Source organism: Anthonomus grandis, chromosome 11, assembly GCF_022605725.1.
Source record: "Anthonomus grandis grandis chromosome 11, icAntGran1.3, whole genome shotgun sequence".
Lineage (NCBI taxonomy): Eukaryota > Metazoa > Arthropoda > Insecta > Coleoptera > Curculionidae > Anthonomus > Anthonomus grandis.
In genome coordinates, this window is record NC_065556.1 from 19,389,578 (window position 1) to 19,450,188 (window position 60,611).

Below are 60,611 nucleotides of genomic sequence, written 5' to 3' on the forward strand. Positions count from 1 at the left end.
TATTTTTTGGCCCACATAAACAAAAAAATTGCCACTGCTTATATGCGCTTAAAATATTTAAAAAAACGCTTTAAATCTAAACCGTCACTTACCGAGTGAAATGAAGTATTTTTTGTGCAACTCTTTAATATTATCATTGTTTGATTATGATGATGTAATCTACAATAATGAAATTACATCCTCAGTTTCATCTTCTATTTAAAAAGTGAAAAATTCCTGTATGCGTTTTTCCTTTAATATTTGCTACAGAAGTCATATTGCCTCATATCTTAATAATCATTTTATTCTTTCCATGTCAAATAGACGCAAATATCACATGTACTCTTTCATATACAGAATTTTAAAGTCGGGAAACCCACAATATCTAAAAAAACTTTTCAATGCGCATGAACACAACCATAATACCAGACGGTTCAATATTTTTAGGGTTCCTCAAGATACAACAGCAGCTTTTCAAAAATTTTTAGTAACGTTGCAGTTTTTTTGTGGAACAATTTGTCTCATTTTGTTAAAGATTATTATTCTTTTTATCAGTATAAGAAATACTTAAAAAATATGCTTATGCAGTCACATTATGATGTCTAATAAATAAATATGTATTGAGATAAATGTGAATTGGATTTTTTTCACTCTCTTTTAATTCATATTCATATAGCTATGTCAAGCCTACACGTACATTTTGTGTACATAAATATAAATAAACTGTATTTTTAAAATTTCTTTTTTAAGCTCTCGTGATTAAAATTAATCGAAAAAAAAATTTACGTAAGGTTTTTTTGTTTTGTTTTTATTTTGCTTCCTTTTTTGTTGCTTTTTCTCAAGGATCTATCACCTCTTGCAGAGGTACTTTTGAGAAACGGTTTTTATAATCAAGATGCATTCCTATTTGCTATCATACGTACAATTGTTTTGTAATTTACGATATTGCCAAATAAACGTTTTGAATTTGAATGTTGTGTCAATTAGACAAAAAAAATCGTATTTTTTTGGAAAACCACCCCTAACTACCTTCCGCACACCACGATTTTTTGACGACCAAGCAATTTGGCTGTCTTAAGGTATAGGGAATGATGTAAGATAGGTGTTACATTTTTGCAATAAAGTGCAGACGGAATGACACGATAGAATTTCTAAACTCCACTACAAATTTAAATGACTATTGGAACTTCTTACTGAATTGTTAATCCTACATTAATATCAACACTCAAATGTTTTAAGATTTATTGGCGTTTTCCAAGACCATAGAACATAAATGCAAGCAAAACTTGGTAGAAAACTCCTTTAAAAATCCGGACGAACTTAATTGCACTACATCTTGCTCCTTTTCCAGGATCACTTCTTCATCACCGAAATTTTTACAAAATAATAATATAGATAAGGGATAAAAGTACTTATCCAAATTCTTTAAAAGGATATTTTCCAAAACCGCAACGGGCAAATTATGAGAGAGCCAAAACTCTATACATTTTAATAGAATGTTTTGCATCAAGATATGGTTCTCAGATATATAGATTTTCTTAATATAGAACTCGACAGTTTGAGAGGCAAGGTCCAGCACTTCCTTGGCCTGTTTGTTTTTTATTTGCAAACAATTCTTTGCCACAACTAAGTCCTTCTGGTTTTCGTTTAATTTAGGAAGAACCGCTTCCCCTTTTCTCACAGACTGAACAAAATTTGTAATATTTTGTCTCATATCGAATTCGCACGGACTTTCTTGACCGCCTTCTTCCCCAAACTGCCTTAAACTATCTAGGGACGAGCTGGAACTTAAAATCCTCGCGGGACTACTGCAACTGCTAGATTTTTCTTTTTCGATTGTTTTAATGATTAAATCCACTCCTTGATCTTTTTCTTTGACGTCATACGAATCTTTACAAGTAAATAGCGAGGGTAGGTCTATGCCGAGTTTACCAATGTGACGTTTGAAAGCCTGAATTGAAAACCCGAGGCTATCCACAAAGTGTCCGTGCAAAAAAGACACTTTGCTAGCCACTTGATAGTTGTTAAGGTCGCTGCTTTTTTTAAGAATATTTTCGACATCGTATAACTCCAAAAAGCTCTGTAAAGCAAAATGTATAGTTCTTTGACCAACTTTGATGTTCGGTACGTTGTAGATATGATGAAATTCCTTGCTTCTGCTCAACTTTTCCTCACGATAGAACTTTTGAGGGTCATTATCTTCAACTAAAAGCACTTCGTTTGGGACGTATTTGTTCTTTAGCAAGATCTTGTGGTTGGTCTGATTAAAAGTGAACGCCATCGATGGCAAAACTGATATTTCTATCGGCAAGTTATTTGATATGGGATGTACATTCTGACTTTTCAAGGACCTACGGGTACCTTTGAAAATTATCGTACGTTCGTCTTGTTTTTTACGGATTAGGTCCATCGAAACTCCTAAAATCGTCTGGAATAAAAAAAAATATATTTTAAGGGCTATCTAAAAAATGCCTAGGTTAAATGCATATTGCGTATAAGAATCATATTCAGGCTCTAGTAACTATAGTCAAAATCGCTCTTATCGTGCGGGTTCAAAGGTCACCACGTAATATGAATCAAATTGAAAAATCAGTGGCTGCCAAAATGTTATTTCCTTGAGAGTTTGACAATACATTGAACGCCGTCATGTGACATATTAAAGCCGCGTATATACCTTAGATCATAATTATTAACTGACGTGATGCCTTTAACGCCGTAAAAATGTCTGCGGAATACTACGTATCCGAGATTCGACATGTAAAACATACGTTGGTTATTTCCTTTCATGACGTGAAAAAGCCCATAAGTATAAAGCCCGTTGGGTATACGCCTCATCGGTACATGCCTTGAATCCCCGATATTCTGCTAAGTTGCCAGACATAATATTTACTTTTCTTTTTTGAAAAATTGTCCGAAATAGACGGAATTCTCAATAACAATTTTTCTTTACGCAATAATATCTAAATCTAAGCATTTTATATTTTTTTATGAGAGCAAAAATGCCTCCCTAGCCTTTCATTAAAATTGTACATATTTCATTTAAAAATGGTTGTTACCTAAATTTTTGAGAAATTAGTATACGATTTAGCATGACCGTATGTATGTGCATAACATACTAATTTGTCGATTTCAGGGCACAGCGTCTAATTTTTAACGATTATTTGATCTTGTCTTCTTCTTTGTTTATGTGTGATTGTGTTTTTTTGTAATAATTGGGAAACTATACATTTTGGTATAATGACAAACAATTAATTTGTATTGTGTGTGATGCAGTGCAGTCAGAGACCAGAAAACTACTTTCTTTGTTTAAAGGCAAGTTCATGCTACAATCGCACTTTTAAAATGACATTTTAATTTTATGATTTATTATTTGTCGTTCGACCTAATCTATACGTTGATGCACAAAAAATTAAAAAAGTTGTGTTATCTTTCTTTTATATCAGTTAAAAGTCAAAAAAAGATAAAAAATAACTAAAAAAAAAACTGGTGAATGCGGCGGGCATTTATATCTCCCAGGGCATTCACCAATTTATTTACTAAGCTTTGTTTAAAGAAAAAAATTTTTGTAGTTTTTAATCATACCTAAATAATAAACGAAATGCAAAAAGAAAACTAATTATTTTAATAACGAAAAAGAAAATAAGGGATTGCTTAAAATGTACAAGAAGAAGTAGCTAAAGTGCTTGGAATTAGTTTAAGAATGGTGCAAAAGGTTGTATATGAAAACAAGAACAATCTTATTTCCAAGCAGGAAACAAAGTGTAAAAGGAAGAAGCCGAAGACTGAAGATTTAAGCGAATGTGTAAAAATGAAGTAACAAATTTGACTAAAAAAATAAACTAATTATAACTATCATTATCACTAACAGAGGCGGAAAACTATTCGTCATTTTCCGAATCTTCTTCAAATGGAGCAATGATCAATGGTTCAACTTGGATATCGAGTACTTTTTCTCTCTTCCACCAGGTTCTAATAATGTTTTCTGTGTGATCCACTGATTTCCGCCAATACTCCTTTGTGATGTGATTCAATGCCTCATTCCAAACAGCTTCAACCTGGTCAGATCTAATCCCAGCATAATAAGATTTTGACACTGCCCATATCAGCTCAATGGCATTAAACTGACAATGGTATGGTGGCAATCTTAAAACTCCATGGCCATATTCACGTACTATTTCGTCAACAGCATATATTTTTGGTCTTTTCAGCGATTTTGCAATTGAAAGAAGTTCGGATTTTAGCATATATGGCAAGGGATTCTGATTTTCTTTTACTAACCATTCATAAATTTCGCTTTTTCTCCAACTTTCATTTGGTTGTTTATTCAAAATTCTTGAATGATACGACGCATTGTCTAATACTATTAAGGAAGGTTCTTGCAAGTTCGGTATTAACTGTTCCTTTAACCATTTTTCAAACATTTCGCAATTCATATTGTCACGATAATCCATACTTTTAGACTTAAGAGAAAAAATTAAACTTGCAACTGGAACGGATCCCGTTGAAGACCCGACATGTAAAATAATAAATCGTTTTCCCTGACCACATCCTTTTTTTCTTTTCACGCTTTTCACAGATTCATCTTGCCAAGATTTTATTCCACTCCCGTTTAAAAATATCCAAGTTTCATCTAGGAATACCACTTTCCTTAACTTTGATTTTTCATTTTGTGTATATTGTCTTAAAAATCCTATTCGTTGGCTCACAATATTTGGTAGTTCACACAAATATCTTCTATTGCAGTCTTTTTTATAGCGAAAACCTATGCTTTTAATTAATTTTGATAAAGCAGAAGTTCCAATTGAAGGGGTTAGAATAAAAAGGGTGCAAGTAACATAGAAACAGTTTTGAGATAATTAGACTTAAATTTGTGTTAATATAAAAAAATCCAATAAATATTTTTACTTCCAGTTTTTTTAAAATATAATACTTAAAATATGGTATTATTAAATTTTTAATATGATATTTAAATAAAAGTGTTTTTAACAAAAAAAAGCACTTATACCCTTTTTATTTTAACAACTCAGAGAGGTAGTTTAGTAAAAATTAAAAAAAAAATCAAAAATAAAATTTAATTTTAATAAACAGTGATTAATATAAACTTAAAACTAATCAGTATCATCATCAGATATTAGAAGTCCCATGTCGTCCCCTTCAGATTCTGATGTATCGTGCGGAAGAACATTATCAGTAACAGCCGATGTAGATGCTCCTGTTTTATTATTATTTTTCTTTTTTGCACTAACTTTTTGATTTTTCTTTTTATTTCCATGTGTCAACTCTTGGTAAAACTTATGGTGTCGAGGTGGTATGTACTCCATAAGAGATTGTAAATTCTTCCATTTGTACTTACTTCCTTGAGTAAAACTGCTCTTTGGTCATTTCCTGTACCAAAAATCGCTTCGAAGATTATTTAATTACGTTGATCCAATCGAAAGGAATAAATACTTGTGGCATTTTTCTTTTGGATTTTTCAATAAGGCCAAAAGACCTTTCACATTCCATATATGTGTGTGACCAGGCTCCAAAAATTTATGGTCAATTTCACACAAAAAAACACCTGAGATTGCCGCATGTGCGTATACCAAACGTATTAAATATTCTAGAATATTTAAAATAAAAAGGGTACAAGTGCACTTATACCCTTTCTATTCTAAACAAATATTAACATTTAATAACCTACTTAATTCAGTGACCAAGAGATGACGCTAGGAGTATTAAAAATCACTTGGATCCTTTTTATTCCAATAAATATGCATCTTAACTTTTGAATTATGGCCGAAAACCAAATTATCGAAAAAAAGCACTTGCACCCTTTTTATTCTAACCCCTTCAATTCCAAAGTGCCGCGTTGCTTTAAAACATCTCTCAGAAATGACAGCGTTATATTTGTTTTTAGCCTATATAGTTCATAAATCCTATCCCTTATTTCCATTTTTACACATTCACTTAAATCTTCAGTCTTCGGCTTCTTCCTTTTACACCATTCTTAAACTAATTCCAAGCGCTTTAGCTACTTCTTCTTGTACATTCTTAGGCAACCCTTTATTTTCTTTTTCGTTCTCGAAGTAATTAATAACATTAAGTACCATTTTTTTGGCTTGAGGATTTAGAAATCCCCAAAAAGGCTTTTTCTTTTCCATAATTTGAAATTTAAATTATCTTGTGACAAATAATGTCATCCGTCAATCGAAACGAGACAGGCATGTTTGTTATGAAAGTAATTGTTTTAGAGCCACTGACATTTATCATTTTATCTTTTTTTGATACATTAACGCTGCATATATCTGTTTCGTTTATCTGACGCGTTGTAGTTAAAAAACGTTGGTGCGCAAATTGAAATGAAACGTAACTACATAATGTTTGTCGTTGATAATCCGATACACCCGCACGATAAGAGCGATTTTGACTATATTATGAATTGCGAAAATAAAATATAGACTTTTTTATTTGTGTTTACATCGACATTACATTTTGGACGTATTCAGCTCAGTAGATTCTACCTTTTATTCTCACGATAAAAAAATAATAGTTTAAAAAACTAAAAGAACACACTTTTATTGCTAAACGAACTAAAAAGTAGAAAATAATTTTTGATTACAAAGAGTCTTTATTACAGTAGTAGAAGGTCGGACAATCAATCATAGTTAATTACTTCAAATAAAAATCATAATTATAGTTATTAATAGAATAATTCAAATGAAAGTAAAAAGCGTGGGGTATATTTTACTTCATTTTCATAACTCTTCTCGTTGCCAATAGAATAATTGTCATATTTAATATATTGAGCACCTCACGCTTTTTACTTTGATTTCAATTATTCTGTTAATAGCTTAAATTTTACTATGATTTGAGGTAGTTTGACTATGATTGATTGATTGTCCGACCTTCCATACTAGTCCTCATCAGATCCACTGTAAAAAGAAACAGAAACACTAAGCTTTATAAAAACTTACCAACTAAATACACTAAAATTACAAGCTGGTAACTTCCTACCTTGTGTATTCACTAATAAAAAGAAAGAAAAGAGTCTCCATCCGCTTTTGCCAATTTTAACTTAATTTCTAACCTTGACTTGTATCATGTAGTGTTGTTCTCTGGTTCTTTTTTCTTTCTTTTTAATAGTGAATACACAAGGTAGGAAGTTACTAGCTTGTAATTTTAGTAGGTTTAGTTGGTAAGTTTTTATAAAGCTTATTGTTTCTGTTTCTTTTTACAGTGGATCTGATGATACTTAATATGGGCGAAACACGTGTAATCCTTTGACTTTTATTTTAATAAATTTGAGACCTGTGACTTAGAGTTTGTTTCATTACTATTTAATGTAGCCAATCTCTTTGAGAAAAGATGAAAAGGATCATTTCTTGGAATAATAAAAGCGTGTTCAACAAAAAACAAAATCATTGTGGAATATTTAAAGTGGTATATTACCTCTATCATAGCGGGTGTCCCCCAAGCCAAAACCTGCCCATTCTGATCGATGGCCATGGTATAATCTAAACCGCAGGCCACATGAGAAAATCTATGTCCCATAATGCCCTCATAAGGATCTCGTAAGTTCGGATGACATAATTCTTCTTCTTTATTCTTGCCCCAGAGAATGCGACCCTGGTCTAGTATGGCACAATGGCGGTATCCTTGAATAAATTTCAAAATAATTAAGTAAGGAAACTCATTAACTATTATGGGATAATTATGAAAACAATCTTACCAACAGAAATTTGCCTTATAGGTCTCCTGGATTGTGACTGATACATTTGTATACTTGCTTTCCATGACTCGCTAGAAACTTGACCGTTATTTTGTTTCTGGTTCAACCGCTGCTGGAAACATCGCACTTCCTCGGGACTGGCACCCCACATATAAACCTTTTGATCGGCTGTCACCGCCATCTACAACCGAAATTAAATTTACTTCCGACACAAGTTTCAAGAGTGTAGATTTTTTACATTATGAAAATAGGAACTGGTGATTTTTTCCACGGGCACATAGATATCCGGTAAAATAATGATCCACGTAGGCCTGGTGCACTTTTTAATATCGACGTTCGTATTGTTCTCTAATTGGGCAAATACGTTCGATCCGAAACCGTATACTTTGCCGTCACATGTTAAAATTAGGCTGTGGGCATGTCCTAAAAATAGCAATTTTAATATTTAAAGTGTAGCACCACCAATTACTTGAACTTAGATGCGACCAATTAGGTACCAGATCATCTCATTTTAGCACAGGCCCTCATTTTAAGTACGAGATTTATCATTAATGTATGTTATTCCCTATTCTATTCATTACTTCGTTTATATTGATGACGTTTAATCGTATAGTTAATTAAATAGTTTTGTACCATGACGTGAATCATATTAATATAGTTTATTCCTACTCAATTTAACATCCATGCGCTTTTTATGCAGCCGCTTTTCCCAGGCCAGAATACACGTCATTCGTGTAATTTACCTGAGATCACTTTCTGGATTAGAGTAGTTTGGGGTAGCCAGAGATACAGTGGGCAAAATTGTGCAGCCCTCGTTTTTTTCTATCCCCCTTTCCGTTTTTACCGTAAGTGGAACAAAGATCATTAAATTCTCTACAATTTGAAATTATTTTAACATTTCATTTATATTTATTGCCTGCTATATGCGCCTGTTATATGTAGTTATGCGAGCTACACTTTCAGCCCCATGAAATTGAAAGTTATTAACTGTTCTATTAAACATCCCAAGACTTGCTAAATGTAGATATAAGACAATCTATAAATATGAATGCACTATAGATGATTTGGTACTAAGTGTAATTTAAAAGAACGAATATAAATGATAATACTTGTTTCATTTATCTGATTCTTAGCACTTAATTTCAATAATCTAATACAGACAATTTTCATTTATATTGTTGAGTTTCCATTTTTAAGTGTAGTAGATTCAGCCCCAATTAATTCTTGAACTTTAACTTGACTTTAAATTATCAAAATTTCAATATAAATTCAATTGGTATCGGTAAAAATAAAATAGTATTTCCAACAAATATTAATACTGTATACTACAAAATAAAAGAGACCTTAAACAAAATTTCGGAATATTTTATTATGAAAAATTCTGAAATACAGATACAGGAGAATATTAGCTTGGCAATCAATATCTTAAGTACTACTAAGGGAGGGTTATTTAGTATTTATTAAATAAATAAAATTATACTATAATCTCTGTAATGAATGAAAATACTCTACTGTATATATGCGAAACGTTATTCTCCTGTAGTTTATTGCAGTCAATTGTATCTAAGGCCTATAATTTTCTTCGAAATTTATAGGCAACCAAGTACAAAAACCTTAAAACACCTCTGTAGCAATTTTAACACTGAATATTTTTACAGTATACTTCTGCCAAATTTAAGCCTCATAAGCCCATAGTTACACAGTTATTATAATAGTAGAATACGAGTTATGTAGTTATATTCCCCCAAGCATCTGTGTGGGAAGAAATAAATAAAAGAAACAATTTCTATTTTTTTGGTCCACTTACTTTAAAGAATTTAATGGGAGATCAGTTTAAGATAAACAATCTTCATTAGATCTAGTACGTTGGCTGGGATTTATTGGATATCTAATTTTTTCATGATTGTGCATGAAGCAACAACCAGTTATACAGACTAAAGTTCTTATATTTATATAGGTTTCATTATAAATTTCTTGAGTAGGGTATAAATATGTTTTTTTTAAGAATTATTTTTAGTATTTTATTCTGCATTATCTGAAGAGGACTTAAAGAGTTGTAATACATACTGCCCCAGAGTAATATTCCATACGTTAGTAATGAATCCACTAAACTTTGGTATATGGTTATAAGCATACTTCTAATGGCGTAAAATTTGTAAATTGGAAAATTTAGTTTTTTTTGTTAAATGTGCAGTATGTTAATCCCATTTTAAGTTACTGTCGATGATGATTTCCAAATACTTTATATTTGATACTTCATGAATTTTATCTGGTAGATTTTGAATATTAGTTGTTAGTTTTTTGGACATTTAAAGTTAATTTGAGTTAAATCAAGCCATTCTTTTACAAGCATAATTCCTCCTTGAGCACACTGTTTTGCCAGTCCAATGTATCTCCATCAAAAGCAATAACAGTATCATCAGCGTAAAAAATGATTATACCGTTACATTACACAGTGAAAAAAATGAAGGACAATTTTTGTACAATGTTTTAAAGAAAGTCATTTTAGGATTAGAATACATTGACTTCATGTGTTTGAAAACACATCACAACTAAAATGCACATACAAAAGATCCGATGCGGCCATTATTCTGTATAGTGGATACTATGCGTGTCTTAAAAAACATGAACAATAATTGAATCAATCCTAAAAGCAGTTTTGGTATAATATACCCTGACTTGAACTCACCTAATATAGGTGTTACGGGTAAAGTTAGAATAACGGTTAAACTTAGGTTTACCCGGATAAACTGCACAATACCCAGAAAACATGGGTAAAGTCCGAAATAATATTGAAATTACACATATTTCGGATTTTACCCGGGTAAACCGCGTTCTATCCGCTTTTGCGTGGGTAAAGTTGGATGTAGGAATTAATATTGCATCATCTTTCACCACGTTCAGTTCAGTTCTAAAATGGCAACCGAAGAGAGTGGACGTGCGCGTTTAGCACAGCGTTTTTATGAAGTTTTTAACGAGTTGGTGTCTACGAAAAGTGCAAATAGTTTTTATTTTAATAATGAACAATACCAAGAAATGTTAGAATCAGTCAAGTTGGCAAAAAACTAAGACTACGCTACAATATCGGCGGTTAAAGAGGTTTGACATATGTTCTGTTAGAGGCGTTGAAAAGCTTATTGCTCGTGTATCGTCAGGTGAATCTAGCATTAAATATTACGTTACAAACGACGAAATGTTTGACATTTTGCATGATGCACATTTAGGACATGGCGGTAAGCACCGTATGGAAAGCGAATGTAAAAAAAAGTACAAGAATATAACTCAAGATGTTATTAAGTTATATCTGCGCTTGTGTGAAGGGTGCCAAAAGAAACTGAAATCTGCCAAAAAAGGACTTGTGATTAAACCAATGATTTTTTCGAAGATGAACCGCCGTTGTCAAGTGGATCTAATTGACATGCAATCCCATCCGCATAGAGAATGCAAATTTATTATGGTGTATCAGGACCACTTAACTAAGTTTGTTCAAATACGTCCATTAACGTCGAAAAGGGCTGAGGAAGCAGCTAAGAGCCTGGTAGACATATTTTGTATTTTCGGCGCCCCATCTATACTACAATCGGACAACGGCCGGGAGTTCGCCAACCATGTCATTGAAGATTTATGTACGATGTGGAGTGGCCTTAAAATAGTCCATGGAAAATCACGTCACAGTCAGTCACAAGGCAGCGTGGAGAGAGCAAATCAAGATATACAGAACATGCTTATGACGTGGATGGACGATGAAAAATGCACGCGATGGTCAGAAGGTCTAAGATTTGTTCAGTTAATGAAAAATAAGGCAAACCATGATGGGATAAAACAAGCTCCTTATGCCGCAATGTTTGGGCATGATATTAAAGTCGGCCTATCCACATCAGCTTTTCCAAAAGAAGCTATTGAAAATCTACGAACCGAAGAAGAGCTCGAGAAAGTTGTAAGGGAATTTGGTTTAGGTGAACAGCCTCAACAAGAAATAAATATAAACCAGTCTATGGATAGTGACCCAGAACCAGACAATTTGCAAGAAGATATTACTGAAGGTGGCAATATGGAAAATGGCAACAATAATTAACAAAAAAAATGCTAGTAATACAGAAACTTCAGAAAATCAGAGCAAGTGTGTAGAGTGTGACAATTTAAATACATCAGGGAATATAAGGTGTGAACTTTGCTTGTACCAAAGGAATATACAGTCAAACAGACTAGACGCAAAAAGAAATTTATAAAATTAAGCAAAGAAGATGAAAGCTTTATCTAATTCAAAGTTTCCCCCATGTTCTGTTGGAGATACAGTGAGAGTAAAAATTCCAGACGTTGATCGAGGAAGGGGTGATTTTAGAAACATTCTCATGACAGTTGTCGAGAAAACTGACGACGATTTGTATAAGCTAACGAACAAGAGAGAAATGTTTCACAGGAGTCACAGCAGCTTGTCTTGTTTGAACAAATAGATTATATTATCTTTTTCTTTGTTAGGATATTTCTCCAAATATTTATGGCGTTATTTTTTAATATTAACCACGCCAAGGCGGATAGAACGCGGTTTACCCGGGTAAAGCCCGAAACAAGTACAATTTTATTAATATTTTGGACTTTACCCATGTTTTCTGGGTATTGTGCAGTTTATCCGGGTAAACCTAAGTTTAACCGTTATTCTAACTTTACTCGTAACATAGGCATTAAAACAAATAGGCATTAAAGCATGGGCATCTTGTACCCTACTGCATAATAGTCATTGCTTTGCGAGAAATAGGACCTAAAGTAAATTTTGAAGCCACTAATACATATAATGTAACTGGTGTTTACATTACAGTTAATGTAAACACCAGGCTTAAGGAATTGTCAGTTAGTTAAGTACAAGTTGGATAGGACAAAATATTAGTACCAATAAAGGCAAATTAACTACAGCTACAAATTTAGCCGTTACGCACACTACAGAAGCTATGATTAAAATGGTAATTTATCTTCTTAAAGAAAAGAGTTTTAATTATGTACCTTTTTGAAAATTACAGACTCATCGATTAGGGGAAAGGTTTGGAAAATAACTGTAATTGGGGTAATAGTATATAATAATTGGGGTAGTATTAACCCTGTGCATGGCTTTGCTTTCTGGTGCTTGGTGATTTATTTTTATGCTGATTTTTTTTATAAAAAGTACAGATCTCAGTACATTTGACCAGTCAAAATATATTTATACATTTCCTCAAAATAATGTAAAAAAAATTCAATGTGCAAAAGATGCTTATTAATAGCAAACTCTTGAGCAAGTTTTTATTTTAAATTTCTGTATAAACAAGATCGAGGACCTAGGTTAGACATGTTTTGCATGATTTATTAAATTTTGCTTACCCAAAAGCAAATGAAAAGCTTTGTGTATCAAATTTGTGTATTAAATTCTTGTACGTATTTATCAGGCACACAAAACCATGTTTGTTCTAGAATTTGAAAAAAAGCTTAGAATACAATGAGTTAGAGATGATTATAAAATACAGATTTTGCAAAGGATATTTCTTTGGACAAGAAACGTAACGATTCAATTAGAACAAAAAATATGCGATAAGTTAAAAGGTTTAAACCTAATAAGCAAGAATAGCATAAGCGTAAATATACCATGTATATAATTATTAATAAGTATATAATGTGAATAACGTGAAGACATATTTAAACTTTACCATATACTGAAAATTAGTGATTCACAAACATGTTTTATTTTTAAAGCACAGGAGGTGCAAACATTCCATTCTTAGAATAATATAATTAAGTAGATTATACGAAGAATGAAATGTTTTTTATATACTAGGCTATGGACTCAATCTGATTTGTCTGTCGACCCACAAAGCCTGCTTGGATTATCCAAACTTACAACATACTTTCTTGGATGCCATATTATTAAAATTAAACTTACCGGCGGCCACCTGCCTTACGGGTTGATCAAAATTTACTAATTTAGGATAGTATTCATTGTCGCTACAACCGTGGCCTAACTGACCGTGAATTCCCCAACCCCAAGTGTAAACCTTACCGGTATGGGTAAGGGCTATACTATGATACTGACCTTAAAACCACAAACCAAATTTAAATTACATATTTTATCAAAAAATAACTCTTACCCGCGGAAATATCAACAATTTTCAAATGTGAAATAGTGGTTATCAGCTGAGGATACGGGGTTTCTTGTAGATGGGGTCCTAAACCTAACTGGCCGTGGCTATTAGACCCCCAAGCAAACACCTATAGTAAGTAAAATTATGACAGAATTAAGCTAAAGCATTATTAAGTCACTTACACCACAATCCGTGGCACATAAGGTGTGCTTTTTGCCACAACTCACTGACAATGGTGTAACTTTTAGGTTTTGTAAAGTATTTACTAGTCTAGGACCGCTTGTGTTGGTTAGCACCGGCCCAGTACCTACAATATATCATTTTAATTTAAAAATAGTTTTAAGAAGGTTAAGTAATCATAAATAGGAGTTTAATGGGGATATTACCTAGACATCCCGATGTGGCCACCCCCATAGTAAAAACACAATTATTCCTAATCACCGCCGCATGTTCATAGCCACAGCTTAACAGTTTTAAGTCTGGCAGTCGATTTATTACGTGATTTTCGTCTGGAATTATTTGGGGCAGCACTATATCTAATAAACTTAAGTCAAAACTGAAAGAAAATTAATGTTAGCGACTCATTTATCCCAACGGTTATTCAGATTTAAAACTATTCTAACAAACTCATAGATAACTAATTATATGAGTTCGTGAGAGGAACATACTTAATACCAACATATTTAACGGACTTACCTTATACTAGAAAACCTTGCAGTTAAACTTAATATCACAAAAAGGAATGTTTCGATGAGATCCTTCATGACAATAGAACAACTATCGGCACCCTCATAATCAAATGATTCCATATTAGTATCCGTGGTAGAATTATCTTTGTTATTTTGGTATATAGCTTTTAAAAATGGAATGGCACATGGCTGGCTAGGGTCCAACTGAAGACTGAGCCGTCTTAATATATCGCTCGAAAATGAGTCGACATTCTCGCGAATATATTGGAAAATTATCTAAAAATATCTATTGTATATCTATTGCATGTGAAGCAAACCAGTTTACCTGTGAACTATGGGGCAAAATCAGCAAACTCTGAGTTAAAGTGGGTTCAGAGAGAGCATATAAAAAATCCAAACTGGTCGGCTTGAAGTACAAGTCGTTCTGCAAAACCTTCCCAAAAGCAACAACAGTTTCAGGCTGCAAACCCCTGGACTTTGATAGGAGATTGACCACGTTCCAGTGGCCGGCCTGGCAAGCCATATTTACCGCCAGTATTGGGTCGAAATGAGATTCATGTACCAAGAAGTTCCTGCAATAAATAAATATTTCAAAGAGGTGATATGTATAGTATAAGTAAAAATAAAGTTGTTGTTAAAAAGGGCCAGTTGTTTTTATTGCTTTCACTAGCCTAGCCCAGCAAATCAATAGGTTATGGGCTCAGACTTGTTCAATCTTTAGTAAAAGTAATATGTGTGTGTGGTAAGCTGTTAGGAAGACATTTTTGAAATTTATTCAAAACAATTGTTCAAGTCTGGCAGACAATATTTTAGATTTTGTAAAAGGAAAAATAAGTGCTTAGGAAATTATGGCTACTTTGAAAAGTACCTACACTAAGAAGAAAATATCCACCGATATAATACATGATAAAAAAAGCTTACAGAAGTTTCAAGTATACTGAAGGTACACCTATGCATAGTTTTTTTACTGAACTTGAAAACACCCTGAGTGATTTAAAAGCTGCTGGTGGAAATATTGATGACAATGAGTTAACTTCAGTTGTTGTCTGCAATGCCAGAAAGTTTTCAGAGTGTAACAACAGCAATAGACATAATGTTTGTCGAAGATTTTATTCTTTAAAACTCAAAAGAATCATCCTCTGCCAAAGCCTACAACAAGAGATTAATGAATTTATAAGGGCGACCAAAGATTCAGCATCGATATTAGATTTATTGGTGAAAACCCATTAAAAATGAACTTTTGACTGTCCCAAAAATAGTAGACAACATTAGAGGGTAGGGTCAAATTTAATCTAGTAAAAAAGATATATAGAATTTGTAGCCACATAAATTGCTTGCAAATTCAAACTGCTATCTGCCAGGGTGCATAAAAATTCAGTAAACATGAATATTTTCTAGCTAATAAATTAACAGAAACCATTATAAGTACTTTAAACAAACATGCGCCACAAAATAGGCCAATAAGTTATGGTGGACACCATAAAATGGGGCTTAAATAAATACTCGTGATATCTTGTACAAAAGAGCAATAATAACGCAACTACAGACTGGGAAAGCTTTAAAACACAAAGAAACATCATAGTAATACTAACATGTCAATAAAAAAAATACTAAAATAGATAAGGCAAAAGGTGACCCCAAGAATGTGTGGAAAACAATCAAGCTCTTAGTATCAAATAAAACACCACAAAAAAACAGTATACACATATTAATTTTGAGGGCCAGCTAGTCACCAAAGTCACCAGTCGATTCTATGAAAATAGCTGACAAATTTAATTCCTTTTTCTGGACAGTGTACAAGCTATTTCAATGAGTATACAAAGAAGCGAAAGCTATGGAGGCACAACAAAGAACATACACACTAATTCAAAACTGGGAACCTTTCATCTGGCAATGGGAGAACCTCGATCAATAACTAAGAACTTAAAAAAAAAACACAGACGCAGTATTAATACAACACACAAATACAAACATTTTAAAATTATCTTTTGAAGTTATTGGAGCTTAATTTTTGAATCAAATCAATGAGTGTTTATGGTCTGGGTTATTTCCAGATTCCTGGAAGTTGTCAATGGTTACCCCTATAGAGAAAAAAAAATTGTTAAATGTTACCGAAGAATTCCGCCCCATCAATGTGGTTTTGGTCTATGAAAAGTTGCTTGAAACAACTATTAACAAACAAGTGGTCACATTCCTGGAAGTAAATAAACTTTTAAGCAGTTACCAGGCCGGTTTCAGAAGACATAACTCTTGTGAAAGTGCATTACAATCAGTTTTATTTGAGTGGAAAAATGCGTTAAGAAATAAACAAGTAATAAGTGCACTGTGTCTCGACTTTCGTCGAGTATTCGAGACGTAAATTGCTAATATTGTCAAACGAAGATTGATAGTTGTGTAGACTACAGAAAATTAAATGAATGCACACAAAAAGTTAATTGGCCAATACCAAATATAGACGACATCATGACTTACTTAGGAAAAGCCAAACATTTTACTACCCTTGACATGTTCTCAGGATTCTGGCAGGTCAAAATCACAGAAAAAGCAAAACAATATACAGCATTTCAGGCACAAGGCCACGGTCTTTGGGAATTTAATTACATGAGTTTTGGATTATGTAACGCACCGGCCACGTTCCAAAAACTAGCAGACAAAGTATTCGAGGACCTAAAATGGAAAGAAATACTAGTATATATAGATGACATCATAATATTTTCTGAAACCCTAGAAGAACACCTTAAAAAACTAAGAAAAGTATTTATGCGACTTAGGCAGGCCGGACTTACGCTAAAACCGAGCAAATGTGAGTACCTAAAAGAAAAGATTAATATTCTAGGATACACAGTTTCTAGCGAGGGCATTCAACCAGACGAAAATAAAGTAGTAACAATAAAAAAGTTCCCAACCCCAAAGACAGTTAAAGATGTACAGAGCTTTTTGGGACTCTGCAACTACTACCGAAAATTTATTAATAATTTTTCAAGTATAGCCCACCCACTACACAAAGTGACACGAAAAGACATTGGGTTTATTTGGAACAAAGAGCAACAAGAAGCATTTGAAACCCTAAAAGGAAAGCTTATAACAACACCCGTTTTAGCCCATTACAATCCAGAAAAATCTAGCGAGCTCAGGGTAGACGCCTGTGGAAATGGCATTGGAGCCATCTTACTCCAAGAGGACGACGAACAAAAATTACACCCCATAGCATACGCCAGCAGAAGTCTCTCAAAGGCTGAAAAGAATTACACCATCACAGAACTAGAAGGACTAGCAGCTATATGGGCATTGACATATTTGAGGCATTTAATATATGGAAAGCCCGTTAAAATAATCACCGATCATCACGCACTCTGTTGGTTGAAGTCATTAAAGGACCCAACAGGTAGGCTGGCGAGATGGTCGATAAAACTGTCGGAATTCGAATATACTATCATCCACAAGAGCGGGGTATTCCATAAGGACGCTGATTGCTTAAGCAGATACCCAGTACTACAACCAACAACCGATATAATAGGCGACATAGACGAGACCCCCACATTTTTATTACAATCCGACGACATTGGCAAACTACAAAGAGAGGATAAGCAACTTAATACACTAATAAAGGCATTATTACACCCAGACAGCGTGTCAATTGGAGAAAGGAGACGAGCCAAGAATTATAGGTTAGAAGAGCAGGTTCTTTATAAGGTAAATTTAAGCTCAGACGGCAGGACAAAACTCCTAGTAGTACCAAAATCCCTAATTGGAGAAATAATGTACTCTAATCACTCAGAGCCCTTAAGCGGACACCTAGGTACGGCCAAGACACTGCATAAAATTAAACAAAGATTTTATTGGGAAGGACTACAGAAAGATGTAGAAAAATTTATTAAGGGGTGTCCTGACTGTCAAGCAAGGAAAGGACAACAAAATAAAAAACCAATTGGCCTGTTGCATCCTATACCCGTAGGAACACCTTTTGAGAAAGTGGGTATAGACCTACTAGGACCTTTTAGAAAAAGCAGCAACGGAAAAACAATGATCATAGTAGCAACAGACTATGCTACACGCTGGGCAGAAACCGAGGCCCTCCCTAGCGGAAAAGCAGGGCCCGTAGCCAGATTTATACTAGAAAAAATAATAACACGACACGGTGCACCAAAGCATTTATTAAGCGACAGGGGTAAAGTTTTCCAGTCAGAAATAGTACGAGAACTTTTAAAAAGAATGGGCACAGCTAGTCAGTTCACGACCGCTTACCACCCTTCGACTAATGGTCTAACAGAACGGCTCAATAAAACTCTAGCGGATATGATTGCTATGTATACCAATACCAACCAAACAAATTGGGACCAGTATTTACCCCATGTGACATTTGCTTACAATACATCGAAACAAAACACTACAAGGTTTTCGCCTTTTATGCTGGTATACGGCAGAGAACCCATCCTACCGATCGAAGCAACCCTAATGCCGCCTCCCAACCCCCAGGACAGTAGTGAAATAAGAGATAAAGCACTACTATTAAGGAATTTGGCAGTGCAGAATATCCAGAGGAGACAGGGTATCGATAAACTACGCTACGACACCAAACATAGACATATAGAATACGCCGTAGGAGACCAGGTGAAAGTATTCACCCCTATAAGAAAAGTGGGGAGAAGCGAAAAACTACTTTTAAAATGGTTCGGTCCATACTATATAACTAAGAAGACTTCAGACGTAGATTACGAAATTCAAAAGGGTTCAAATAAAAACGCGAAAAGAGATATAGTTCATGTCAGTAGAATACTCCCTTATAACGACCCCTGGACCCCAGACGCGACCCCAAATGTACAATAATCGCCATAAAAAATCGAAAAACTCTGTAATGTAAATACGTGACATATATAAATTTATATATATAGTACCTCTTATAGATTCTTTTTTTTTACGGTACATGTTCTATATTACAAAATATATACGAACATTTTTTTTTCTTTTCTTAATGGATTCTGTAAACAGGAGATACAACTCAACTTATTTATTATATTATTTTTAGCATCTAAGATAAATATCATGCTAATTATAAATATCATGACCGCATTACAATATGCAAAATAATCAAAAATAATATATCACTACAAATTAAAGAACCTAAGACTATAGTCGGTTAATTAGTAACTTAAGGTGTACAAAGCGAAACCCTACACACTTAAATTCCTGACGACATACCTTATTTTTAATTCGTAGCAATATATAGTTATAAAAGCAAAAAACGCTAAATGTTTATTATAATAAGTATAAGGGGTATATATAACGGATATATAGATATAAATAGATGAAAGGTTCATTTTCATGTAATACGATAAGCTCATAGCTTGGGAAATATTATTTCATTATATGCATGAATATTATAGTATTGTTACATACGGTTAGATTAGGTTTGATGTGAGTGGGACACCTGGTCCATATTGACTCACTCCTAAGTTTATTACATATAACTAATATATAGGTTAATTCATAGACAAAGGGAATAACATTCATATTTTAAATTAAATAAAGAAATTAAATACGTATATATATAAACGTAAATATATACTAAGTATAATAAACTCAAAGTAATCAATAGGTATATTAAATTAACTTTAAATAAGTAGATAAATATTGATTAGTTTAGATACGTAAAGAAACAAATATACATAGAGTACAAAATGTAATGTAACGCAAAATACCTTACAAGTTAATTTGAGATAATACGGACGACATAGGCTATAATAAATTACTTTATAAATCCCTTAGAATGGTAGGATATATAAAGAACACTATTTAAAAAAAAAAAATATATATATATTTTAATGCTATTATTAGGTTAATCACTATGGTGCTAAATCAGGCGCAGAACATGAAGGAAGAACAAGATTACAGAGTTGAGGTAAGCGCGGGAGCTTATTGGAAACCACTCCCAGCGACAAGAATCTATGAAGCTACAGTACCATTGACATATGAAACGGAATGGACCGAGGATACCGATGACCACACGATGGATGTAGGAAATCTCAAATGCAGCCAATTGCAAACGAACGAATGCTTCGTAATAAATAGTATAAATGGACTAAATAAAGCATTCTTCAAAGAATTAACTTTACTTAACGAACACTGGGGCATAGCACCACTAAGAAACAACGAACCATCTAAGAGAGAGAAGAGGTCTCTAGACTTTATAGGCTCAGGATTATCATGGTGTTGCGGAGTGGCAACATTGCAAAAACTAAATATGGTCGAAAACTCAGATGACGAGATCAGGAAAAGGCTAGACACAATGTCACAAGGACTGTCCGATACCGTAAAACAAATGAGCGAAAACTCCAAATACTTTCAAGACTATGAGAAATTAGTCGCAGCAACGTTCTCGGACACGGAGCTAAGGATAAAGAGCATAGAGAGGTTCACTAAACAACTGGAAAATAAGGTGGCAAATATGACAAACGAACAGGAATTACTAATAATGACAAACCTCTATAACGGATATCTAAACCTAAAAAGGATGGTATTACTAGTAAGGACTCTCAGGAGACAAGCTATCGTAAATTCATGTAGACACCATAAAATACCGGCGGAAATTGTCAACCCGCAAGTCCTAAAAAAGGATCTGGAGGATTTCGAGTCAAAAATCGCAAATTCAGAACAAGGACTGGCCATCCCTACATCTGAACTAGCAGCATACTTCGAAATGCCCATATGTGACTGTTCCTTTACAAAATCAAGTATATATGTTCACATAAAAATTCCAATAATTAAGAAAAACAGAAATTGGCAACTACTAGAGTTAATAACCACACCCTTTGCTTGGTATAACCAGACCTGTATTATACGCCACCAACCGCTATACATTGCAGTGTCCAAAAACGGAAATAACGAGGGCGACTTAAGACAAATATCGGGGACAGGCCTACATGAATGTAAGCCATACCAAAATAAATTATGCTATTTACCTAGATTCTCAGCAGACATCCTACAAGGGCCTGAATGTGCGAAAATCCTATATCAAGGGGCAACAGTAAAAGAACTAAGCCAATACTGCCCAATGGACTGCCACTCAGCAACATCGATGACAATATCCGAAATTAAAGACGAAACTTATGTCATTACCCACCCGAAACAGGACATGACCATCTCTTGTGATAAAAATAAGCCTCAGAAATTAGACACGACATTAGCACGCCAAGGCTCTATCAAAATTTTCCTCCCATGCAAATGCCACCTCAGCGTAGGCAATGCAGTTATTATACCTGAAAATTTCCCTTGTCCAGAAAACATCACTACCAATGCAATAGTAACCCACATAATACCTGCAACCTGGTCAAATCTAAATTCCTATATCCTCAATCCCAACATTATTAGTACCCCACCACTCTACAAAAACATTTCCGAATGCCTAAATACAAATTGGACACTAGAGATACCCCATCTTAACCTCACATCCAGCGATAACACCTTAAAAAACATTCTAAAATCAGTAGAGAAAAACTATCCAAATGTAATCACTTATGGTGATACACATAGCTTTCACGGGGACTCATTTTTTCTAATTTGGAACATAACCATTTCAATCTTGGTAGCATACATCCTAATTAAACAAAATAGAATAGCAATAGTAGCGGCAGTTCCACAAATACGTGGAGAAATAGACTGTCATGAAAAAAGCTCATCAACAAGTGTTAATCACGAGGCTCTCTATATAATAATTTCCACTTCATGTTTACTTTTCCTTCTATTCTTATTTACTTATATTTTATATATAACGCTCAGATACTTCAAAAACAAACCAAAAAATTTAACTACAACCCAAAATCCCATGTCCATTAGAAATGCAAAAACATTTGACGAAACAATATTATACCCAATCCCCGACCCAGACAATGACCCCGAACCGAGCGTCGAACCAAACGCCATGTCAAGGTTCCGGCTAGATATAAAAAATAGTGCTAGCCTTTTATCACTGTCCCCTGGTAAAAAAGTAGATGCTAGTATAGAACGCATCGAAATAGAATAATTACTTATTAATTTACGCAAGCTTGCATATAGTTAGTATATACTGGGGCCCCTCTGAAGATGATACATTTCACCATGTTATTTAAGCCTTAATTGTAGTCATGACAATCTAAACAATTTAAGGATAAATATCATAGTAATTTGCAAATCACATCAGAAAACGTATAAATAATTTTGATTTACGCGCGTATATACATATTCGAAATGAAATTTATTGAAATAATAATATATTGAAATGAGATGATAATGGGGAAATATTATAAATATATCGCTGGTAGGCGAGGGACAGCGAGCCTAAGGCACATAAATATTTAAGTAGAAGCTAAAAAGAAAACATATTATTAAAAATAATGTAAAAGAAAGGGTCTAATTAATAATCTATAAAAGTTAAAAAGACATACATAAATAAAAGTTATTTAGAAGAGAGGGGAGAAACAATTAATGAATAAAAAATATATTTTTTTTGGGTTTTCTATAAATAAAACACTTTGTTATCTAAACTCGAAATACAAGAAACTTCAAAAGATCTGAGACAAAGGAAAATTAATAAAATTTGATTATGAGTCAAATTATCCTAAAATATATAATACAAAAATTGCGAGGAAGGCAACAATTTCTCAAGATATAATATAAAGATTTAACATGAAATCAAAATGATTAAATATAAAACCATTAAGCACCATATAATAGCACATACTTACACTTTGTTCTTTCTTTACATATAAACATACCATGAGATGCCACACGTACAAATTCGACCTGAACAGAAAATAAGGGTACGCTCCTACCAGAACCACAGAAAGTAGCCGATGGAACCAGAACCAGAGCCAAACAGGAACACCCCACATCCGCGCACTGCCTTGTTGTCAGTCCTGACCATCCCAATCGCAGACAGGGTGATGCCAGAGCCATGGCCATCCCAGGACAAGCTAAGTTACCACTGCGCCAATGGTCAAAGTCCAAACTTGCCCGAACTCACGACGCTACCAGCAGCGGGTTGAAGTGTTCAACCTATGATCTCCAGTAGGGGATGCCAACATTACGAATCATGGATTCAGCTGAAGATACGGCAGGGGCCATCCGTAAAACACAGTAAGCTTATGGGATAGCTCACTGGAAATGGTCAAGAAGGGACAAAACAAAAACCAAAAGTTTTGTCACGCCACAGCAGCTGCAATGAAGGAGTCTCTGCCTACAGGTTCCAGGAAACCGACGGCGTTGAAGGACTGGTACAAAACAAGGGAGAAGTCAGGCATACAAGGGGGTGTCATGTGATGTCGCAAGGGTTGCCAACGGACGAATGGAGGCGTCAAACCCGTAGGCGTTCCAGACGAGGAGTCAGACATACATGGGTGAAGGTGTCCTAGGACGACACATGGAGGCGTCAAACCTGTAGGCGTTCCAGACGAGGGGCAGGCGACAACGCTATGAACGTCGCCGCGTCGCCACCTTATGGACCGGACCCGGATGCTGAAGACATTTTGTGTTCAGAGACTACGTAGTATTAAAAAATGTGGACATCAAAAGCGATAGTTACATTAATTGTAGTTAAAATTTAATGAATAATAAGGGTTCAGCTCTAATTAATTATACGTTATTTAGGTACATCGTTGTTCTGATCTTACTAATTGTAAATTTTTTTTTCTTCTGGGTCTTCTTCGATCATGATTTCGATTGTTAACAATAAAGCTGGAGGCCAGCTTTTCTATGCCCGGGGGATATGTCAAACGAAGATAATTCATTAAAAAACATTTTAAATTTTATTTTATTAATATAAAAATCACTTAAAAATATTCGTTCGGTATACCAGGTCATTTACCCACAAATTGTGTAAGTAACAATTTCCTGATTGCATGATCAAATAACCAAGTCATTTCCATCGTAAAAAGATTGCAAAAGTACTTTGTCGACAGAACGATGGTTTGGAAAAAACCGGAAATTCTGCTGACAAAGAAAATTAACACTAGGGTACGACGAACGAAATTTGGCGGAGTTACGACCGGGTCTCGGGCAAGAAGAGGTAACCGAAAGCAGTGCGGAAAAGCTTTGTGAAATGTTTGCTCCAAGAATAATAATAATGTAAGTACAACATTTTATCATATCGAAGAAGATCACAATTATTGTCACTTTATTAAGTTACGTAACATTACTTTCACTTTAATTATAGAATTCGCTACATACTCCCATGTACTTAAATTATTAATCCTGTTATGTCGATCTTAGTTTATCTCTTGTCAAATTAGCTCTTTTATTTGGGTAACTCTACTTAAATCGTTATAATTATATTTTGCTGTCAATACAAGGTATTTAGTAAACTATATTTTGTTTCAATGCTAAAGCGTACCTTAAGGTCCCAGTTACATACAATGTATGTAACCGTCACACGGCCTTGTCCTAGACCGGGCCAACCCCCGGTGTGACAATATTAAAGCTAAAAAAATACGGTTTTGGAAGAATTTCCTGTAAGTTAATGTAAACAACTTTAACGGGCATAGTGCAGTCAGCGAAATTTAATGGGAAAGTTTCTGGACAAAAAGCTACAGTGCCCCAAAGTCTACTAGAGCCAAACCTATTTGTAATTTACCTTAATGTCGTAAAAATATGCAAAAAATGTAAAATTTACTTATTCGCCGATGACCCCTTGATCTATATGAGTGAAACAGATATTAATCTAATAATTCAAACTGTAAATAATGAATTAAAAGAGAATTTTTTGAAAGTTGAAAAATTCTTACCCGAAAAGATAACTCGAAAAAACTGGTTTCTAATATGCGCCCCTTAATTTTACAGCCCTTAGCAATTTATCACCTCTTTACTGTGGAAGAAATGCTAGACTTTTTCAAGCAACAGTCGATAGTTTCTCCAAAAAAGGTTTTTCAAAATTTTCACCCCCCATAAGGGTGGTTTCCGTACGGAGTTGAGGGTTGCTTTTACTATCAAATTGAAGGTAAAATTTTTCTCCACCTTCTGTACATCCAACACTTCTTTCTTTGATGTATAGTTTTCGAGTTATTTCAAAATGAAAATTTTTTGGATTTTTTGATAATTTTTTTGGGGGTGTCAAAAGTTTTTTGCACAGTCGATATATATATATCAATGTACGCGTTTTTTCGAGAGCTCTAACTTTGCTATTTGAACAAAATTCGTGGGATTTTTTCCAAGAAAGTTATTAATTTAAAACCAAATTTTCAAAACTTCACCCCTTCTTAAACCCTCTAAATTAACTCGGATGAATTTGGCTCTGTGGAAGAAAAGGTAGCTCTGATTGTTCTGAACAATTTATCTCATGGAGTCAAAGTTGTAAGTGCAAAGGGGTAGCGCCAATCGAAGACCATCCTCTAAAAAAAACCCCCTAGGAGTTTTTGTTCGCATTTTTGGTTTTTGCACTCTCTCAACCCATACAACTTAGTGTCAAAATTTCATCATCTATCTAATTTTTGCATCCATTCGACCATTTCTAATGACAGCACGACTGTACTAAAACCAACAAATTAAATTCCTCAACATTTATTAGAAAATTGTACATTTGTTAACCCTTCATTAGTCGCGCGGATGACACTGGTCATCCACGCCTCATTAGTCTAATACTGCATTTCATTGGTTAGGATTTATCACGCGAGCTTCTATGTACCTTCCTACAAGTGATTTAGGTACGTGTATCAGTTATTAGTTGTTGTTGCCTCGTTACAGTTGTTTGGGTTTTCACACATATTTGACAGTGGATGACATTGGTCATCCGCGCGACTAATAGTGCTATCAAATTGGATTTTGGTAAGTATTATTTGTTTTTACTATTATCGCAGTTTGCATTGTTTAATTTCTTTTGAAATTGATACTTTTTTATGTAAAATATGTATATTATTTTCAGTGACAAAATGTACGGTTATATACACGTTTTGCCAGTTGGATTCTATCAATTGAGTTTCAGTGTGTAAAGCAGAAACAGATCGAGATTAGGCAGAGAACGCATGCATGTAAACAAATACGATAGATGGCGGAGCAAAGTTCTATCTTGCTTTCTACAGTCTCCCGTCTCTGTTCCACGCATTGGCGCAAAAATTGGCCATTGTAATTTCTAACTGGCACAATGTGTATAATATTTTACTGTAAAAATTGTAAAAAATCTGTTTTTTTTTAGATTTTCGAAAATGTCACAACCAAAAAGATCAAGAGACGAACGTAGCAAAGATCCCATGAAATGGTTGCAATGGTATAATGAAATGGAGGAAGATGAAAGTGAACCGGAAGAAAACGAAAGCGAATCGAATAATGATTTTGTATATGAGAGCAAACATGATACAGATAGTGAACAGGGAGCTGACGAGGAAAGTCTGGACAATGAAGATGAAGGGATGCTGGATAATGATACATATCTTGCGGAGGATGCAATGACGAGGTGGAGAAAAGGTAATATTCCTCTCAATGTTAGAACACGGGCTTGCAATATTATAACGCACTATAACGCATAAGAAAAGAAGCTTGCGAGTTAAAATCAGAAATTGATATTTACAATTTATTTTTGGACGAGGACATTATTGGGACCATTGTAGAATCAACAAATATTTATATCCAGAAAGTTCGTGCTAAATTTGGAAGGGAAAGAGATGCTAGGGAGACTGATGCTTTAGAGGCTCGAGCTTTTATCGGCTTGTTATACCTTATTGGATCTTTACGCTGTTCTAAAAAAAAATTCAGTAAATTCTGAGACAATTCAAAAGGCAACGGTCTTGAATCATGTTATTTATGTATGTCGGAAAGGCGATTTAGATTTCTTTTGAGATGTCTAAGGTTTAATGACATTCGGGATAGGGAACAAAGAAAGGCTCTTGATAAACTAGCACCAGTTCGAAAAATAATGGAACTGTTTAATAAAAATTTTCAGAAGTATTTTTGTCCAAGTGAATATCTTACTGTCGACGAGCAGCTATTGTCATTTCGAGGAAGATGTTCATTTCGACAATATATTCCAAGTAAACCTGCCAAATATGGTTTGAAGGTTTTTGCGCTTGTCGACTCGAAAACAGCTTACACGCTAAACTTAGAACCATATGTTGGCAAGCAGCCAGATATGCCATATAGCATTAGCAATGCGGCTGAAGATATCGTCCTTCGTTTAGTGGAACCAGTAAGAGGAACAAATAGGAACATTACTGGTGATAACTGGTTTTCTAGCCTTTCCTTAGCCAAAAAGCTACAAAGTGTAAACCTCACGTATGTTGGTACTATGCGTTAAAATAAGAAGGAAATACCCAAAGACATTTTACCAAACAAGAGCCGACAAATAAATTCGTAAATCTTTGGATTTCAGAAAGATTGTACTCTGGTATCCTACTGCCCCAAAAAAGGTAAAGCAGTTCGAATATTATCTACAATGCATTTTGATGGAGCCATAGATACTTCAACAGGCGAAGCACAAAAGCCAGAAATGGTCACTTTTTATAATATGACAAAAGTTGGGGATGACCTTTTGGATCAATTGTGTCAAAAAAAATAACGTGCAACGCAGTATAAGACGATGGCCCATGGTACTGTTTTATGATTTTCTGAACATAGCGGCAATAAATTCGTTCTGTATCTATAGGCACCATTGTGCAGCTTCAACAACAAATACCAAAAAAGCTGAATTTCAAGAAAATCTAAGTTGGGCTCTAATAAAACCACAAATAGAACGGAGGGCGAGCATCGAAACCCTCCCAAGGGAGCTTCGCAGAAGAGCAAAGTTACTTGTTGGGATCCAGGAGGAGGCAGTGCAACAACTTGATAAAACCGGTTCACGAGGACGGTGCTATCAGTGTGGGAGGCAACGTAACAAAATGAGCAGAAAATGGTGTTACAAATGTAATAATTGGGCCTGTCTAGACCACCTTAAAAATATTTGTACCAGTTGTGTTGAGAATCAGTAAATACTTATATTTAGTACAGTACTTTTGGTTACTTATTTAGAATTAATTTTAGTTTTATTAAAATCAAAATCAGTGTATCAGGCTTATTCATTAGTTTATATTATCCAACATTATTATAAAATAAAACATTTTTCCACTAAACTTTTCGTTTGTAAATCATTTTTTGATAAATAATAACAGGATGACAACAGTCATCCGCGCGACTCTTAGCGTTACAAATATCCACGCGACTAATGGAGGGTTAAGGAAATTCATAGTTATGAAACAAGGTTAAGAAATAATTTTCAAATGCAAAAATTAAATACTAACTATAGCCATAATAATATAATGGTCATAGATATTACGCATTACCTAATAAAAGAGTATAACTTATCCTTTTTAATTTTAAGTTTGTTGTTATGAATTTAAATATTTATTTATCTAATTTCTTTTTCGAAATATATACTTTGTACTTTGGTAAGTTGGTGTCTGTATAGCACATTTTTAGCCAATAAAGTTTATTCTATTCTAAATGACGCGTGTGCGCGTGAGTAATTTTGGAGGTGATATAAGTAAAAATAGAGTAGTTGTTAAACACGGCCAGTTGTTTCATTGCTTTCACTATCCTCTTCCAGCAAACCAATATTAAAGAAAATTTCAAGAGAAATCTTACTTACATAAAATCCTTAGTATTGTTCGATTTAACTTGTTCACTGCTATGACTTCTTAAAAGCAGCTCTATATAAGCCATAACTGCCACATTACCAATATGGATTCTCGTTGTAATATTCATGTCTATTCTGCTTGCGCTAAGACACAAATGCACAAACTTTAAAAGAGTTTTACAATCGGCAGAAACCGCTAATTTTAGCACTCGTTTAAGTAGATGGACCCTCGCTCGTTTATAGAGAATTATACCTGGAAATATTACATATAATTTAAATGATATAGCAGGGTGTCAGATTTTATTTACCAGAGTGGTATGATCCTCGAGATATCATCAAATCGCCGCAATATTCTAACAGCTGTTGCAGATTTAAGTTGAAAATGTACGACAGTTTTTCCGCTTTTTCTAAATTGTTTTCTTCGGTGACGTATTCTATGAATTTTTGAACTGGTTGGTGTCTAAAATGTTTGTTTGTCTATTTAGAATAGCAGCAAGGAACTTATTGTTAACAATAACATGGGGGAAAGTTTATTTTTTAGTCAAGTTTTAGCTCAGATGAATAAAAGGATAAAAAAATGTTTAGTCTAATACTAGAAATGGTTTCACAAGGTTCTCCAATATCAGTTCAAATAATATTGTAAAGTATTTTTTTTGCGTACTAAGCTGTTACTGTCGTATTTTAGTTCCCCCAGGGAGTGTTTTCCAGGACAGGTTAATATAAAAATTAATATAACACAGTTTTACCTTACAAAAATTTTATAAACAGTCTTTGTGGTCACTACAATACACGTGTCGATCGCAGGCCTCAAAAACGACATTTCATTCTTATTTTTTGTATTCGACAGTTTATTTTTAATGTTATTTTTCGTGGTGGTTATATCCGGGGACATATCTATCACTTTGAAAAAATCGACAATTTCCTCATTGTCGATCATAAATTGAGCTACTAAAGAATCATCATTAAACTCCTAAAAAATTATTAGTAAGCTGATGACATAAATTTAAAAAAATATATACTTACAGTCTCCCCTTCTAAAATACACTCTGCCAGTTGACAGCTGATAATCGAAATAACATTTATGTCACGATTTAACGTAATTATAAGATTATCTGTTAAGACTAATGAGTGTGTTCTAGGCAGTATCCTATATACAAATATAGGAGCTGTTTCAAAGTCAGCAGCATGAACCTAAAACAAAATTTCGCGATGATTCTATTTAAATGGTTAACTTTAAACTTACTGTTAAGAGTCCAGTAGGCCTATACAGAGCAGAAAAAAAGTGTCTATTCCTACACGACTGTGGGGTAAAAAACGTATTGACAAACTGTGACATTAACTCAGGCTCTGCACTATTTATATTATTATGATTATTATAAGAGATATTAAAATCCAAATCCACATTTGACGGGCATGGTAAATATGTTTCTGAATTATCAGACAAGCTGGATGCGGATAATATTAGTTCGGCGTGAGTTGTTTCACTTGCAGAGTCGCTCTGGCTGTCTTTGCGAGAGCCTAGACGTTGTCTACAAGTAAATTTAAAAAAATATATATAATTCTGTTTTGGTGGAAACTATTACTAGATACTTACTTAAGGGATGCTAATTTATCAACACCAATTTGCTTTAAAGAAAAAAATCTGGATTTTACAGTATCTTCTGTATGTGAGTTAGAGCTCTCTGAAGGCCAAGTGTATCCGCTGCTATGTTGTTCTAAAATTAGGCGCCATTGCCGCTCTGAATCACTATTAATCTGAAAATCACATTAAAGAGACAAAAATTCAATTTTCTTATCACTATCACATACCAATAAAGACACACTTTCTTTCACATTATCGATACAAACATTTAATCCCCTTATAGCTTCTGGTATATTACACTCCCCCAAAACCCTGCCGTCTGTTAAGCTAACAAGCAAAATTTTACCAGTTTGAAACCCAATCAGGGCGTTCTGATTGCATTCCAACGTTTGCCACCAGACACAACATGTAGGCAATAGATTTGGTATTTGAGAACATTTGGGAAATGCTGTTATATCTGTTAGTGACCATTTACAATCGATTTTCTGTTTCTTGTCCACTATGTAAAGGGCAGGGACAATATATAGTGAACTGTCAAGACCTATAAGGATGATATTAGTAAAAAGATTTAAATTATTTTCGAGAATTTTAACATACAAACTACTAAAAGCCATGTTGCAGTTGGATCGAAGCAAGCAGCTTGGATACTTTTGCCACTGTCTGTTATCCATGGTATTCTTTTAATTATTGCTGGTAGTTCCCCATAGCAATAATATATCACAATGTCGTTTTCCCTAAAAGAGAAATAAGAAACATATGCTGTACAACTTAATTCATAGGGCATGAAAAAGAACTAGCTTTATTATTAAAAACAAAGTTATTGACAAAGCCTTGTCATGAGCTAAAATAATCTGAATAAAATACCAATATTACACACTACAGAAAGTTATTCTTGGTATAAAAATGGGTAGTGGGCATAATATAGGTACATTGAAAATTCAACAACATTAAAATACATACATAAAAAATAAAACTTATCAATAATAAAACACACTAGTTAAATTAAATATTCATTCAGGGTGTAACAAGCTTTTGAGACCAACATTTTCTTTAAAGCTTTCTAACAGGACGGTCCATTTCATATAATTTAATGAGGAAGGTAATTAAAGATTTTCTTACCCATATAAATCAATGACTTTTTTATTTGCTCACTGTGTGGTATGAGCAATCTGAAACTGTAAGTAAACCTAGTGCCAAAAGAATTGTTTCTTATAATTTCGTTTTTATGATTTCTTATTACAAACTTGCAGTCGGTAAGATGTATAAGGAACAAAGTGTTAAAATTTTAAATTTTACAAAAATGTGAAATTTAATGAATGTGATAATTTAATAGTGAATTGATGGTGAGCTGAATTTTAAAGACCATGTTTTAACCTTAAGTAAGAAACTATCATCTGGCTGTGTTTACTTTGCGCTATTTGGGTCCCACCTTAAATATGGAGTCCCATTTTGAGGTATTTCCAATTGGAGACTTCTATTAAATATGTTTTTGTTCTCCAGAAGAAAGCACTTTAATTTATCGTCAACATAAATCAGAGAATCTCTTGACAGCCACAATTATAGCTCAAAAAATTCTAACCCAAACATCTATTTTTATTTTGGAGATATCTACTCTTTTTTTTTTAATCTCTGCAGGCTTCAGTCTCAAAACCTCAATAACCTATTCCTAAAACTACCTTGGTTACCACAAATTTGATAGTCTAAATAAGTGTTTGTTCTTCAAAAATGAGCTATTAGATCTATGTGTAAGGCTTCTCCTTGACACACATGCAAGCCATTATTTGTAAAACTGAGATTATTAGCTTTGGTATGTTTGTTTATTTTAGAAACTATTTTTATTATTTTTAGCTTCTCTAATTCACAAGAAGTTTTGTGAAGATATACAAGCCCCAAATACAAACAATACCAGTTCATCATATAGAAAGCCATTGCCGATACCATCAACCACACTAACCAAAAAATCTCTTTTTTACTATTTCCCTGTAAGCATTTGATCAATTTTATAGGGAAAAGATTTACTCTTTCGACAGCTTAGATGAATACTTTGAAAAAATTTGTATTTAACTGACTCATATGTTTTGTATTTTGTAGAACTGATATTGTTTTGTTTTATTTCCTTTACTAGTTTTATTTTAGACTTTCCGTAAATGTATATAAATATTTTTCTATGGCTTTGTTTATAATTTCTTTTGTTAATTATTTCGGTTTAAACAATAATGTACTTTCTGACTTTGACATCTTTCATATCGATGGTTTAAAGCACAAATATTGTAGTATAATCATTTCGGGGTAAAGGTATAGTTTGAACCCAGTAGGGCGGATCTATAATCTGTACAAATATTGTATGTCCAGAATGACGAGTAAGGTGGGGATCAACACTCCACTCATATTGTAAAACCACAGACTAATAAATTCTGTCTAAGCACAAATATAGTAAGTCCGCACATACAATATTTGTGTTTTTTTAGAACAATTAACAAGAGCTCAAATATTGTATGTCCGGACATAACATAAATGTGCGCTGTAGTATTATTGACAACATTATTGCAACTTTTAGCATAAGTTTCCAAATTATTGACCTTGCTTTGAAAAAACGTGGTCCAGGTAGAGCTTATATTGGTACTGATGGACGAAAAGGAAAAATTCCTGCCAATATTACATCCGAAAAAGCAGCAAATCATGTTAAAAAACATATAGACAGCTTTCCTCGTATGGAAAGTCACTACAGTCGGCGCCATACGAAAAAATTGTATTTGGCAGCTGATTTGAATTATCTGTTATGCATCGTTTGTATGTTGAAATTTATTGTACAATTGAATCAATCCCTCCTGTTTCTGAATTTCTGATGTTTACCGAAAAATATTTAATAGTTATGATCCACAACTGTCGTTCCATGTCCCTAAAAAGGACCAATGTTCCACATGGAATGTGTATTATAGCACTACAGACAAAACCAATTTGGAAGAAAGCTGACAACTTCACAAAAAGAAGGAGAAAGGAGATGAAAGATGCAGATAAAAAAAGATCATTAGAAGACTCAATCTACCAAGCAATTTCTCTTGATTTGGAAGCTATTTTGTTAGTCCCTTTTTCCGCTGAATCTCAAATCTATTACAAGCATAAACTCTCTGTTTTTAATTTCACCATATTTGACTCTTTTGATCACAGTGGTCACTGTTTCCTTTGGGATGAAACTCATGGCTCTAAAGGAGCTTCAGAAATTGGTACGTGCCTATTAAAGTATTTGTACAACTTACCTCAGACTGTGTCACATGTTTCTAGTTTTTCTGATACTTGCGGAGGGCAAAATCGGAATCAATTTGTTACTGCAGCGATGTTGTTTGCTGTCAATAAAATTGAACACTTACAAATTGTAGATCTAAAGTTCATGGAATCCGGCCATTCCTATCTAGAGGCAGATTCAATACACGTCACTATTGAACGAGCCCGTAAACGTCGCAAAATTTTCACAGCCGAAGAATGGGGGTTGTTAATAGAAATGGCAAGAAAAAAACCATGTCCGTATCAGGTCTATAAAGTTGCTTTTCCAGATTTTTATGACTTACAGGAAGTGGCGTCATTTGTAATGCAAAATACCAAAGTAAATACTTCTAAGGAACAAATAAAATGGCTTCACATTAAATGGCTAAGATTTGATAAATCTAAACCATTCATCATTCAATATAAATATTTATTGGCTGATAATGAATTCTTAGAATTTGATGTTTTGCAAGGAAGAAAAAAGAAAACTGTATCATGGGAAACTCTGGACTTAGCACAAAAATATAAACAAAGATTGCCAATTTCAGAAGCCAAAAAAAAAAGACTTACTTTATTTGCTTGGTAAGCAAATTATTCCCATGGCATACAAAAGTTATTTTGAAAGTTTACCGAGTTCAAAGAAAGCCAAAGTTCTTGTTCCATATAAAACAAATCCTAACGTCGACGATGAAGAGGATTAAAATGCCGATAATATGATAAGCTTTGTCTAACCTTTAATTTGTCACCGAATGTGTTTTTCGCAATAAAATCTTGAAATTGTAATAATAAATAAATTATTTTTTTATTAAGCCTATTTGTAGTATGTCCACTCGAGGAAATTTAATATATTGCATGTCCAGCATATTTCGAATTATAACTATTTTTATTAAAAATGATGATAGCAATTTGTAATATCATAATATATTGGTATTACAAATACCTGAACTCACTTAAAAAATACCAAATATTTTGTTATTTTATCACAAAATTTAATTGAATGCGAAAGAAAATCTATTTTTCGTATTTCTGCAAAATTTATAAATTTGGACATACAATATTTGCTCTTTAAACCATCGATATACAAGGGTTGTAAACTGTACAATCACCTGCCGAGCAGCCTGAAATCAGTAAATACCTTAAAAACATTTCTCTTTATACTCAGAAAATTACTTATCAATAAGCATACCATGACTTGGAAGAGTTCTACCTGGACATGCTAGGAGAAACTCTTAAGCCTTCCAGCTGTTGTCATTTGTTACATTGGATTTAACTTTACAATATCTTTTTTGTTTTCTTTGTTTATTTTTTAAATTTAGGATTCAATTGCTTTAATATAGTTAAACATTTTAACAAAGTACTTGTATTTAATTTTTCATTGTGTAAGTTGCTTTTAGATCAATAAGGTTTTTTTGATTTTTAATAAATAAATTCTTATTTGTGCCAAATTAGTGTTTCTATGTAAGTTTCACTGTTCTGCCTTCATTATTCTAAGTTAAGCCGTTTTAAAAAGAGAATGAGTCAGGCAGCAATTATTGGTCTACATGAACATTGTTCTTATACTTGGCTCTCTTTACTTTACTTTTGCTCTAAGTTTAATATTATATTCAATTAACAGCACAAACACCTATTAAAGGGTGGTGTGCTCGGGTATTGATTGTATAGGTTAAAATTTGATTAAAACACAAAGTAAATATTAAAAAAACACAAGGACAAACTAAAATCTACTGGAACTTACTCAGTAATTAAGGCTAAAATCTGTTTAACTCCATTTCTATTCTGTGCACACAGTTTTATATCTATTGATTTTATTAGGGGTTTCAGTTCGAAGATTTCCTGAGTGAAAAGTTGTGCCATTTTAAGTTGATTCAGTTGTCGGTATCTTGTTACTTAATGGGTTTAATTGAAAATTTTTTAATTAATTTAGAAAACCACATTTCTTGTGGGTATCTTAGAATTATTTATGAAAATATAAGGATAAACTTTTAGTGGTTTGTTTTGGTTTGAGATAGTGACAGTCAGCTGATTCACCCAATAATGGCCACTGACAGATGTCATATAAATTGCTGACTCGGCCAATCAGAGGTCAGAATTTAACGCGCCAAATTTAAAATTTGAATGGGGCTATTATAGAGAGGCGCGGTTTGTGAATATATTTTGTATTTTTAATTACTTTTGCAAAAATCTATCTAAACATGTGCATTCCTCAAATAAACCTTGTCACCCCAATGGGATCATAGGAGACTATTGCACCAGTAATTTCAAACATGTTTATTGAACTTGTCTTGGTGACATTCGCTTATATTTTTACACCATTTTACGTCGATTATTTAATTAATTTTCCATTTTTGCATTTATAATTAAACAAATGGTTTACCCGCACACGTATCGAACTGAGCACAGCGAAACCAAAACCACTAATTCGGTTTACGGGGAATATTATGCGGCGAAAACCAGCAAAAAAATTAAAATCCAACCCGATCTCTTAAAGATCCTTCAGTACATTGATTCCAATAGAGCGCTATTTCTTGAAGACTTGACAGAAATTGTGAAAATTAAATCTGTTAGCAGTAAGCAAAAATATCGGGATGATGTCTACCAAATGATACATTTTACCGAGGAGTGGCTTAAGAAACTTGAAATGAAGTATGAATGCTTTAATATCGGTCATTATGTCTTGGAAGGAAAAAAAGTTCGAATTCCTTCGGTCATTTTGGCTTCCTTGGGAAATGACCCGCAGAAAAAAACGGTAATAACACCTTGAACATTTATGGAATATCCCTTGAAAGTTACGTAACTACCTCTTGTTTGGTACACTAGACTTGATTTTTTTTCTCAGGTTTGCGCGTATTTGCACCTAGACGTGCCCGAACCCAGGAAAGACGAATGGAAGACTGATCCATGGACTTTAACTCAGATTAATAACTGCTTTTACGGAAACGGCGCCTCTTGTGGTAAAGGTAAGTTAAACTTAAGCTTAAGGAATTTCAGTTTAACTTATATAGGCACCTTGCAGGTCCTTTAATGATGTGGTTCCATGTCATCCAAGCATTTCAAGGGTCCAACATGCCTTTGCCGGTAAATATCAAATTTATAATCGAATTTATGAACCACGAAGACAGTTGTGGATTGGCGGGGTTCCTTCCTACAAGGGTTCAGGACTTTTTTGCTGGGGTTTACAATTTGGTCGTTTGTGAGTCTGAGTGGATCGGCGAGAAGCATCCCTGTTTAATTTATGGATGTGTTGGTAAGCAAATTAAAATTTCTTTCACAGCATTGTGGTAAAGCAGCTCTTTTAACTTTATATTATGCCAATTTCCATTCCTTCATGCGATATGGGATTCTGAAAAAAGAGTAAACAATCCTTACATTAATTGGAGTTTACTCTGTTGAAATAAGTACTTATGTATATAAAAAAAAAAACGGTTTTTAAAGCAAATAGATCTGTCCAGGTATATAATACTCGTAGGCGAGATCTTTTATTGCCAGATGTTCACCAAACAGCATTTTATCAGAAAAACATTATTTACAATACTTGTAAGATTTATAATCACTTGCATCATAGCCATCATAACATAACAAATATATTTAAGTTTAAGAAAAGGCTCAAAAAATTCCTGGTCGAGAAAAGCTTCTACCGTTGATTGAATAATAGGTATATCCTCAATCAACGCTTTTACGCTCTCGATGAGTTTTTTGACTAAAATTTTCAGCAGCAAATATTTGTATTGTAAATTGGGACTCTACAATATAATTTAATATAGGTATTGTAGTACAATTAACTACATAATTTATATGTATATAAGATATTTCCAGCTATTAAGTTATATAATGAACTTCCTACCGACTATGTGGATTTAGATTTGGAACGTTTTAAGAATAAAATAAATCAAATTCTAGTCTCTAATGCCTTCTATTCAACTGAAGAGTTTTTAAACTTCACATTCTATCTGTGATATTGAGTACCTACCTATATATTGCATTTTATTTAAGACATATTGTGATTGTTTTATATTATTTAATTGATATTATTCATAGTATGTATATCAATCATTGTGTTGTGGTTTTAATGAGTTTTATGTAGTGTTTTAGGAAAAATTTTATTATATATTTTTATAAATAGTCACCCTATTTTTAAACTTTGTAATTCTTGACTTGTGTGAATACTATTTTGTATATTGGCATTAATAAATTGATTGATTGATGTATGTGTATATGTATAGTATATTGATATAAGATGTTTTAATAACATTTATATTTTTTATTTTTTGTACTGTGATTATGACTTTTCTTCAGTTAGAGAACTTTATGTATGTAAATGGATTTGTACTAAGGAAATAAATGATATTATTATTATTATTATTTTATGTTAATTGTGTATAAAATTGGAAGAATTTTGGACGATGAATTTAAGGAAAAAAAATGTTTTTTTGGCATAAAGATTTAGGTAGTTAGGGCAGTTTTGGTTAGGGTATTTTTTCCCAATTTCATTGTTTTAGAAGCATATATTTTGGCACTAATATTTTTTATTGGGCCTGAGTACATTTTCATGAAATATTTATATCAAAATGAATAGTTTTTTTTTTGGTGAATTTTAGGTATGATTCATTTTGAATTAGCGATAACTAAGACGGAAAATTCAAAAACTGACATAAAAGACGACATGGACACTGTGGTTTCCAACCTCGTGGACGACAAAGAAAATATTTTAATAACCAACTTTGGGGAATATGTGGAACAAATAACACCCGACGAGGAAAAAGTTTATGAGAACATTAAAGATTTCGAACCCGATGATATAAGGTTTATATGAAAAACAGCATTTTTAGAAATACATATATAAGTTCCTCTTTTAGGGATTCTTTGCCGGACTTCAAAAAATCGTGGGATCAAGTGAAACTTTTAATGAGTTTCTGGCGATTACCGTCACTGTACGTGCACGAAACTTTGGAGTGTGTCTGCGATAAGAAAGACTACAGCAAGATCAAGAAGATTTTTACCATCAAAATTGTTCCTAGACAGGTCGTCGATAAAGTGGAAAAATTCGTTAGAAACCACATTAAAACCGTCGTCAAGGAAAAAGGCATTGAAAACACCGTTGCGGTAAAAATGATTCACTCTAAGAGGCCATGGTTTGAGAACTTTCGGCTTCCTTGTTATCATGCTGCCAGAAGGGCCATTACCCAGGTAAACTCCTTTATTATACAAAGCGATGCAAGACAGGAATTTTCAAACTAATTTCAGATTTACAAAGAAGACCCCAATATGATCCGGGAGGCCAAAGCCCGGGAGGCAGTAACGATCCTGGATCGAATTTTGGAAAAGAGTATCTTGATGCTACCGCTCACTTGTCGAGGTTCCAACCCTGGGGAATCGAATGAAAACATCACTTCCAGAAATTACTATGAAGGAACAAAAGTTATCGCTGCCTATTTATTTCAGACTTCTTATATAAAAGACAATTAGTTTTTATGTATATAAGTTAGAATATAATATGTTTTTTTGAAGGTGCTCTCTATTGCTGGTGCAATTATTATTTCCTTTTTTATTATAATGTCCTTACAATGGATTTGATAGTTTTAGTTATGGCAATGTCCACTACTCTTTTTAAAAAATATTCAGAATATAAAAGAAACATAATTCCTTACGAATTCTTTCGAAACGATCCCGAGTGCGTAAATAAACTTGTTAAGCTGGCACCTTGTCATTAGGTAACATAAAGGCAATATTCTCATAAGTTTTTTTTTAAAACACTCTGGGCAATTATTCAGCGATTATATCGGCAATAAAATTTTCGAGGAAGCGGCGTGCACGATCCAGCATAACGAAGAGAGGTCCCGCAACGAGAGAAGAGAAGAAGAAGAAGAGAGATTGGAACGAAAAAAGATCCAGATCTTAAGCAGGCGGCGGGTATGCCCCCTCATTACACGGTGGGCAGCGATAGTCACGACTTGTAATGTGTGTACATTATAATACCCGATAATACCCTTTATTATAAAATATATCTATCAAGCGTATTGTGCTATACAGGGTGCCCCATCGAAAAGGGTCCAGCAAGGTTTGGAGCCCTATTTAAAAAAAAAATTAAAAATGATCAGACCCGTTGATTTTTGATTTTAGGGGTCAATTTTTTTTCATACTTTCAACCCCTTAACATGAACCTCTTGGCGGGGGTTGCAACCACCCTCATAATCTTAAATAGGAGTGAGGGTCAAGTGGTGGCTTATTTTAAAGGTCTTTTTATTCGATTTTTGATTAAAAAAAAAAGATTTTTTGTTTAAATTGTTAACCCCACAACTTCAACTTTTTAGCGAAGGTGACATTCACCCTTATTTTTTTAGGTTTTTTTTATTATGGGAAAGGGTATGTTGTGATACATCTTTTGAAAAGGCCTTCAATTTTCTTTACAATAGCGCTTTGTTTTTTTAATTTGAGCTACGCATCGCCAAATGAAAGCGCAATGAAATTCTAAACATTTTACTGGATATTTTAGGTGTGTGAGTGAAAAATTGTAAACTATCAAAAATCAGTCAACAATCCGACTTTATCTTCAATAAATAAGTTAATGTGAATTAGTTATTTCTGTGCTCTTACTTCGATTCGATAAAAATGGTTTATTCTATTGCGGAGAGAGTGGAAATTATTGAATTATACTTTATAAACAATCAATGTGCAAGACTGACGGCAACTTTGTTTAATGAGAGACATGCAGACGTACCTCATGGTTACATCCTAGAGTTAGTGGCAAAATTTGGGAAAACTGGTTCGGTGGCAAATAAAAAACGGAATATTAAAAATCCAATGAGATAGTAGAAGTCGGTGTTCTCGGTGAAGTTAGTATGAACCCTACATTAAATACCAGAAAACTTTCTCATGTAACGGGAGTCTCGCGTACCACTGTACAGACAATTCTAAAACATAATAAATGGCACCCATATAATATTCAACTTCATCAAGAATTAAATGAAGATAATAACGACCGCCGTTTACAGTCTTGTGAAACAATGACTGAACTAATTTCAAATAATCCCAATAATCTTTTATTTTTTTAGTATTTCAGCAAGACGGGGGTCCTCCCCGTAATGCATTACCAGTACGCGAGATCACCCGATTTATCTTCTTTTGATTTATTTTTGTGTGGACATCTGAAATCAAAAATTTATGCCACCCAACCTGAATCGTTAGAAGATTTACGTAACCGCATCATTCATGAATACCAACAAATAACACCCGATATTCTTTATAATATCCGGGAACACTTTGAACAGTTACTGTATGGGGGGGGGGGGGGTAAACGGCGGATATTTTCAACATTTAATAAGATAATGCGTAAGTCCTAATCAGTAAAATTAAATTAAATTTCTCTGGAATCCGCAGCTCAAATTTAAAAAACAAAGTGCTATTGTTGAAAGAGAATTTTAATGAAGAGGGAAGAAAATTGAATGCTCTTTCAAAAGATGTATCACAACACACCCCTTCCCATTTAAAAAATAAGGGTGAATGTCGCCCCCGCTAAGAGGTTGAAGTTGTGGGGTTAAAAATTTAAACGATAAATCGTTTTTTTAAAATCAAAAATCGACGGATGCAAGCGTTTTTGTTTTGTAAATTAAGAACCTCTAAAAACTAGCGCTAAAAGTATTAAACAACAGTATTGTTTCAAAATTTTTGATAAGCTGTCATACTGCGAAAACTCATGTTAGAAATTTCAAACTTGGCAGTTGTAACAAGAATAAAAAATTGTTTCCCTAAAATAAAAAATCGACGGATCCAAGTATTTTTTAAAAATTTTTTAAAAACCTTGCTAGACTGTTTTCGATAAGCTACGCTGTATAGGTACACATCTCCTTGGGATTGTTTTTTGGAATTCACACCTTGTGCAATAAGGGTTTTATCACAAAAAAATCATTAGTTTCTTTGTTTGGTCATTAGGATGTTCGTTCTCCCAAGAAGGAAATTTTCAAACAGCCCATTATTCCTTTATAAACTAATCATCGATAAAGCAAGGTGATTTCTTGCCGCGGCAAATGAAATTTAGTGTTGAAAGTTTAATTTTCACCTCAAAAGACTAAGCTTCCATTAATCCTTTCCATGGAAAAGTCATATTTTCTTACTTAAAAACATCTAAATAATGTATTGCCTATCTATTTCTCCTATCCGCATTTCTATCACGGCACAACACCTGACATCCATAACTTAAACATTTGACAAGTATTTCTTTATAATTTGTACTAATCTTTACATATTCAGAGGTGCAGATGCGTTTCATTCATATTAAACGGTTATTTATGAAAATACTCGGATGGCCATTGAATAATAGTGTTAAAAGTGACATTTTTACACTTTCGACCACCTATTGAGGACAATTAAAGTTTTATTTATGTTTTCACAAAACAATGACGCCCCGTTGAATTTTAATCACCCGTTTTACGGCTCGAGGAAGTTTCTGAGAGCCAATCAAAATTTTTTTAATGACATATATTAAAAGAGAAAAAAACGCCCCATATATGTTGACCCATATAACATATTTATAAATTCGATCGGATGTACGAAAAAAGTATGTCCCCTGCATACCTCGTTCTTGTCCCGTCCATGAATATTTCAGCGAATTTCAACAATTTTAATTTAGTTCGCCGATCTATTCAGCAGATCTTAAAGCAGATTCTTATGCGATCGGATCGAGATTTCCAAAGTGGCGCATCGGTCACCAAAAAAAAGCCCACCTACGATAACAATGGAAGATATAATGCAATATGCAATCCGGCATTGGCGTGCATTTTCACATTTAAAAGGTGCTATGATCTGAAAATATTCCTAAGAACATCTGCAGGATTTAGGTAACTTAAATCTCCATCTTCAAGGCTTTAAAGTACTGGATAATAAAGTACTGAAGACGTCTTTGTCCAGGGAGATAATATCCACTATCATAGTCACTACAATATTGCTGATACATTTTGGGAGTTCTATTATATAGTCCGGATTGAATGTAATTTTTTCATCGTTCATCCTTTTGGCATGGCCATACCATTTCCATAAACCAACTCGACGTCTATGCCTATATGCTCTCTGATTTCAGTATTACTTATTCTGCCTCTTCTGGTTAATTGGCAACATCTACGCCAGCAGTTCATTTCCATTATTTTTATTTTCGAACCGTCTTTTTTACTTATTATCCAAAGCTCTGAACCATATGCAGCAATACTTTCTACGATACTTTTGTAAATTCGAATTTTTGCGTTCCGAGTGACGTAGTTATGCCAGAGTATACTATTTAATTAACATCTCCAACTCTAGTTGCTATTTCCTTTTTGTTTTAACCATCATTTGCAATGCTTACACCGAGATATCAGTATTTTCGATTTTTTGCCTTTTAGTTTCTTCCCTGTCACCACTACTTACTTTGTTATTGATTGATAAATCCCACTTGGTCTATTCTTTATCTATTTTCGGTAACATACAGTGGATATCATCCTGATCTTCTACAAGTACTACTTGACCATCTGCAAAATGCAAGTTATATACAGTTTTTTTATACAGTTTATAATCTCGAACTGGAATACCCATATATACAAATTTTCTTTCAGGTTTCTAAAACAATACTTTGAAAAAAGCTTTAAATATCGATGGAGGAACGAGAATTTTTTAAAATGATTTGGGCTGTAATAATTACATGAAATGCTGTAGAGATGAAAAAAAAGAATAAATTTTAAAAATTTTCCTTCCCAGACTTACGTATTATTGGCGATGGTAGTAAAATGATGTTTCATATCTGTAGAAAACCAAATTCCATAGTAAAAATGCAATTTCAAAAAGATTCAGGCTGCAATAGTGAAATGAAATGCGATAGAAACGACGCAAAGTTTTTAAAAAATTAGCATTTTTCCCATGTTAAGACACTATAACCCATTTCAGGACTAATGAACCAAATTACCGGGAAAAAATTAAATTCCAGGAAGATCAAAATATTAGTGGAATAATGAAATGCTGTAACAAAGAAAATCTTTTATCTCTAAATCATTAATTAATTTTTTACAGACCAAACTGTTAAATAATTGTATTGTGATACATTTAAATAAAAATATATATTTTTTAAATGACACATTTAAATGTCATTTGAAATAAAACCTTTCTTTCCAGATAGCAACAAACAGTTGCCATAATTATAAAATTGCTTAATAAGGACTAAGAGAGTAAATAGTTTTTATTTCAGTTTTTAGGATACAAACAGATTGACAAAATCCAAAAATAGTATCCTGATATTACGATTTTAGTCTAATATATAACCTAATTTAAATATTGAATGTTAAAGAACAGCACACAACCAATTCTAAACCAATTTTAGAAACTTACTAAAAGTCTGTATTATGGTGAGTACAATGCTGTTACAAGTTGTATGTTGTAATCCTTACTAAGGGAGCATTCTGATTATAATTAGTTCTGCAATAAGAAATATAGAACAAGTCATGGTTTCTAAGTTGACAAACAGATATACTAAAACAAAACTCACTAAGTAGACCTGGAAGGTTAGAGAGATTATTGATAATCTTGTACAAGGTTTAAATATCCTAAATAGTAAATCTTTTTTCCCATTCTAAAGTTTTAAAGTGTCAACGAGCATCAGAGTAATTATGATTCTAAACGAGAAAGTGAGTCCTGTACTGTAAAATATGAATCTCAAAGACCAGTTCTGTATCTTTTCTTCTATCTAGAAATCCAATAAATATATGAAAAATAGAGAGTTATCAAGGTCTTATGTATATGAAAGTCAGCACACTTTCTCTTAATCAATCCCAGCATTCCATTCCAATTGTTAACTAGTTTATCAATACGCAAATTAAAGGGCTTTTTGGAGTCAAATAGAACATCCAAGTTCCTTGACCAAGGCCCTATGTGAGATCTTCACCATTAAGTTTATAATTAAATTTAATAATTTGAGATTTACGAGAGAGTGCTAGTATAGAACATTTGTCAAAGTCTAAATATAGTTTATTCTTATCCCAAAACTGGATTAGATAGTCAACATTTGCTTGAAGAGTCACAGTGAGAAATATTTTTGGTTTATTAGCATAGCAAAGAAAGAAACAAGATTCCAATAAAATTTATTTATTATTGTGATATATTTTAATATTATTGATGTACAATATAAAGAGTAAAGGAACAGACGGGACTCCAGAAGATGGTAAAAAATCTTTTGGAACTAAATCAAATCAATTCTCTCCAGCCTGTCATTTGTGATAGTATGAGAAATCTCGTCATATGTTTTGAATAAATTATATCTACCTGCTGGAATGAATCAAAAGACTCATATATAAATTAAGAATTGTCAACTACATTTAGTTTGAAGTATGCAAAAAAACTACACTGCTCCAGCATAATGTTATTTATCACAAAGTTGGAAATATGTGGATGTTTTTTAAAAAGATTAGAAAAGGTGTAAAATTTTTAATATTATATTTCGATCCAGTTTTATTTATTAGAGTTATAGCAGATTCTTTCCAGAAGTCAGCAAAAAGAAACAATAGGGTTAAGCTTTTTTTATCCAAACTCTTCAAGGCCTTGAGAACCTCTGTACTAACCCTGTACTATCCCTTGCCACTTCATTTACCCATACCAGAAGTACTAACACTGAACCCTCTTTTTAAGATAAATTGCCAACATTTTTCATTATTGTGTGGAATTTCGCTCTCTATGTTAGATATCGAGATGTCTACTTATGTCGGCAACTTTCAGCAATAATCAAATATCAAATTTTCTCAGCCATATAGAGAGTAAAGTACCTTTATTTTTGACAAAGTCGACAATTATTATGAAGAGAAGTTGGTTATAGCTAAAAACGATGTTGAAATATGATATTTTTCACAAATTCCCTAGGGATACCAAACATTTACATTTTTTATTTATTTCAAAGATGATAACCTTTCCGTTCAGAAACTAATGAGCAAATTTTCAAAACACAAAATAATTAATAAGAAGAAGTAGTTACTTTTGAACATTTTTATTGAACACTTATACACTAATAACCTTTCAATTACTTAATTCTTATCTTGTAAGAGTTTTGAGATGCATTTAAATAAATAATACCATAGTTATTAATTGTTGTAATAATTTTAACAAACATTATTAGCTCCTTCAATTCAATAATGCCTTAATATATCCTCCTTTAATACAGGTAATAATAGTAAGTGCTCTATCACAACAATTTTTTAATACTTTTGTAATCATAACTGGAGTAATACTCTGACCCAATTCTGTAATGATTCTTTCCTAATGAGCAACGTCTGTAACATGTGAGCACATCTGTGACTTTTGAAGATTTAGCTTTTGTTTTAAATAACCCTATAAGAAAAAATCGAATAGCATCAAATCTGGAGAGCGAGCTGGCCAAAAAATTTAGAAAATCGATGTATAACTTTTCCATTAAAAGAATTTTCAAGATATTGCTTTATATCTAACTTACTGTGGCATGTAGCACCATCCTATTGGAATCATATTTGTTGACGTTGAAATAGACAAATGTTGTCAAGAAAGAGCTGATTGGAGAGACCTTTAATAAGATCTAAATTATTGCCTAATTATGCCCAAGTTTGCCATTAAAAATTACGTTGAAAAATTATCATGCCTACAACTTCGAAACGACACTGGTTTCAAAGGGGGATAAAAAGCGAGTCTTCAAAGAAAAATAAAAAGAAAAAAGGGAAGTCGCGCGCCGCCTTTTCTTACGCGGAATGCGTCGCTGGTTCAGCGCCAAAACACAAATCGACCGTCGCGCATTCAGCATTCATCTCGCAGATCGCCCAACTCTTTATTGCCATCGAACTGACTTATGAATGTCTCCGACAACACACGATGACCCTTTTTTTATATTGTCCCCGCATAATGCTTATATGCCCCCCTTGTATTCATATTGCGACCGCTTTGCCCGAATATAGATTTGTAGTTATACAATAAATGTATGATAATTTATGGATGAAACATTTCTCGGGATACCGATGGACTTCGTTAGACCTTGTGTGTGTCTGAGACTGTGTGGCGAAGCTAAAGAGATTATTGGTGGTTATGTATTTTTCATCATCAATTGCTTTAGAATAACTAATTAATGGACATTTTCAGTGGTCAAAAAACAGCCCCAAACAACAAGATGAACTACTTAAAAATTAGACACTATAGATGAAAATATTAAACTAAACGTATGTGGAAGCCTAAATAAACCCTACGAATCAACTTTAACTACACAATACGAATAAAATAGTACAAAAACTAGATGAATAATTAACGTATTTAAATTTTCATAATACTGCTCCCCTCTCAAGTTTGATCGTCCCTATCAATCAACACCTCCAGAGTCAAACACTTGAGTCATGATAAGGCGCTAACCGGACGATGTTTACAATTTTCATCTTCGTTGTCGGATGTCGCTGGATACGGTACACCACGTCGTTGATTCTGGTGACCACATAGAATGGACCTTTTCAATCCTTCTGGAGCTTTGATGACTTGCCCTTCGTCCTCCGTGGATTGTATAACCAGACTCTATCCCCAGGATTAAAACCGGTAGAATTTGCCTTTAGGTCATAACGTGATTTCATTCTGTTACTTTCTAGGTGAAGTTTATCCCGCGCTTGTTCGTGAACCATTTGCAAACGCTCTTGTAGATGGTCGACGTACTCCTTAAGGGTTTCAGACTTGTGGGGTCTCCCACAGTAATAATGTCCAAAGATAAAGGAAATTCAACACTGAAGACAACTTTTGTCAGGCTTTTTCCAATTGGCTTGTGAATAGAAGAACGATATCCCAATAAGAATGGTTGTATACAGATATTCCAGTTGCTGTACTACTTAGAGTTTACCACAATTCTCAAATAGGTTCCAAATGTGCGATTGAATCTTTCAACCATTCCATCAGACTAAGCGTGTAGGACGGTTGTGCGGAAGTCTATGGCAATACAGTCAAAGGGTGCAGCAACAACATACTGCATCATTTTTCCTCTGGTCCGAGTTCTTGGGCCCTTGCTTGACGAACATTGCTCACACTGTCAGCACCAGCATTCAAAATCTTCATGACTGTTCAGCCAGTAAAACCATTTTCTGACTTTCGCCAAGCTTGGACTAAAAATGACAAGCTTCAAGAACTTCTGAAATCCGTTTTCGAGGAAGGACTATCAGATATGTCTTTTCTTTTCCATCTACGCTCTCCCAGACTCTTTTAATAATCCATCTTGTATAACCAACGAATTCCATTGAGACCAATAAGCTTCTAGTATTGGAGATTTATCAGAAATATCTTTCCATTCTGGTTTTGAAATTTCACGAGACTTCAGTTCATAAATAAAACCAAATAAAGTAATTAAACTAGCTGCATCCCACTCTTCAGGACTGTTAAGGCCAATAAGATTACAAGTAAATATCTCTGGATGCTGTTTTGATTCCTTTTTAACACAAAGTTGACATGTTTCAATACAGGGTGTTCTCGATAAAGCATCGGCGTTTTGGTGATTTTCGCTTTTCCCATGTTCTATTGTAAAGTGATACTCTTGTAATCGTTAAAATCACCTCGCTATTTGTCCTTCAGGTTTTCGAACTGAAACAGCCATTTCAGAGAAGCATGGTCAGTTCTAAGAATGAATCGTTGACCATAGAACTATTTATGGAAATGTTCAGTAGCTTTTACTGCTGCCGATAGCTCTCGTCTGGTGACACAATAGTTTCTTTCTCGTTTTGATAGAGTTTTACTGAAATAAGATCTCACTTGCTTGCCTCTTTATATTTTTGTGATGGGACAGCTTCAATCTCAGCATTGCTTGCATCTGTATCGAAATTAAAAGTGTGTCCAGGACTCGGATACGTTAAAGTTGGAGATGTGCACAGTACTCTTTTTAGCCCTTGAAATGCTTTTTTACAACTCTGCTGACCAACGAAATACTATTTTGTCCTCCGTGTGCTTATATAGAGGTTTTGCAAGGTTAGCAAATTTTTTTACAAATCTTACAAGGCCCAGAAAGCTTCTTAACTGGCGTTTGTCAGGGAGACGCGGTAAATTTTCGATTGCTTCTACTTTATCTGGATCAGTCTTAACATTTTTTTCTGATATTGGCCAAAGTATCGAACTTCTTTTTAAAAATATAAGCAATATTTTTTATAACTAAGTTGGCCTCTTGGAGCTTACCAAATTTCTTGACCATATACTTTACAGCTTCCCATGAGCTCAATAAATACAGTTTCTCCCTCTTTTCCTCCAGTTGTGGCATTAATCACCACCTCCGAATTTGCTGCTATGGCAATATCCTTAGATAACTTAACGGCTCTGGTATTTTCTTTATCTTCATATAATAATCTCTTTAGTTCTCGTCGTCGATATCCGGTTATATACATATATTTTAAAGTACTGGGCATTCATAACATCTAATCCTAATATGACATCATCCATGATTTCTGTCACTAGTACTGGCTGTTGGAATATTGCTAAGCATTCCAGCAGCTGCTAAACAGATGGAACAGACGTATTCCATGATTATTTGCCGTCGAATTTCGGTGGCTTCACTTTCATTATTGTTTGCATTCCAAGATTGGGATGAAGACGGGCCCGCTTTACTTTCATCTCTAGTTCTTGGATCTTTTTTTAATTTTTCTTCCACTGTTGCTTCGAAGTTAGTCATTAATTCTTTCTGATTCATCTCCAGATCTTCTCTTCGAAGTTTTAAATTTCATTCCTTTTGTTTTCTGTCTCGATCTTTCTTTCTTCAGGTCATCTTTTATGGTTTTAATCAGGTGTACACTTAATTTCTTCAGGTCGGATTTAATGGTTTCTTATAAATCTTCCTATTGCTTGCCTCGGTGTTCTTGTTTACAATCTCGTTCTTCTTATTCTTCCTTCTGTTTACGGTCTCGTTCTTCTTTTTGTTTAAGATCTCTTTCTTCTTTTTCTACTTCCTGCTCGTCAAAATTCCTTAATAGCAGTTCCATAAATTTCTCGGTCTCCATCTTGACCTGACTTCTGACACCAATTGTAACGAAATTCAGGAACGTACTTTATGGCAACGTCAAAAACTCAAACCTAACTCGCGTTAATTGTCGTTTAATTGTTTCCGAGGTAAAAACTGACTAAATAATTAAAACTGAATGAAATGTCATGAAACGCGTTCTTTTTAGAGCCGCATGGAACAATTGAGAAATGTTTAGAATTTTCTTCATTGTTTTTGCCGAAAGAGACCAATAATTTCAAGAGAATACTGACAGTCAAAGCGAGCCAGTATCCAAATTTTAGAAAATTTATAATACAGGGATTTGCAATACTATAATATAAATTGGGGCCAAAATGAGTCCCTTAAGCAAAATTAACTACTTAAAAAATAGACACTAAAGATGAAGATATTAAACTAAACGTAAGTAGAACCTTAAATAACCCCTACCAATCAGGTTTAACTACAAAATACGAATAAAATAGTACAAAACTAGGAAAATATTTAATGTGTTCACATTTTCATACTACTATGAATTAAAACTTTGCCTTTAGGACAAGAAATAATGAAATTATGGGCCAAATATCTTATCCTAATGGGGCGAAACGGCGGTCAAATTTTTCAATAAAAATAATTTATTTTTTGGTCAAATATGGTTCAGAAATCGGCCTAAGAAGCTTTAACTTGGCAACTCCTGGGAAATTTCCCTTTGTTTCCATCAAAAATTAAAAATCATTATTCCAGGGAATTCATAGGATTTTTTTGGATGAGGCTGGTAATAACAGGAGATCTTATTAGTCAGTTTGACCTCTCATTAAATTCGCTTAAATAAATAATTGGTTACTTTATGAGGTCTTAAAAGTTGAAGTAAAACTTTCTTAATCCGAAAAACAAAAAAGTATCCTCAAAGTAAACGCATGTTAAATAATAAGAGAAGTGATGTTATATAGCGTGTCATGATGACCGATCAGTCGTATAGCAGCGATGTAAACAGAAGAGAACAAAACGAAAGTCCAAATAGCAATCCAAAATCCAGCCCGATGGGTTGTGCAACCTGCTGGTCGCTGCCTTTCATGGTGCCAGCGGGAGCCGAACCTGTAACACATCCTCTCCTCGTACAATGGTAATTATTAGCATGACATGATGATTCGAACGAGAATAAAAAAAAAGCCGTCCATCGGATTAAGACGATGAGAATTTGATTTGTGAATTCCAATGTGATCTTGAATAAATCGTTTGTTTATCACGACGCCATTTTTCATACTTAACGAGATGAACGGCCTGACAGTGATTGTTCTCTTCTTGTATAAACCATTGTTGTATGTTTTCATTTTCTTCTTAATGTCCGTCAATGTCCGCGGGAGAAGAATGGCATTTGCGCGAGTTATGCTGCCTGTATATGACTCTTTTTTTTTGCCTCTCTCTTCTTTTGCTCACACATAGACAAATAGTAGCAAAAGGAGTTAGGTTTTATTTAGCAACTTTTGACCAAGTGTTATGTTCTCAGTAACACGAGATTTTTTATATCATGAACTGATTTCTAAAAATAATAATTTTTTCTATTTACATACTATACGATGAAACGACTTTTTTCATGACTATTCCTCATAATTCATAACAATTATGGGTCTTTAAAAGTTACGATCTAACAGAATTAATTAAAAAACGCATGGTATTGAGATTTTTGGCTTAGTGGTGTAGTAGTAAGACGTTTTTTTGGTGAAGGATTGGACATCGATACTGTCCAGGAAGAGATGTGATTTCTAACTGTTTTCTCAAAATGTAAGGAGTCTTTATACTAAAGCAAGATATTGCCACAGTCGTGATGGTGGTGTTCTCATTGGTCTCCACAGAAAATTCAAAATCATTCTGTTCACATGAACAGAATGATTTTGGTTGTTATATTGAAGTCATACTGTTAAATATTTTCCTCCCAACTCTATGTGAACCTGTTTGAAAGTTACTATAATATTTACAATTAAATTTACTACTTCTTGACTTAGATTTAAATTACAGTAATTTAATCCAAATTGAAATGGATAGACTTAATTCTATCTAATATGAATTGCTTTCAAACAGTGTACAAACACTCCAACAGTGTGCTGGGGAAGGAAGACAGTCAACATCCCTAATTATCATTTAATATTTTTCTTCTGAGTTTTGGGGATAGATGGGTATTAATCGTAAGTCTTTTACTTAAGTTTATGCTAGGAGTGACTTTTTATTTCTTCAGCAGGTAATAAGTTCCAAAGATTGGTCAGATATTACAAATACAAATACAAAATCGTTTATTTGTCAAAAGGAAAAAAAAAAGAATACATTTTATGAAAAAAGAAGGCAGCATGACAAAAAGGACAGTTCATAATTTATAAAAACAAAAACCGCTTCATATGCTCCTCATATTAAGGAAAGCATATGTGACCTATCCTATATACAACAAATAAAACAGCTAAATATTTCTAAATAAAAACTAGCCTAAAAGAAGAATCAATGCATGGCAGATGCAAGGACTATCATTACTATTTAGTCTATGAAAGAATGGAAAACGACTACAAGAAATATAATGTTGGGTTATAAAAAAAAAACAAAAAATTAGCAATTAGAGAGGCAGAAGCGAGGGGCGACAGTAAGAATAGCCTGGCCGCGGGAAAAGCGAAGAAAAAAAAATTATAATATAATATATGACGCTGAAGTCAGCATGTCGTGTTATTAATGACATGTATCATTCTACTAAGATATTGTTAGTAGTTTTTATCTTAGCTTGACTATTGATGTATTTATAGAGAATTATTTGAATGTATTGATTATGCAATTCCTAAAAAGCCAATTCAGGGCAGGGATAATATCAATGAGATTAAATACCCTAATTATTTCACCAAAAATCTAATAAATAAAATTCAACTAAAAAATAAACTCTATAAAATAATTAAAGCAGGAACGGCTAATGCTCGTTAGCATATCAAGTTTTTAAGACTAAAAAATGAAGTGAAACATCAAGTCGATAGTGAACGTTTCAAAGTATTCCTGGAGAAGTAAATTTTAATAATATATTATAATCAGAGTTCTCCTAAAATATCAGAAGCATTTAATAAGGAAGATATTTTCTTGGAACGGAATCTCCTAATATAAGGATACAATAAGGGGTTGGGATTTTCTTGTTAGGCGCTTGGCTCGCATATTTCCTGTTACTGTGCAAAATTATATTTTTTCAAATAAGTTGAAAAATACACCGATTTATAAGTCTGGCTTCGTTGATAATGTAAAAAATTATTATAATTCATTGGCAAAGATTTTGCTTTTTAACAAAATAAAAACCCATCTTACACCAACGTTATGTACGGGGCAACACGGTTTTGTTAGTAATAAGTCAACGGCTACTGTGTCATTACAAATCAAATTTCAACAACATATTTAGACGTAATTTTCGCAGATCTTGCTTCCGATAAGGTAGATCATCATTAAAAATCAATGCAAAAATTAAACCTTTTTGGATTCTCTAACTATGGAAAATTATTAGTAGGACTGCTATTCAAAAGAATTTGTATTGCAGGTATTTGTAGTCTTGTCTACCCTCTTCATTAATGATTTGCCTAATGTCGTTAATCGCTCAAAAAGCATTGTTTTTGCTAATGTTTTCTTAAAAAATATGATTGTATGAAATTGCAGCAAGACATGCAGAGTGTTTTTCAATGGTTTTTTTCAAACCAAATGTCAATTAATATTGATCAATGCTGTTTATAAACTTCACACATAATAAAGTACATCCTGTATGTAGCTTAAATGGTAAGTTTCCTAAATCTAGTGGTGAGGATCTTGGAATAGATCTGCAATGTAATTTCAAGTTTATCTTTACCAATATTATTAACAAGGCATATAGCAAATTGAGATGCATTTAGAGGGACTTAAGATTATTTCTATAGAATCTGAAACAATTAAAAGTGTATTTAAATCTTGAGTACGCTTCTATAATTTGGTCACCTCAAGCAAATTGTCATATAGGGGAGAGTGAGGCAAGTGAATCATATGGGGCAAGTGCGTTTCTAGAAATATGTCGAGCAACCGGCATCATAGCACGATAATGATGTCTATTAGCGCGTATTGTGTCCTTAAGTATTTAGCTGAAAATTACTAACATTAAGGTAAATATTAACATTTTTTAAATTTTGCGTGTTGTTTTATACAATTTTAAGCGAAATCAATAAGGATTTTCCCCAATTTAAAGGCATTTTCTTAATATTGTATGAAGTGCATACCATAACCTTATATTTGCTTAATACCGCGTTATGCTTAGAATGTTGCCACATTTATCTGTCTTTTCAAGATTTAAATTTTTATATTTTAAGAACGATTGCCTGAGTGTGCCTGTGAGTCATGCCTGACTCACTTATCCCACTGTAGTATAAAAAGTTCTTATTAATATATTTTTTATAGTGCAGAGGAAAAAATGGTGCGTAACTACGTGCGCAAAACCCAAAAAGGATCATCCTCAGAAGAGGCCATTCGTGGTGCCTTAGAAGCGATTCAAAATAAAGAGATGTCAATTAAAAAAGCTAGTGTGGTTTTTAGTATTCCGAGAACCACCTTACAATCACGATTAAAGCGTCGACAGCTCACTCCACTTGTAAACCACGACAGGTTCAAACCCGTATTCACTGAAAAAATGGAAAAGGAATTATGTGAACACATAATTTTGTTGGAAAAACTGTTTTATGGACTTTCGACCACAGATCTTTGAAGGATTGCATTTCAATTTGCTGAAGCCAATCAAATAAGTCATCCTTTTAATAAAGAACGAAAACTTGCAGGAAACGACTGGGTGAGCTCATTTTTAAATCGTCAAAAAATCCTCTCCATTCGAAGACCTGAAGCAACCAGAATTGCAAGAGTAACAGGATTTTCCAAATCTAGGGTTAATGATTTTTTTCAAAACTTAAAAAAGACCTTGGACAAGTTTAATTTTCCGGATCGGATTTTTAACTGTGATAAGACGGGGATTACCTGCGTTCAACAACCGGGAAAAATTTTAGCTGAAAAGGGAAGAAAGCAAGTGGAAAGATTAACTTCTTTAGAGAGAGGAAAAAACACAACTTTATTAGCTTGTGTCAGCGCTACAGGTACGTTTATTCCACCATTTATGGTCTTCCCTCCTGTTCAAATGAATCCTGCTTTTTTGAGCGGTTCATTTCCTGGAGCAGTAAGATTTCCTGCTCCATCATGCTGGATGGATGTGACCTATTTATCAAATTTTTAAATTATTTTATAGGCTGCACCAAAACAACAACAGATTGTCCAAGTCTACTCATACTAGATGGACATTCAAGTCATAAGTCCATTAATTTAGTAAACCTGGCTAGAAAATCAGGAGTTTCTATTATAACCTTACCTTCTCACACATCAAATAAGTTGCAACGGCTGGACGTAAGTGTCTTTGTACCATTTAAAACTTATCTGGCAGGAGAAATGGGTCACTGGCTTACAAATCATCCAGGCTCTAGGATCACAGAATATGATATGGCTCCTATTAATAAAAATGCGCTTATTAAGGCTTTTACACCAATAAATATTATTAAGGGTTTTAAAAAAAACAGGAATCTACCCATATAATCCAGATGTGTTTCAAGTAAGTTTCAGTAACTTTGCGCCAGCCGAGAACATTCTTCAAAAGGAATGTAGGACAGAAAACAATAATCCCGTCGAGGGTCCCGTAATAAGTGATGAAGTCTTGTTGAGAAAAGATGATATCCCAGAGTACTTCTAAAGAATTAGTAAACAATTTTAAACAAGAGCACCATCATGTAGTTATGTTTTAGTTTCAACTTTAAGCCCAGTTCCAAAACCCTCTCAAAAGAAAGAAAATGCCAAATCCAAATCTAGGCGCATAGAAGGATCTAAAATAATAACCAGTTCTCCTTACAAAGATCAAATAAAAATTAAAACCAGTGAAAGCTAAGCAAGTAAAAAAGAAACTGGATGACAAAGCAATGGAAAAAAATTAAAAGAAGGAATTTCTAAGCAAAAGAAGCCAAGTGCCACGTCAAGAGCAGAAGAGAAACAACACAACATAAAAACAATGCCGGACGAAGAGAAAAACACATTATGCATTTACTGTCATGAGACCTACGAAGACACTTGTTATGAAGAATGGATAATGTGCATGCAATGTGGTGCCTGGTTACATGAGGATTGTTCCGATAATGAGCCAGATACTAATAATTATGTTTGTGATAATTGTCGTTGATTAATTAGCATTCGTACTCATTTGCCCCATGTGGCTGACTCACTTACCCCTATAACTTGGGGCAAGAGAGTCATTTTTCTTTTTTTGTTTTAAGTTTGATATTTTTCCGAAGGGGTTAATGTTTAGTTTATTTTTAAGGTTATGTTAGTTTGCAACCAATTAAACTCGTGTTACAAATGATGAAAGTTTTTTTATTTCTAAAACTTAGTAAGTTATACGCCGCAGAGCCTTAAGGTGTCTCACTTGCACCATCCTCCCCTACATTTTATTGAGAAGGTGGAGTTTAAAAAAAATTGTCAATGTTATCTAGTTCAGGGCTTCAAACAGTTGTTCAAAGAGGATTACATCGGGCTGTGTTATTTATTTACTACATTGTATTGATGTTGGATATAATGACTGTTATTTAATAGAATTGATAAATATAAAAGTACCTAATATCAATCTAAGGTTAAGAATACAGGGAGATTTTTGTGTTAACTTCTACAGTCAACCTCTCTTTACTTTAATGTTAAAAACATGTAATACTTTAACATTGTAACATGGTTTGGATATTTATGATCATCTTTTAAAGAAAAACTATCAAGCGTTGAGTACCTTCAGATGATTCTAAGATGCTGAATAATTAAAAATTTAAATGTAATTTAAACTGTCAGTAAATATACTCCGCTGCCATAGGAGTTTCTTTTTTTTTAATACGAACCCCAAATGTATGTACGGGAGAAAAATGATGAAGCGAGGTCCGGATGACATGAGAATCACATTCCGGAAAAAAAATGAAAGGTCGTTTGATAAATTTCACTGTGGAAGTTATTTCCATTGTTAGTACTCGAACCCATCAGCCAAAAGAGAGTATAACATGACAAAAACATAAAGCCACCGTTTTCAATCATCAGAAGTATATCCACCTATCCACCAGTGGCGTACATAACAAGAAAAACCATTTTTTGTTTAAGTCCAATGTGCTCTAACCAATAGAGAAATTAACCTTTTTTTATATCATATTGGCTAAGACTTTAGATAGGTTGTTGTTCTTGAACGCTATGACGAGCAGACAGTGTGTAGATCAATGCGGAGTCAAAAATGAAAATTAATTAAAACGTGTTCTGGCCCGGAATTCGTACATTAGAAAGAGAAAAAAAAAGACAACGGACGGAAAATAAATGAATGGATAAAGAAGCAAAGGAGAACAATGAGCGATCGGGTCCCGTGTGACAATACATGATAGATCGGCGCGATTTCATCTCATCTGACTGACGATGCGATCCGATCCAATTTAGTTGGTTAAAAAAAGATTAACCATATTTAAAAAACTACTATAATAAATTTGTATTTTAATTTACCCTTTTAGAAACACTAGAAGTCCAGACTATAATGTTAAAAAGAATTTATAATATATGTAATTCCTTTGTCTGTGAAGCTATTTATGCTAATAAGGATATTTGGGAGTTAATTAATGACGGGTATAAACAGCTTGTCACCTACCGGTTTTTATTTTCGATGCGCTGTATTTTTTCCGATTTTATTGAACTATTAAAAAGCCGAAAGGCACTTTTTTTACTATGGCAAAAAAAACATTCGAAACTGGTTTTTGGCCCTGACGGTCAAGGAAATTAAATGTCCATTACATTTTTGTTTTTCATCAACTGGAGACTAAACTAGTAGTTATGTACATGTTTGATATATTATATTAACTACATCATGATCCTAAGAAATTTTAAAAACTTATATAAGATAAAAACACACCTAGAAACCCTAATCTTTTGAACTATCGAGATATTAAAATTTTTCATTTGTCACCAAAAAAAAGGTTTTTTTTTGGATATCGAATTTATTATACCAGCGGCTTAGTCACATACCATATATCACGAAAATACTGGGTTCTTACCGGAAAGGAGAGACCGCGAGCACTTTAAAAATTCAGAAAAAAGTCGATTTTTGACGATGTTTTTCAGCCCAAAAATGGGCCGTAAAAATGCGAGATCACATTTGAGGCCTCTACTCTTTAATTTATTTATTAACGATATTTTTAGTATTATCAAATTCAATCAAATTTTTATATATTTTAAATTTGTCTGATTGCCTGATGATACAATCAGACATAGATTCTCTATATAATTGGTCTGTCTCTAATGGCTTACATCTAAATAAGGATAACTGTTTTATCATTTATTTTACTAAATCTAGAAAAGTTGTCCCATTTGACTACCACATAAATGGTAATATACTTTCAAGTTAATTCGAGTATCGCTAATTAAAGATTTGGGGAGATATTAAAATTTTTCATTTGTCACCAAAAAAAAGGTTTTTTTTTGGATATCGAATTTATTATACCAGCGGCTTAGTCACATACCATATATCACGAAAATACTGGGTTCTTACCGGAAAGGAGAGACCGCGAGCACTTTAAAAATTCAGAAAAAAGTCGATTTTTGACGATGTTTTTCAGCCCAAAAATGGGCCCTAAAAATGCGAGATCACATTTGAGGCCTCTACTCTTTAATTTATTTATTAACGATATTTTTAGTATTATCAAATTCAATCAAATTTTTATATATTTTAAATTTGTCTGATTGCCTGATGATACAATCAGACATAGATTCTCTATATAATTGGTCTGTCTCTAATGGCTTACATCTAAATAAGGATAACTGTTTTATCATTTATTTTACTAAATCTAGAAAAGTTGTCCCATTTGACTACCACATAAATGGTAATATACTTTCAAGTTAATTCGAGTATCGCTAATTAAAGATTTGGGGGTGTTGTTTGACAGTTCCCTGACTTTTATACCCCATATAAATAAAGTTTGTCTAGTAAAGCCCTTCCTACTCTTGGTTTTATAACTAGAAATACTCAAGACTTTTCAGTGGCTGCCTTCAGAGTTTTATATCTTACACTTATTCGTAGTGTCATGTCTTATTCTTTCATAGTCTGGTCCCCTTATTATGCTAACCATATTTACAGTCTTGATAAGGTCCAAAATAATTTTCTCAGGACTTGTGCCTGGCGATTAAATGTACGAGATGAGTCTTTATTGCAACTTAAATCAAGGCTAAATATGACTTCTCTTGAGGACTATCGAACTAGGTGTGATATGATATTTCTTCACAAGTTGATTAATAATGCTAATGATCGCTCTGAATTGTTATCGCGGATAAACTTTAGGTGCAATACCAGAGTCCTTAGGGAGACGTCCTATTTTCTGGTAGAAGTACTTAGTGGATTTAAAGCCTTCAAAACTTAAAAGGTGTCTGAGGGGGTTTACTCGTTAAGTACTATGTGTTAAGTATCAAATAAATTTGATTGCTTTTACTTTTCTTATTTTAACGGTATGTTTTTAGTTGTTTTATTTATTTATTTTTTTAATCAACTAAGGACAACTATATATTGTTGTATTCATTTTTTATGGCCCAGGTTAGTTTGTGCTTAAATTTTTCTGTTTTATTTAAAGTTTTATCTTATTTGTATATCTTGGGCTGCTACATATTAATATATACATTTAGATAGATATATTGTTAATTTATAGAAAATTTGGATATTTAATAGATTAAGTTCATTATATAATATCTTATTAATATATTGTTGATAGCAGAATAATTATATACATTTAGGGTTAGGATATAATTTATTTTATAATTTTGTAAGAATGGGAACATCCCGTAAATAAATAAATTTAATTATATTATAATAAGAAAGCCTCGTAGATGGTGTCGTTGCATTTACAAGGACAAAACTAAGAGAAAACCGTTGGAATATTGCCAATAATGCCCTTAGAAGCCGAGATATCGACCTTTAAATTTTCGAATTTTTAATTTTTCAGATACCTCCGTATGCATTTTCTTCAGAAAAAAATAATTTTTTTGGACATCGAAGTTATACCAGCATCTTGTTTTTATCCCATATATCATGAAAATTCCGGGTTATAACTGGATATGAGCATATCTTAGGAAATGTGAGCACTTTGAAAATTTGCAAAAAGGCCATATCTGGTCACTTGTTTGAGCCCTAAAATGGGTCCTAAAAATTCGAGATTTCGGCTAATAAGAGAGCTGCGACCGGGAGCATGGTCTCGTTATAATAAAAAATTAAGACAAAATCGATTGAATTTTTCCGATAGTGCTCATAGAAGCCGAGATCTTGACAGTCAAAGTTTGGGATTTTTCATTTTTCGGGTAAAGTTTTTTTTTGCATATTGAACTTACAGCATCTTGTTCTCATCCTATACATCAAAATACCGGGTTATAACGGGATATGAGTAAGAGAAGCGAGCACTTCTTGAAGATATTTTTGAGCCCTAAAATTAGCTCTAAAAATACGATATCTCGGCTAATAAGAAAGGTATGATGCTTTCAATCTTTTCACTGTCATTTCATTAATCTGCCGTTTGCTGGAATTTTTATTTAAAATAGGCAATAATCACATTGAATGCTTTAGATCTCTTACCAGTTTTGACCTTGCATCCATTCAAGAATATATTTGAATCAAGATGTACCATTTGTCAACCATTGTAACCATTGTAACCATTTGGC

General features: G+C 33.5%; 2 protein-coding genes across 2 annotated transcripts; one reads left to right on the forward strand and one right to left on the reverse strand.

Annotated features, from left to right (window-relative positions):
- Positions 1-1,207: 1,207 nt before the first annotated feature.
- Positions 1,208-35,909, reverse strand: LOC126741961 (uncharacterized). The gene is made up of 19 exons (XM_050448443.1): positions 35,631-35,909; positions 31,232-31,368; positions 30,862-31,175; positions 30,647-30,807; positions 30,296-30,581; positions 30,076-30,243; positions 29,799-30,022; positions 29,361-29,512; positions 29,065-29,305; positions 14,812-15,058; positions 14,494-14,762; positions 14,184-14,353; positions 13,980-14,104; positions 13,804-13,924; positions 13,599-13,748; positions 7,929-8,113; positions 7,691-7,871; positions 7,411-7,616; positions 1,208-2,407 (listed from the first exon to the last, which is right to left on the reverse strand). Exons 1-19 carry the CDS (start codon positions 35,747-35,749, stop codon positions 1,214-1,216), a joined length of 4,650 nt encoding a protein of 1,549 aa, XP_050304400.1. The 5' UTR covers positions 35,750-35,909; the 3' UTR covers positions 1,208-1,213.
- A 245-nt stretch (positions 35,910-36,154) lies between these two features.
- Positions 36,155-39,399, forward strand: LOC126741962 (cytosolic non-specific dipeptidase-like). Its single transcript, XM_050448444.1, has 6 exons — positions 36,155-36,641; positions 36,732-36,852; positions 36,909-37,139; positions 38,491-38,695; positions 38,749-39,079; positions 39,137-39,399. The coding sequence occupies exons 1-6, from the start codon at positions 36,261-36,263 to the stop codon at positions 39,356-39,358; spliced, it is 1,491 nt and encodes a 496-aa protein (XP_050304401.1). The 5' UTR covers positions 36,155-36,260; the 3' UTR covers positions 39,359-39,399.
- The last annotated feature ends 21,212 nt before the right edge of the window (positions 39,400-60,611 follow it).

Coding starts and splice junctions, on each gene's coding strand:
- LOC126741961 (XM_050448443.1), bottom strand. CDS start 35,749: ATGGCACAACTTTTCACTCAGGAAATCTTCGAACTGAAACCCCTAATA. Junction 29,513..29,798: donor GTTTATAAAATTTTTGTAAG/GTAAAACTGTGT, acceptor CAAACATTTTAG/ACACCAACCAGTTCAAAAAT. Junction 15,059..29,064: donor AACAATACTAAGGATTTTAT/GTAAGTAAGATT, acceptor TATTTATTGCAG/GAACTTCTTGGTACATGAAT.
- LOC126741962 (XM_050448444.1), top strand. CDS start 36,261: ATGGTTTACCCGCACACGTATCGAACTGAGCACAGCGAAACCAAAACC. Junction 36,853..36,908: donor CGGCGCCTCTTGTGGTAAAG/GTAAGTTAAACT, acceptor GGCACCTTGCAG/GTCCTTTAATGATGTGGTTC. Junction 37,140..38,490: donor TTTAATTTATGGATGTGTTG/GTAAGCAAATTA, acceptor GGTGAATTTTAG/GTATGATTCATTTTGAATTA.